The following is a 72089-nucleotide window of genomic DNA, read 5'->3' as shown; positions in this document are numbered from 1 at the left end:
GAACCAGGAAAATCCAGCAATCTGGGACATGGCTAAGATCATTCTCCAATCTACATAAACCGAAACTTAACCTACCATCATGTCACGTGCAACCCTCGCAGATTAAAAAAAAATACAATATGTATAGCCCCATCCTAAGTCACTTCCACTTCAAATTAACTTTGGCTTTCAGTTCAATACATTCCTTTAAAAATCAAACAAACAGAAACCTGGAATGCTCAGTTGCTTAATATGTGAGCCATAACTTACTAGAAATCTTAACATATTTGGAGGTTCAAATGGTGGTCAGAGTATAGTTGGGCCTTACTCTTGGTTAGCTACTTGAAAACAAACAAGTGTTTAACTGGACTGGAAGTATCTTCAAAAGAAGAAAGTTCAGATGTATTGGATCAGATATTTTTTTCAAATATTTCCTTCACTACGAAAGGCAATTCTCAGGCCTAGCAGAAGACAGCCATATATGTGATGTCCTTTTTCAGAGAAGTGTTAGGGAAGGGGAAGGAAAGACTGGATTTGTTAAGGTGCATAATATGACCTTAGAGTCCTAGGAATCTCAGTAGCTTCATTCTATCAGTACAGCTTCCTATATTCTAACTGTTCTATTGAAACAATGGTTATTCTAAGCACTAGTAGCACTTCAAGGGATCTTGTAGGGGCCAACTAAGAGGTCTGGTGTACACTAACTACAAGGGGTAATAAACTACCATCAGCTTTTTTTAAACCAAAGGTCTCCAAACTCAGCAACTTTAAGACTTGTAGACTTCAATTCCTAGAATTCCCCAATCAGCATGGCTGGAATTCTGGGAGCTGAAATCAACAAGTCTTAAAGTTGCAAGTTTGGAGACCTCTGTTCTAAAGCAACAACAGAAAACAATCTATTCCTTTAAAAAAAATTTCCCCCCAATATTTAGTTAGTTGAAGAAGCCAAAAGTGAGATATTGCAGACAAGATAACAACAATCTGATAGCTTTCATTGGCAGTAGTTAAGGTTACTAGAAACAGGGCTAGGAAATGGTAAACATGAGAAAGAAATGAGAAGGTATTTGTATTCACTTTTCATATTGTTCTCAAAACACATAGACCTACTAAGCTTTGTAACCCTTGGAGAGATGTAGAATAAATTGGATAGTCTCTGCACATCTTTAATTTTTACTGATGCTTTATGTTTTTAAAGAACTGTTATTACTTTCTGCTTTTTATGAAAGAAAAGTGGGTTATAAAAATAACACATACCGGTATATAAAATAAATATTTTGTAACTACTACAGGCCAGAAATGTGTTTAAGGAAGATCTGAAAGAAAAAAAAAGGGGGGGAGTACATTAAAAAAACAAATGAGAGAGCAGTATATGAATATTTGAGGGGGGGACCTTAGTTCTTTAAAATGTATTTCTTTTGCAAGCTGCATAAAAGTTTAAAATACAATGACTGAGAAAGGGGAAAAACTCTCATCTTCATGAAGAATTGCATGATTTTGCCCAAAATAAACAAGAGATGAAATTGGAAGGGCAGGCCCCATTTTGGGAAATAAAAGAAATGTTTTTCTTCAATCAGGTCAAAGGAGATTAGTTTTTCTTGGCTGCAAGAAGTAAACATTGTAGGCCATTCAAGGAAAACTTAAAAGATGAAATGCACTTTGGAACTAGATTAGTTTTCCAATGGGCAGGAAGAAATACATTAATTTTTTATATGGAAGAAAGTTTCTATAAGGGCTGGGGTGAAAGATTCATTTAAACCCAACTTCTGGACTGAAGGATCTTCAAAGTGCTTCCTCTAAAAAGGCATACTGATAATTCCATTTGCTTTCTGAATTATAACCAAGTTTATTGGAAGAAAGATAGAGTTTCCATTGCCTGCATTTCATCTGTCTTCTGGTCTTTTGAAAAATGAATTCTTCCTCAGTGAAATTGTAGCAAAGGAAAGTTATTGTTTAACGACCCAAATCGAAGGAAATTTTTAAAAATGCATCAGAACAGCAGAATAACAAAGTTGAACAGGACCTTGGAGTTCATAAGGTCTAGTAGTGCAACCCTCTGATCAAGAAGGAACCCTGTATAACATTTCAGACAAACGACTGTCCAATCTTAAAAACCTCTAGTGTCAGAGCACCCACAACTACAGTAGATGTCAAGCAAACTTTCTCCAGTCTGATTTATCGCTATGCTGTGCTGTGCTGTGCTATTCCTAATTTTCATTGCTGTTTCCTTCTTTGGGAGTTATACATTCTAGGCAATACTTAATCAAAATAGGGAATCCTTGGTCCTCTCTGAGCTTGGTTGTTTGCTTGCCTAGCTAGGTAACATCATCAGTGAGTATGGGCCAAATACTGTATATAAACAGGTAGCAAACCCCACAGTCACTAGCACTGATATTTGGACAAAGTAAGATTTGCAACTAAACAACAAAGCTCAGAGAGCACTAAGGACTCCAGTCAAATCAAAGTATGATCATTCCTGTGAAATCAGCATCCCTTTTCTTTTTGTGATCTCTTACTGAACTCTTGCTTATTTTTCTCAGAATAGGAAACAGCCAATTTCCAAATCAAAAACATCATCTCAGTAGTGAAACTTGCCTATCAAAATCCCGACATACACTTTCTCATCCACCTATAGTCACTGCTGGAATTTCACTTCCAAGGAAGAAATGGCAAACTGAGTTGAACTGTTGTCAGCAGCAGAATGAAAAGCCAGTGAGTGAAGAGCTGGTTAGGGGCTGGTTCTTTGCTTAACAAGGAGAGGACTTAGGATCTCCCACAAGTAGTCAGTTCTGAGATTTCATATCCACACTGAGCCACCAGGGAATCACAGACGTTTCACAAAACATGGACACACTATATTCCAGAGCTGCTAATCTTGCAACATATAACTGTGGTTATTTTTTTAAAAAAAATACAGTTTACTTTTTCACTTGCGTAGGTTTAACATTTGAGGTAAAAGACCCCTCTCCCCACAAAAAAAACCCTCTTTCTTAAACCTCCTATGAGAGGGCCTTCAAGAACATGTCAAAATAGCAGGTACAATCAAATGATTGTATCCCTTCCCGGTTTACATTCAGTGATTTGCAGTGCACATTAAAAGGAGGTGAGGCTCATTTGGACATCACTGAATCCTCACATGTGTGCCTGCTTCCTATATATTGACAACTGACCATACCTTCTCCAGTATTTTGGATCTCTACTTTGATAAGTAGCGTAGCCCCAAGGATTGTAGGTATTCTAGTTAAAACAGCTGGAGAGCACCCAAATTTCTAAACCTGGTTTAAAGTAATCAGAAACATCCAGAGATATCTAGGTATACTGATATAAATACAGATATGGTTTATTTATTTAAAATTGATATTTCCAGTAGATCTTATAATCATAACTAGTAGAGTTGGAAGAGACCTTGGAGGTCATCTAGTCCAACCCCCTGCTCAGGCAGGAAACCCTACACCATTTCAGACAAATGGCTGTCCAGTCTCTTCTTAAAAACTTCCAGTGTTGGAGCACTCACACCTTCTGGAGGCAGGTTGTTCCACTGGTTAATTGTTCTAACTGTCAGGAAGTTTCTCCGTAGTTCTAGCTTGCTTCTCTCCTTGATTAGTTTCCATCCGTTGCTTCTTGTCCTGCCTTCAGGCGCTTTGGAGAATAGCTTGACTCCCTCTTCTTTGTGGCAGCCCCTGAGATATTGGAACACTGCTATCATGTCACCCCTAGTCTTTCTCTTCATTAAACTAGACATACCTAATTCCAGCAACCGTTCCCTGTTTTAGCCTCCAGTCCCCCAATCATCTTTGTTGCTCTTCTCTGTATCCTTTCTAGAGTCTCAACATCTTTTTTACATTGAGGTGACCAAAACTGGATGCAGTATTCCAAGTGTGGCCTTACCAAGGCATTGTAAAGTGGTATTAATACTTCACGTGATCTTGATTCTATCCCTCTGTTAATGCAGCCTAGCACTGTGTTGGCTTTTTTGGCAGCTGCAGCACACTGCTGGCTCATATCTAAGTGATTGTCTGCTAGGACCCCGAGATCCCTCTCACAGTTACTACTATTGAGCAAGGTACCCCCTATACTATACCTGTAAATTTGGTTTTTCTTGCCTAAATGTAGAACCTTACTTTTTTCACCATTGAATTTCATTTTGTTAAATAGCGCCCATTTTGTTAGATAGCGCCCAGTGTTCAAGTCTGTCCAGATCCTCCTGTATCTTAAGTCTGTCTTCTGGAGCGTTGTCTATTCCTGCCAGCTTGGTGTCATCTGAAAATTCGATGAGTTCCCCATCTATCCCCTTGTCCAAATCGTTGATGAAGATGTTGAAGAGCACTGGGCCCGAATAGATCCCTGGAGCACCCCACTACACACTTCCCTCCATGTAGATGTGGTTCCGTTGAGGACCACACACTGAGTATGGCCGGTCAGCCAGCTATGAATCCATCTGGTGATGATGCTGTCTAACCCACATTTTTCTATCTTATCAAGTAGTAGGTTGTGATCTACTTTATCATAGTCCAAGTAAATTATATCCACAGCATTCCTCTGATCCTCTAATTTTGTCACTTGGTCAAAGAATGCAATAAGATTTGTCTGGCGTGATCTGTTTTTGACAAACCCATATTGGCTTTTAGTAATGACTTTGTTTGCCTTTAGGTGCTTGCTGATTTGTTGTTTGATTATCTTTTCCAGAACCTTCCCAGGTATTGAGGTCAGGCTGATAGGTCTGTAATTTCCTGGATCCATTTTTTTTTCCTTTTTTGAAGATGGGAACTACATCAGCTCTTTTCCAGTCCTCTGGTAGTTCCCCAGTGCTCTAGGATTTTTGAAAAATATAGTTCAGTGCTTCTGAGATCACATCTGCCAGTTCCTTGAGAACCTTGGGGTGTAATCCATCTGGGCCTGGTGATTTGAACTCGTCTAGGCTGGACAGGTGCTCACTTACCATTTTCTTACCTATCTTGTGTTTCTATTCTGTTTTTATGGCACCATTTTTGATAGGTTTGTCTGTTTTTTCCCTTTGTGTAAAGACAGATGCAAAAAACGAGTTAAATAGTTCTGCTTTCTCCCTGTTGCTTGTCACCTTCTTGCCACTTTCACCCACTAATGGACCAATCATTTCCTTCACTTTTTTCTTGTTTTTTACATGTTGAAAGAAGCTTTTTTTGTTATTTTTGACTTTGGTCGCAAACCTTAGTTCATTTTGACCCTTAGCTTTCCTCACTTCATCTTTGCAGGCTCGGGCTATTTGCTGATATTCTGTCTTAGTTATTTGTTATTTGCTGTGTCCCTGCACAACAAATACAGTGCCCTTGCTGATCTTAATAGGGACATTAAGGAGACTGGTAAAGGTATTTGTGATGGTAACTCAAATAAGCAGGGGATTGTGGTCCAAGATGAAGAACTTGTTTTTGACAGGGAGAAGTGGGAATCAGGTATTACACATCAGTCATGCAAGAACAGAAAGGCATCCAAAAAGAGAAGCCACCTTCTGGTTGGTGATTCAGTTATAAGGGATGTAAGTTTAGGAAAGGAAACAGAGGTTTCGAAAGAGGTCAGGTGTCTTCCAGGTGCTACTGCTACTGCCAGGGACAAGAAGCGTATTTCTAAAATAATCAAGAATGCCAGCAAGGACTATGATGTGGAGGCTATTGTACATCACTAATGATCTGCCCCCAAAAGATGTACTCTCTGTGCTTGTATTATTGTTATTGTTATTGTTGTTATTGTTATTGTTAATGTATTATTTTCTTCCAATGCATAGGTGTCCAACCTTCTGGTTTCAATGGGCTGCACTGAGTAAGAGGAATTGTCTTGGGCCACAAATAAAATATATAGCATAGTTTTATAAAATAAAATCAGGTAATAATGTTAAAAGTTTACAATCTTGTGGGGTCACATTACTAGCTATCCAGTGCTGCATGTGGACCCTGGGCTGCGGGCTGGACACACTTTTTCTAATGTTCTAGTATTTCATACTCCATAGTTTTCTTCCAAAGGTTCCTTGTTTTGCAAAGTCTTAACCTTTCATTATTACAGTACAACCCTGAAGGGTAACTGTGCTACATGTGTATATTGTTGGCATGTGTCACACACACACACACACACACACACACAGAGAGAGAGAGAGAGAGAGAGAGAGAGAGAGAGAGAGAGAGAGAGAGAGAGAGAGAGATGTATACATGTGCATTTTCCCAGATTTGGCTCCATAATATTGCAGCGGCTACTGTTGCAGAAGCCTGTCATTGGTGTGTGGTTATAATGTTTGCCCATCATGCAGAACATTGCCAGAAATGTTTTTCCCCCTGAGCTATAACCTTTTTACTGCTTCTGTTTCCAAGATCACTGGTGCAGCATTTCATTAGTCTTGTAGTGAGATTAGATAGTAATGTTTCACAAGAGATCTAAAATAGTCCAAACAAATAAGTTCTGCAAAGGACTTTTCAGTACATATTCTGTTGACTTACTTAAGAGCTGGGTAAAAGAAAGAAGAAAAACTTCAGAGTTTTAGCAGGGTACTATTGGATTTAACATGGAATAAAAAATGCTCTTTCTGGACTGAAATAAAAAGCCCAGAATCAAAGTGAGTGACACAGTGAAAGAAAAATAATAATTTAAAAAAATCTGTCAGCTTCTGCTTTGCTTTACAGGCAAATGTCATAACCACTATGCTACTTGAACACTACTGCTATCAGAAGCTGAAGCTGAGATTAGGGAATTTCAGGTACCAAAATGACCCAGGTGAGGCGGTATTCCTGTCACTCATATCTGGCTAACACTGAAACCACAGACACAGCAGACAATCCAGATAGCTACTGTATCCTTGACTTGGTCCAAGCTGGTTAAGAGTTTTAATGTGAAGCAGCAAAACATATGTAAAAGTCGTATTTATGGTGTGCTGGGGAAGAGTAGAAGATCCAATCCTGCTCTCCAGAAACAGATTGTGGCCCATACTTCTAACAAGGCAACTTGACAATGTGGATATGCCCTTAGACTTAGTACTCAGTTGACAGGTATGTTCATAAGTAAGTTGATAAAAAAAAAAGTGAAATTGGTTTCTAGATCCTTTGCATCCGTTTTTAATTGTTTTGAATCATGAACAAGAGCTTTTAAAGTTACAAGAATTCAAGATCAGACCGTCTCTGAAATCTCTGGAATGTTGAAAGATCCGGAGTTACTCTTTCAACTTCCTCTGAGGTGGAAAGGGCTGATTCCCTTTCAGTTGCTCTCTGTTCTGTATTGCTGACTGAAAAGGAAAATCAAAGAATAGCAGATCATTTTTCCTCTGGTGACGCACTTTAGAGCCCATGTCTCACAAAAAAAAAAGCTGTAACTTGAGAAAACGTTATCCACTTACCAATGGAGTTATGAAACAGTCCAAATTAGGAGAAAATATCAAAAGCTGGGGAACCAGGATTGTAGATCATGTGATTGCCATGAAATAGCAGAAATCCATTTTTTTGTTAATAAAAATTGATGTTTGGAAGTCATCAGAGATCCCAAATAAAAAACCCTACACTACAAACAGTTCTACACTTTTTCATGTTAATTTGCATTATATGAAAGCCAAGTAACTTTTGTTCACAGCTTCCTTTCGAGTTACTGTCTCCCTTGAGGAGGTAGTATCCTTGTGGCAGGCTCCATTGGCTCCCAATTTACATAGCTGGTGATGTGATTATTAGCAAAGGACCTAGTTTTGCTTGGGATTTAGTTCTTTCTCCTCAGTGCTTCAGACTGAGTGCTAGAGTCCCCCCTAAAAACAGACTCTCTCTGTTCCCTTGGTTTCTATAGATGTTTTAGCAGCGACACTGGGGAAGGGAGGGGTGAAAAAGTAGCAGAAATGAACAAGCATTTGCCTGATTCTCCCACTGTAGGGCCAGCAGCAGTTATGACACAAAATGTTTTTAGTTTTGTATTTATTCAGAAATAAAACTGCCTGAAATTGACAAAGGAAGTGATAGTCTCCCAACCTTCTTTGCAAACAGATAGGAGAAGTGTAAATGTAAAAAAATAAAATAAAATAGATTACAGATCAGATTGCCCTCATGAAATGCAGAAGGAAGATAAATACCTAGGAAGAAATATCTTGTTGTGCAAACACAACTGGTAGGAAAGTTGCATGACTTTCCACCTAGAGTGTTACATTTAGACATCCTGAACTACAAGTAAGAGATAGACTTCTTTCTAGCCACTTTATTGTTTAGCGCATTTTATTTTATTAACATTGGTTTACTTAATCTATTGGGGTGTTGCTAACTTTCAAAGATATTTGCAATTGGGAAAAATTGTTGCTAGTACTAGAAATCTGGGTTCCAAATTTTAGTAGAGAAGAAATGGTTTGGAAGTTATGTGATTTTATGTGCAGGTTTACCAGAACTAAATATTAAATTCAGTCTTTGGATTAGCAGCAGCTAATCTCTCTACTTTGATCAATATACGTCTGAAAATCCAATGAACTGATATGGCTATGAGGTTGTATCCAAAATAACTGAATGGGATGGAGGCAGTTTATAAATCTAGAATTCTAGCATGAATGTGAACTGAATTCAGGGCAGCTCTGCTAGTAAATCTTGGTTGGCATTTCATGGAACCTTCCTTGAATCAAGTCCACGTAGTGCCATGTCCCCTCAAAAAAGTAAAATAGTCTTTGAAAATAATAGTACAAACCACAGTCCAGTCCCAAAGCTAGTGTCAACGCTGCTAACATCGAATGTTATTGCTTGGCAAGAGATGAAGAAGTAGCCATTTCATATGTTAAACTTGTGTATTGCTTTAAAAGATTTAGTTTAAGGTTGGGAGGGGGAATGAGTAGGATTGCACCTTCAAGGCCATCTCTCTAACTAAAGAAGATAAGGCCTTGGCGGGTTTTCTAATGGAAGGGAAACTGATTCTTTAAATTAATTGGAGAATATGATTAATGACAAAATTAGAAAGGTGGAGAATTGTGTTTTAATATATTGTGCAAGGGGTGGAGATTTTAGATTCCAGCTTCCTTCAAGCAAGCATTTGCTGGTGTATTAGGCTAATAAAGGACTTTTAAGGTAAACAATGCCTCGGAGTCACTTGAAAACCCCATACATCGGAAACTTGACATCAAGCTAGAATCCACACTACTTTTTAAACTAATTAGGGAGTCCCAACCTCCCATTGCTGTCTCCAAGTTTGTGAGGCAGTCTGGCAAAGAGTTGGGGAAGATCCCATAATGGAGGGAGTAAAATTGCCTGAAGCCAGCTCCCCGGCACCAGCAGCCACCCCAGTGGGGGAAGGGCCAGCAAAGAAGCTGGCAGGGAAAGAGTTCCAGCAATCCTCCTAGCTGGGAGCTAGACCCAAACAACCAGGAGAATTGGACTGGTCATCAGAGTCGATTAAGCCCAGCGGAGATTCCAGGCACCTCGGAGCAGCCAGGCCAGCTGAGATTGAATACTCGGGTGAGTGGAAAATCCTGTCTGCAGATCAGACTGCCTGCCAGACCCAGGAGTCCCCTGCCAAGCCCTCCAGACCCATAGAGACAGAGGACCCCAGCCTGGGGCCTCTGCAGCAATGGGAGGTTGGAAAGCCCCCACAAGTGAAAGGCCAACAACCTCTGAGCTTGCCCCAGCTAATAGAAGCCTTGCAACAGCTGGGGGTGGTGCAGAAGCCTTGAGCTCAGGAGTTCTGGGCTGCAGTGGCCTATGCCGATCAGGTGTCCGCACTAAGTTCGGCATCAATATGGTGATCCCAGGGAGCCTAGGGCCACCAGGTTGCCTAAGGCGGGGTTGGGAAGAAGTTTGGAAAAATACAAAGGTGGCCTTTAAAAAGACCTTTGAGACCTACAAAAAGCAAGCTGACAAAAAGAGAGCTCCGCAAAGAACATTCCAAGTTGGGGAAAAGGTCTATTTGTCGACGAAATACTTACGCCTTAAACTTCCCAATAAGAAATTGGGACCAAAATTCTTGGGGCCTTTCCCCATTGTGAAAATCATCAACCCGGTCACAGTAAAATTGAAACTACCCAGACCTTTGGGGAAAATTCACCTGGTGTTCCATTGTAGCTTGCTGAAACCTTTTAGAACCTCTACTATAAGACCTCCCCCTAAGAAAACACCTGGACCCCTCGTGGTAGCAGGTCAGACCCATTATGAAGTGAAACGTATTCTTGACTCTAGAATCTTTAAGGGAAAATTGCAATACCTAGTACAATGGAAGGGATACCCATTGTCTGAAGCCATTTGGGTGAAATCTACTGATGTGAAAGCTGACAGACTTATCAAAAGGTTTTATGAGAAACACCCCAACAAACCAAAAGCCAGTTCCTAACTTGTGTTTTGTTTACATTACAGGATCTGTCCTTTTTGTAAGGGGAGCCAGATGTCAACGCTGCTAACATCGAATGTTATTGCTTGGCAAGAGATGAAGAAGTAGCCATTTCATATGTTAAACTTGTGTATTGCTTTAAAAGATTTAGTTTAAGGTTGGGAGGGGGAATGATTGCACCTTCAAGGCCATCTCTCTAACTAAAGAAGATAAGGCCTTGGCAGGTTTTCTAATGGAAGGGAAACTGATTCTTTAAATTAATTGGATTAATGACAAAATTAGAAAGGTGGAGAATTGTGTTTTAATATATTGTGCAAGGGGCGGAGATTTCAGATTCCAGCTTCCTTCGAACAAGCATTTGCCGGTGTATTAGGCTAATAAAGGACTTTTAAGGTAAACAATGCCTCAGAGTCACTTGAAAAGCCCATACATTGGAAAGTTGACAGCTAGATGTTAGAAGAACTTGAATTTTGGCAAGACTTCAAAACATATTATAACTTTGGATCAAGCCTTCACATGCCCTAGTTTTGGAACTCTGCCCTTGAGAAGGTCACGCCTTCCAAAACACACGGTGTGTGATCAAGCAGCTGGACTAAAGAACCTCTTCCCTTATTAGATACTTTTGAGCCAATGGACAACTGCTACTGGCCAAATAAAAAGGCAGCAAAGTTTGCCAATTGCTATCCAAGAAGTTGGGGTGCCCTCCTGAAGAGAGGGAAATAAGATGACCCCTGCTTTTTCACCAACGGAACTATTTTCTGAATCCAAACTTTATTTGCAGATAAATTACATTAAATCTCCAAAAAAGTAGTAGAATGTTAGATCTGACATTCATATTCACCTTCGCCTTCTTGGGAAGTGTGAAGAATCAAAATCTCTCTGTAGAGCTATTACATGTTTAATTGTGTTGGTGGTTTAAAGCCCATTTGATTGACTCTTCAGTACTTCATTGACCTACTGACCATAAGAGGGAAATGGGGGGCAGATAACACAGGATTTATTCTGTAGCCGCTCTCTGTAGCACCCTCCTTGCTTCTTGTCTAAAAGATGGCTAATCAGAGAACACATCCTTCTCATTTTTCTCTTTCTGCATATGATCTTAGTTGCCCTACCTAAGGACAAAGGTTCTGCCTGCTGCTACAAATTATTTCCTATGAGTAACTCTCCTTTCTGTTATATGTATAAAACTAGCTCATTAGTAATTGCTCACATCAAATTCCAGCTTTTAGGAACACTCACTTACAGAGACATAAAGCTTCAATCCCCAACCAATTCCAAACAATAAAAATCTCTAAATAAAATTACCAACTTTCTTATATGCATCTCTCTGATAGATTTCACTCTCTAGAAACTTTGCAAGCATGTGCACATATTTATATATATATATATTTAAAGAACTCCATGTTCTCAAAATTTTCCTTAGTCTAACAAGGCATATTTACTTAACCTTCAGTGTAAGGCAGCTACCATCTTTCAAAAAATGGTAACATCCTGCTTGTGCTGTGTCTGACTTCTCTGCTGAGTGCACTTTCTAAACATTTTGCTGGGTTTTGTCACATGCAAGTTATAACAAATCTGGCCAACTTGGATGCCTGGATTTTATCAGAACTGGAGAGGTTGCCTTTGTGTCTATTACACTGGGACCAGGCTGATGTGAATTATGTCATAGAAACATTTAGGATGTCATCACTGGTAGCCTATCACGGTGGTTTGCAGAACCCAGCAACGTGATTGTTCAAGGGTATCAAGCTGAAAGCAATATTGGTAATACATTTTGCTCTGAGATTAGCACTAAGCCTCCTGTTTTTCTGCCAAAACGTCTCCAGGATTTTGCTTGCAGTGTTTTTAAAAAGCCTTGGATTATACAAAACCAATCTGTTGAAGGAATTGTTGGTTCTTTTCTTACCTTTCTAATATGGTCAACAGGTTTTAGAGGTTGGAACAGGTGAGTACCACAGGCCATTACAATCAGGTAAGGATTCTTCCATTGTGATGCATGGAGACCAAATAATGCTCATCTGCCTGTTTTTAGCAAGGGGTGTATTGAAAGAAGAGTTTTGTTTCCTTTTTATTTCAGCATCTATAATACAGAATCAAAATAATCTAACATTTTTTCCTTAAGAATTTTGTCAGCTATTGTTAGTTTAGAAGAATTCTAAACAACCATCAAAGTTGTTTTTGGAAATGATGATTTCAACTGATAGGTGTGTGCATGTGTGCATGCACATCTCCATGTAAAGATAGACACACACATACACAACCCAGAAGGTAAATTCTGTGACCAGTGAGGAACAGATCTAATTATTATTTATAAGAATCTAACATGGCTTAGTCAAAAAATGTATATGTTTGCAGTGATTTTGTGGACACTACTCCCTCCTTCCAGCTTAGTGACAAATGAGACATATGAGAAGGGAGAATTGTTTTCCTATAAATAATAGTGATTTAAGAACTTCCATTCCCATCTTTTCTTTCATTTGACAGATGCCCCCTTTTCTTGAAGGACAATTGTTTTCCTTTTAGGATTGTTGCTATCATGGACTCACATTTATTAATAAACTAATTTCCCTTTATTTCATTCAGGATTCCAAACATGACTTTTAACCAAGAAAACTAAAGCACACAGAAATCTAGCTACATAACTAATCTGCTGAATCGTTCTGTTTTCTCAAAGCTTTATGCATATGTGAGTGAAACCTTTCCATTGTAGCAAGAACAACAATATTTTGAAAAAAAATATATAATTTTCAGAAGAAACCCATCGTTCCTGCTCTGCAATATGTGTAAACTAGTCAAATTTCCATTCCATCTCTGGGTCTTGAGGCACATATCACATTAGCTGGGTCAAAAATCATGATATTGCCCTCATTTTTTCTAGGATGAACCTAGCCATCTCATGAGCCATTTTATCAGGAGAGCATCAGCAAAGTTTCCTGATCAGCTTCTCTCCCATTGGTTACATAGGCAATGTCCTGTGTGGGTTCAACACTCTGAACAATGTGGGGAAAGTGTGTTATATGCTGCTAAACCTTGGCAGCATGTCCCATGTAAAGAAGTTTACTTTTTCAGTTACTCTTTCCCCTCCACTCTTTTTCTTGGAGGACTATGCAAGCTGTGTCAACTGATTGGTTTCAGATTATTGCCATGATAATCTGAGTGCGTAGACTTAATTTAACCTTGTAAGTGACTGATTCCATGGAAATTAATTGGCTGAGCCAATAGACCCCGTTCTAGTGTTAACTCTCTCTCCCATTAACCCAGTTAAACATAGAGGTAATCCTCAACTTACAACTAGTTGCTTAGCAACCATTCAGTTACAGTAGACCTCATCAGGGGTACTTATAACCTGATTCTGACGTTCAGACAAGCACCCCTCCTCCATGGTCATGTGACCGCATGTCAGGCACTTTGCAACCAGCCCAAACTTATGGCCATTTGCAGGTCCTGCAGTTACATGATTTTCCCAGTTCTGGTTTTGGGGAAAACCGACCTATAGTGAACAATGGGTTTATTTTATGATTGTGGCATTTGCTTTACAACTATGGCATTTGCTTAATGATTTGCTTAATGATTGTCAATCACATTGATGATTTCCCTTTATGTCCATCATGACTTATGATCATGATGGGCAAGCTCCTTTATGGTTATTAGTTGAGGACTACCTGTAGTGTGGGAATAGGGTCACTTAGCTGAAATGCTAGTTGGCTACAGCTATGCAGACCTTTTGGCAGTCCATTTTTTTCATTGGCAGGAACTTTTTTCCCCCCAATCCTGCCTCCTGGCTTATCCACTTTCAGAATCCTACCCCTGGATCTTCTCTCTCCCTATCTGCATTGTTTAGAGCAGGGGTGTCAAACTGCTGGCCTGCTGGCTGGATGCATCATAGCGAAACCCCATTGCCAGCAATGGCAAAAAAGTCGCCATATGTCGCTTCATGTCACGTGACTTGCGAGTTTGACACCCCTGGTTTAAAGTTTGCTTTCCCAGTCTCTACATGGCTACAGCAACATCTTGCATTTATGATTACACTATTGTTAAATTGCCATCTTATAAAATTGCTGATATGGTAATATTTCATCCTCACAGAGGGCTTTGAACATAGCAAATGAGCAGTAGCATAGCAGCTGGAAATACTTTGGAGGATTTCAGTATTTTTTATTACATTTTTAAATAAACCTCTTTTGTATGAAGCAATCTCTCAGTTTTGTTTATTTTTGAAAACCCTAAACAAGTGTGCCTAAACACTTTAAAAGCATAAGGGAGGCCCCTGGCAGTTTAATGAACCGCATTTACAGAAAAGGGAAGATACCTCTGAACATAAGTGTGTAAATCTGGCTATTTGAGGGACAAAGTCAGTCAGATCCATGCTGAGTTGGACTCTGACCAGGCAGATGGTGTGATCTGAGAGGAATTTGAGTTGGTGACCCTTGAGGAGGGGAACAGGGTTCTCTGTTGTTAGTTCAACCACCTGTGTGTTGGACTCTCCTGAAGAGTGAAAGTGGTCATGGGAGAGATCGGCAACTAGATCCCTGTGGTGGTATGCCTTCTTCTCATGAAGCCATTGTTGGACTCAACTATCTTAGACAACTATGAGGACCCAGATTGTTGGGGGCAATAAGCTGACTTTGTAATAATGCCACTTGGAGGGGGGCGAAAGCCCTAATAAGCAGGCATATACATAGAATGAAGGCTATTGCTTAGCACATTGATTTGTGCTTCTTAGATTGTAAGCCGCCCTGAGTCTTCAGAGAAGGGCGGGATATAAATGGGATTAAAATAAATAAATAAACTAGCATCCAGGTGGGCTGCAGTTGCAGAAGACCCTGTAGGAAGCATATTTTCTATAATCGCTTCAGTCGGGCCAGAATTCGGTACGGATATAGTATTAGTCACACTTGTTAAGACTCATGGCAGAGCTGAGGTTGAAGGGGTGCCTCCATCCTCATGCTCCTTGATCTCCCAGATGCTCTCAGTATTGTTGAGTATGGTATCCTTCTGAACTCATCCCAGGAATAGGGCTATCATATTGCAATGTTTCTCTTCCTTCACCCAGGGATAGTTCCATGGGGGTGGGGTGGGAGGTTGTGGTTGCTCTCTAGCCCTCTTCTTTGTGTGATGTCACAGAGTTTGATGCTGTCTCCTCTCTTGTTCAACAGCTACATAAAACCCACCAGTTTGCAGTTTAGCATTATCAGTTTGTTGATGATGCCCAATTATATATTTCGATCCCAGGCTGGCAAATGAGGCTGGCAAAGTGTTTTCCCAGTGCCTGGAGGCTGTGTGGATAAGAAGAAACCAACTTTGACTCAATCCTACCAAAACTGAATGTCATTGTAAGGATCACCTAGACGTGGATTTTTCCTTCCTTGCTCCTGGATGTGGTTGCACTTCCCCATTCAGGAATGTATGCAATCAGCTTCTGCTCAAACAGCAGGTGGCAGCTACAGTCAAGGGAGGGGGGGTTTCACAATTCCATCTAGTCCCCTATTTGCACCCTTTCCTAGACTGGGCAGCCCTTCAAGCAGTCAGTTAGAGTTAGTCCTCAGGTTATGACCATTCATTCAGAAAATGTTCAAAGTTACAATGGTGCTGAACTAAAGGACTAAAGTGAATTTGTCAATGCCGATGGTATTTAAGCGGTGCTCTAGTTGTTTTGGGATTGCACCCAAGATGCCTATGACTATTGATACTACCTTTGCTTTCTTTTGCCACAGTCGTTCTCTTTCTATTTGCAGGTCTTTGTTGTGGACTTTTTCTTTCTGCAAGAAGAATCCAGTGTGTACTATAAAAGCGATCAAAATCCTATTTCCAGACTTTTTCTCCTTTGCTACACTTGGTGAAGCAGTGTGGTTGTGCAACTACATTAGCTAGTTGATTTCAAACTCTGATTCTTTCTGTTTGCATACTGTACTATCTTTTCAGCTTACATTTTCATATGTCTAAATTATACAATCAGAGTACAATGCTCTATAATATTAGTTGGCAGTAAATCCCTTTGGTGTCAAGTGAGTCTAATTATGTAAGCAGCCTAAAACTACATCATCAAGCATAAGCCTAGCAGAATATCTTGAAACCTACCCATAGGTATTTAACCTTAAGATTACACTGTCAATCTCATATTTAAGTTAAAATTATTTCTTAGAAAGAAATAATACATGAATTACTTAAATAATACATGAATTCAAACTTATTATCATGAATGCTATCATAAAGAATAAAAAAGAGACTAATATTTTCCCCTGGAAAGTTTCAACAATACAATAGATGAATAAATCGATGGCAGGAAACACTGACACATGAGACGTACGTTTTGGGAAGGAGATCTACAAATGTAGATCTTAAAGGCCGTCAGTTGTTTAAAAAAGGCAGCAGCATCTCAAATGTATCTCTTTAGTTTTTAATTAAAAATAAATTGAATTAAATCATAGTCATATAAAAGTTATATCAGGGGATGAACTCCAGCGTGCACCATTGTTAGGGACACTGTGAGCCTTCTGATTTTTAAGAGAAAGATAAAGTTCTCTCCGCAATTGTTTCTATTGGGTATTGTTGTAGACTGTGATGTTAAAGAAACCAATTTGATGTTGAATTTGATAACAGCAGCACGGTTACTGGTGGGACAATACTGGAAGAAGGATAGTTTGCCTACAATAGAAGAATGGGTGTTTAAAGTTTCGAATCTTGCAGAAATGTCTAAGATTTCTGCTTATTTGAAGGATCATTCACAAGAAAGATATATTTCAGTTTGGAGGAGATGGATAGATTATATTCAGAATAAATATGGGACTAAAAAGTTCCATTTAGCTTATGAGTAGATTTTAGAGGGATATTGCTATTGATTTTAGTGTTAGTACTTTTGTATGTATCTATGTTAAAGGGGAGTTAAAGCACATTATGAATTTGGTTAATTTTATATTATGGATAATCTTTAGTTAGAATATGATTATTATAACTATAACCCTGTATTTAGCTCTGGGAAGTGGGGGGGGAAGGGGGGTGGTTTGGGGTGGGTGGGATTTGGGGATGTATTGTAAAATCTTGTTTTTGTAAAACTCTTTAATAATAAAAAAAGAAAGAAAGAAAGTACATCAGAGGAAAAAGAGATACCGGCTGAGTCGTCTGATTCAATGCCTGAGCCAGGCAAGGACTGGAGCCCAGCAATATATCTCAGTTTACCTAAGCTAATAATAAGGGCTACATACAGGAGATAGCTTTTGTTATTGGCTCTTGTAGTCAACAACATTAGAATTTTCTACCTGCAATTCTGCATGCTCTTGTTGACTACATGAAACCTTGGACTGGAAATGAATTATTCTTGGATCTTCCTGTACCAGAGATTCATCTCTCCTGACTCTATTGCTAAAGTTGGAACTTGGGCCTGGTGGTTTTTTGTGTGTGTGTGCAGAAAACCTTGAATCTGCAGGGTGTTTGGGGTTGTTACTCCAGTAAAAGATTTATGACTGCAATAAATATGTTGAGTTTATTATCACAAAGCAGCCGGGTGTGTGTAATTGGCAGCATAGGACCATGATGGAACCAAAGACACTTCCACACAATCAGGATTTCCCTTTGCAAAACCCTTGCAAAACAGTTTGCAACCAAGTTGTTATTGATGGTCTGCTGAGTTCGAAATGAACACAGCAAAGCAATCACCACTCGTCTTCTTTTCTTTTAGCTGACCAACATCAAGGTGAACTTTTGCAGTGGCGTCTCCCACTAAGCCAAAATGAAATAAATGGCTAGCCCTAGACTTCTCTCTGTTTTTCAGTTCACGTATCTGTGTGCATTTGCCTTATAATGTGAAAACAAATCGGACTGAATTGTTAATGTGGTAGCTATGGAAGGGGAACTTGACTGCAAAAGGAAACAAACAAACAAACAAACAAATGTATTAAAATATCCCCAGATGTCCTGCCCATGTTCCTTCATTGCCTTTAAAGGTCCTTGTCAGTTGTAATAGCATGCTAGTAATGATAATAATAATAATAATAATAATAATAATAATAATAATAATAATAATAATAATAATAATAATAATAATAATAATAATAATAATAATAATAATAATAATAATAATAATTTTATTTGTATACCGCCCTTCTCCCGAAGGACTCAGGGTGGTGAACAGGGCAATAAATACTAAAATACAAAAATTAAGAAAAGATTAAACAAAGTGCCCAATAACTTACAACAATAAGTTAAAATACGTTAAAACAATAATAAAACCCAAACCCATCAGGCCAGGCCGGCTTGTTCAAACAAGTAGGTCTTTAGATCCCGTCGGAAGGTAATTTTGCAGTAGTAATTTTGCAGTAGGGTACATTTGCAAAATATTGCATGTTGCTGTAGATGGTGGTGGTGAGATTAAATTCTAAACAACACATAGAGGAAGAAGCAAGATCTAGGACCAAACTCTGAATTTCTACGAAGGATGTATTAAAAAGGAATGGTTAGCTGTACCCCAGTCTGGAAGGCAAGGAAAAAAATGGAACACATACAATGTATGCAGAACTACAGCAAATCAAAGAAAAATACGCTGTTGCTTACAGAGCCAAAAATAATCTCATCTTCAATTCTGACCATGCTCTAAAATCAGCCTGAGCTGGAACAGAGGCCAAAATTGTGTACAGCGCTATTGTATTATTGCTGTTATCCTTGGACACTCACTTCTAAAAAAAAATAAGTGAGAGTGTACATAATGTAATCCAAATAGATTTGAACAGGCCTAAGTAATTCAAGTGCATGCAAATATTGGTTCATTGAATGTCTACATCAAATAAATAACATCAGTCATACATTCCATTTAACAATTGAATAATTGAAATTATTCAAGGACCCAGTGCTTACTTGACACAACTAAAAGAGGCTTAGCTTTCTTTGTGGTTAACTACCACCCATAGACTATCATAAGGCATTTCTTATTTTGATTTCCTTAGTTATTTTTTTCAAAGTTTGATTGACACCCCTACACTAAATTAATCAATAGTGCACTAAACATGAGCAGCTTCCTTGTGTGTTGTGTTTAGGCTAACATTTGGTTAAAACCTGCTTGTTCAATAAGTGGGTCTTTTTTCTTTGAAGCCAAGGGTTTCGGGAGCATTCAGGCCTCCATCAGCAATGGACAGCGCTCCTGATTAGCCAACCTCAGACATGCTAGAGATATGTCAAGCACCTTGGAAAAATCTGGCAGGACAAATGGACCTGGCACTCCACAATATTTGCAGTTCTTTTTTTCCAAGCTCCCTCCCTTTACACTGCTTTTGCAGCTCTGGCTCAAATAACTTCCCCAGATTTAAGCCTCTTTTTGAAGAATGGATGGAGAAAACTTTTCAGGAGTGTTACTCTGTCCAGTTCTTTTTGTTTTTCCCCTTCCTGGGTACCAATAGTGTGGAATTATTGATAGATAGCCAGGGTCTGTGGGGTGGAGTTGGGAGACAGAACAGAATTTCCTGCAAAATTCAATAACAGAAAGCTTGGGGCCCTGAAATCCCTTGCTAAATCTTCTCTTCTTCCTTTTACTCCTTCTGTCTCTTTGCTGATTAAAACAATGCCTTACAATCAGCCTAGGAACAACCTGAGTGGAATTCCAGAGGTGATGTGGGATTCTGGCCTAAAGGAAATGAATGAAACCTGGAAAGGAGTGATTGCCTGTTTTGGGGTAGTGGTCTTCCTTCTGATGACCATTGGGATTATTTATTGGCAAGTAGTGGATCAGCCAAACACAAACTGGATCCTGAGAAGTAGTACCAGTGGTCTGATCTGGGATCGAAAAGATCACAGTCTCATCCTTCAGACTTTGAAAGAAGAAAGAAACTTGCTAAAGATTCACATGCGAAGCTTCCCAGATGTGGAGATACCTTTCATAAAGAACATATGTTGGCAGAATCGGTCTGAGTTCTGTTACACCTGGGAAGCTATAGTTGAACTGAAGATCTTCATGGACTCCAACTCTTCTCCCAACAGTGAATGTTACAACATCAACTGGACTCCCCTTCACTGCCAGGTGAAAGTAAAGGTAACTGATTATAGCTTTTCTTCTATTTTCTTCTATTATATTCTCTAAATACCTTTATAACAAGGCAAATTCAGCTGTGGTGATGTCAAGATAGTAATGATGTGAAGAAAGAATAGGCTTTTGGCCAGCTTGGATTTCAGACTGATAACTACAGTAGCAAACAGTTGCTGCATTGAACTTAGTTTTTATTGTAAACATAGAAAATCTTTATTTCTACCTTCCCACCATACAAAGATATGTCAAAAAAAAATCTAGAGGGATTCTTCTGCATAAATGCTATGAAAATCTCAAGATGCAGGAGGTAATGGATAATATAAAGCTGGCGCTCATGAAATTTAAAATGGCAATTATACTATAATTAAATCCCAAAGTGATTTCAGTGCAGAATTGTGAGTTAATGGAAGATGCTTTCATTTAATGAAGCTTCAAGCAAATCATTCTCTCAGAGCCGTTTCTTGAAGGAATGTGGTTCCTTCATTTCTAAAAATGAGGCAGTCACTTTACTTCCCTTCCATTTGCTAACTGAACTTCCCCTGTTCTCCTCTAGTTCTTGCAACAACAACAACACACACACACACCCAAAAAAGGTTATTGTGTAGGCACCAGCCACACCTACCCAGAAGGCTCTTTTAGCTTCTCCAAAGGCTGGAGTCAAAAGGAGTCTGGAAGGCACCACAAAATTTGTCAACAAAGCAAATTATGTTGACTCTTTCCTTGGATTAAGTGGATGTGACCTCCATCAGTATGAAATTATTGAATCCAAGCTATCTTGCATAGCTTAATTGTTGAGAAGATGCTACAATAACTCTATCAAATATGTAAATGTACAATAGTGTCAAAAATAACAACCTGAGGTACTGTGTATGAGTGGTCACCAAAGCAAAATGTCCAAATGACAGCAGAAACCTTCCTTGCTATATTTACTCTGTCCACGTGTGAGAGAATATGTGAGAAGGCTTTAGATTAATTTCAAAACTAACAGATGTCTTTCTACCAGAACCGAAATGTAAGAACTGTGCTGTTTTTTGGACATGCAAAGCTGGAAAAGATGTGTTTTCAGATGCATGTATGGGCTTACACAATTGGAAATAGTCTACCATGAGAAATTAGCTCTCCTTCCAAACAAATATCTTCACGATTGAGATTTTGCAAAATGAATATTGCAGCTAAGAGATTTTATATTTGAGATTAAGGACAATGGAAATGCAATGTTAATTAAAGAAACTTTAATGAAAATGTGTCTTGTAATTAACTACTGATCTCTGGTTTTTGCCCCCTTTCTGGTTTCTTTGTATACACTGTCAATCAAAAGGCATTAAGTAGAGCTTTTGTCTTTTTTTCTTTCTTCTCAACACTTTTATGGGAAAAGGAGGAAAAAGAGATACCGTGGAAAACAGTGAAATACAGTGGCATCTGAATTGCCATACAGTTTCACAGCTTCAGAAAATTGCCTCATTTGGGAATTATTTACTAATATAATATATTAGGCATTCCTGGAAAATAAATTCAAAATTGATGCTATGTGAAAAATGTTTTTCCATTTCAAAATTCTGGAAAGACAGCAAGAGAAGGAAGAAATCATAACAGAAATAATATAAACAGTTGAATGAATTTGCTCTGTTTTAAGCAAGAGGATTATGCTAGGTTAACTTTCGTCCATCACAATGAATCATAATTCTTTTTTTTTAAGAGATCCACCAACTGCAGGATAAATAAAGCCAAATCTTTTCAGAGTCAGATCTTGGTAACTTGAAAGACAAGAGACCACATATAAATTCTAAAAAGGTCTTGTTATACCTTCTGCTAGGGCTCTCCAAATTTGGCAACTTTAAGACTTGTGGATTTCAACTCCCAGAAATGAAGTCCACAGTCCCAGAACTGTCTGAAGGAACTTCCAGCTAGCTAGCTTTTCATCTCCCAGCCCTTTGGATCCCAACTTAAAATATGCTTGAGACTGATTTGGGCAGTTTTAATAATTTTGTAATAGTTTAAGCTATTTGAATAGCATTTTGAAAGAGTACAACTGTAAAACAACCCTTAACATTTAAACATCAATTTTAAATGACTCCAGTAGTAAAAAACCTAGTCCTCTGAAATCCATACATTTAGATCTGACCTAAGGTCACCCAATTAAAAAAATCCTAGTTGAATCAGGACAGATAAAAGTGTTTTTTTTACACAGTGCATAATTAAACTTTGGAAATTACTACCACAAAATGTAGTGCTGTCTACAGGTTGACTGGCTTTAACAAATGGGTTGGACCATTTCATGGAAGTCATGGGGATCAATAGCTATTAGCCTAGTTAAGAGTGAAGGCCATTTGCTGGGAAACTAGTAAGCTTCTTTGTGCAATTGGTTGGCCACTGTGAGACTGAACTGCTGGACTTGATGGGAAGAGACTTTTTAGAATACCACTGTTGAGCATGAATAGAGGTGTTCAACTCAGTATACTGGACCCATTCTGTCCTGAGGAACCACAGAGACATAACAAGGCAACTCCAGCCTCTTGTCAAAGTTATTAGTAAGCTCAGAGTTGAATCAGTTATAATTATGTGTGAAGCTGATGTCACTATCCAGATTATTCATGTTCATAAAGATACAGGAACCTTCTACTGATATTATAACAACCATGGATTGGTTTGAAGATGGAATCTGCTCAGACAAAGCCGTTCTTCACATCCTGATGCCTTCTATACAGTAGAAGTACTTTGTGGATAACAGGCAAACAAAAAGTCCAACAATGGCAGTTCTGTAACTAGCAGCATTTCTGTATGCCAGCGAAGCTAAAGAGATTGTATCTAGTGCTAGTTTTAATAGACCTACATTAAAGAGAGCAGAGGATTCAAGAAGAAAGTATTACCTTAATCGATACAGAAGTATTTCTAATACAGGAATTGAACTTTTGGCCATGTAAATAAATCCTGACAGCCATCTTGTAACATCGAGTGAAAGATAATAATTCTGGTAATAAGCAGTAAATACAGGAATTACCCCTTCAAGGGACTTATTATTATATGCTGCCTGCTTGTTGTTTTTATGGCAACATGGTAAATCTTTGTTAATAATAGGAGTGCAGGATGGATTAATCAGGTCGCATTATATTTTAATTGGCTTACACTGCCATATACCATTGCCTTCAGCAGTCATTTCTAAATCACATCCTTTGGAGTTCTCTAATATCGTTCTCAATTTGTAATAGCAAAACTTTTGACCCTGCATAAGGATACCATAATTTTAATCATGTTATTCTAAAGAATCCTGTTAATTATATATTTTTAATTTAAAAGGATATTTTCAATGAGATCGTTCGTAACTGGATTTCAGCTTTACTAAGACCATTTCATAAAGGGAGCCACGGAAAATAAAATACATTTACATTTACCAAAAGCTAATATGGTTAAAAAAAGAAAAGAAATCCATTCTCTAATTTCACAAAGATATTCTTCCCCGACAGAATAGGCTTCTTATTTTTCCACCTCATTCTAAGCTTGCTTTAGGATTTATTTGGATAACAATTGTGCGTTTTTGTTTTTAAATATACTCATTACTATAAAGTAGTGAATGGATGGAGGGGTAGTTAGTTGTTGCTACATTTTTCTTCAATTTTCTGCAGCCACCTTGGCTACCCATCTCACTGATTTGAAAAATATAAGGAAAAAAATCCTTCATAATTTCCCTGAAGCATAGAAAGATATAGGAGAACTACAGATCACCAGATAGATAATAACGTAGTAAAAGAATTATGATAATAGATTGGATGAAGGCTAATACATTGAAGTTTATATCAGACAAGTAAAGGGAATTATTGCCTATCTCAGTAGGGTTCAATCTGTTCTGGAAATATTTGCACCCCTCTTGAAAAATCGGTCCCATAACTTGGGGATGCTTCTGATTTAGGGCTGAAAGAAATGGCACTTGGATTTTGGTGACTTGAAGTGTCCTTTATAGCATGCTGTATTTCTTCTGGACAAAAATGCAGGTAGTCCTCGACTCACAACCACAACTGAGCCCCAAATTTCCATTGCTAAGGAAGAGAATTGAGTTTTGCCCCATTTTACAACCTTTCTTGCCACAGTTGTTAGGTTAATCACTGTAGTTGTTAAGTTAGTAATCTGGCTTCTCCATTGCTTGTCAAAAGGTCACAAAAGGTGACCACATGACCCGAGACATTTGCAACCTCATGGCACGCAACAAATGCCAATTTCCAAACGTCCAAATTTTGATCACGTGACCGTGACTGCCGCAATCAATGCGTGAAAAATAGTCAAAAGTCACTTTTTCAGTGCTGTTGTAATTTCAATCACTAAATAAAAGTTTGTAAGATGAGGACTTCTTATACTACGGTATCAATTACATACATTTTCTAGTAACCTCTTGATTGAATAACTGCGATCTGTGGTATGTGGGACTTTCAAAACAAAGCTTCAAAGTTGTAACTGAGAACAAACAATATGATCTTATCATGCCAGAGTTTCATCAGCTGCAATGATCACCAGTTAATTTCTGAGCTCAATTTAGTGTTTTTGTGTTGTTTTTTTAAAGCACTTAGTGGCTTGGGAGAAAATATCCAGGAATGCCTTCACTTTTATGTCCTTGCCCCAGCTCTTTGTTCATTTAGTGGCCCTCTTCATGTGTCCTCACCAAGTGAAGTAAGGCAGGAGGCTTCAGGAAAGAGGACCTTCATCCTCCAGTGTATGTGACCTTGTTTAGCAAGCTGTCCTCATGCCTTTTATGATATGTTCATTCTATCAAACCCAGACAGATCATAGCCCATCCTCAGAAGCTGATTGTGCTAAAAAATCTCTTCATTCAAGAAAGCACAAGATTTCATTTTTTAAAATCTTGTATTTTGTTTTACAGGATTGCTTTTCCATGATAAATGTCTCCTGGTATGGGGGAGCCAGTGTCAGTAGACAGCACTGGCCTCTGAATAGTATGAACATCAAGTCCCAACCGTTCACTATCAGTAACCTTAGTAAAAGCCCAAATGCTTTTGGCTCTGTCTTAGAAAGATATTTTTTGGGGTCCACCGGTAAGTTTTCTTGTCTTATTTGATTTCCTAAATTGTGGTGTCTAAATACAATAGCACACACAGTTTTGAAAACTTTAGTTAAAAACAGCTGTCAGGGCATTGGGTAAAATGGACTACCACAAAATTTTGGATAACTACTTTGTTGTCCTAACTGATTATCAGAAAGAGGCCAGAAATGTTTGTATAGTCTTCTGGCTCCAATGCTAAAACAGCCTGGCCAGCATTGGCTACCACTGTTTGCCCTTATTAATGGGAGGAAGTGTTGCTGCTTTATTATCTGGGATATCTTATTATGGTCCTAAGTATTATTCTTCATTCCTGAAAGACTAAGAGGAGATGGGCAGCTATTTACCTTAAGTATTGGCCACCCCAGAACTGAGAGTAATTTGTCATATTTCTAATAACATAGTTCAGTCTGTGCATTATGCACAATGGTATCTACTTGCTTGTGCAACGGTGCATGAGAGTTGGCCATCTTTGCCCATATGAGGACTTCCAGATGTGTTGAGACAACTCTGAGAATGTGCTGAGAGGGCACCTCAGAATTAGCTTCTAAGAATCAAGCTCAATTCAAAAGAGTTCTTATCTTAAGAAAAGGAAGGAATCTGCCCAGCCTATGCTGTCAAGAAGAGAGGGATTGCTTAGGACAGGGGTAGGCAACCTCGGCTCTTTTATGACTCATGGACTTCAACTCCCAGAATTCCTGAGTCAGCTATGCTTAGGATATAAAACTTACATGAGATTGAAGAGGCATGGCAGGACCAAAGACAGTCCTTCTCCAGAACAGTTGATGTAGAAGACGTACCCCATGAAATGCATCACATACCCCAAGAAGTTGACTTTCCACAGAGCTGTCAAAATGGTAGTCATAATGATAGTATTTCACTTGGTTTTTGGTAACACAGTTGCAGTTATCTGATTGATTATTGGTACTAGGCTGTTATCTTTTTAACAGATGAGCTTTATATATTGTATCCCTGATTTGTAACTCATCCTTAGTTTTGGGAGCTAGGCACTACAGGTAGTATTTGGTTTACAACTACTCGCTTAGTGACCATTTGAAGTTACAATAGCCCTGAAAAATTGCCACTGTTATGATCGTCTTTCACACTTACAACAGCATCCCCTTGGTCACATGATCAAAATTTAGATGCTTGGCAACTGGCATGTATTTATGACAGTTGCAGTGTCCCAGGGTCATGTGATCCCCATCTTCTGACAAGCAAGTGCTTGATTGTGGTCATAAATCAATGACTACCTGTATATAAATTCAAATAAATGCATGAACGAATGTGCCTGCTTTCGATTCCTCAGGGCATGTACATCTTTCCGGTCCCTAATACTGTTAGGCTGAGAAAACAAAAGACGAAAGGTGTTTTTTTTCCCTGATTTGTAACTCTGCATAGAATTGTCTGATTGTCAAGGGAAACTTTAACAAGGTTCCAAATATGTGAAGAGGGGATGTACAGAATGGAATTATAACTTTAAATCTATCTAAGAATAGGGCAGAAGTATGGTCCAAAAGTGAGTAGGGTAGTCCTAGCCTGTTGGATGCAGGTACTTTCCATATCTTAAAATATCTTTTTCAAAAGGACTAGACAGGGAGAACCTATCTCACCCTTCCTTTCCATCTTAAGTGGCATAAACAGCACACTAGCATTAAAAGAGCCTTGGTGGAGCAGTGGGCTAATGCCTCCTTAAGTAACACCAGCTGCCTGCAATTTGTGCAGGTTTGCATCCCACCAGGCTCAAGGTTGACTCAGCCTTCCATCCTTCCGAGGTAGGTAAAATGAGGACCCAGATTGTTGGGGGCAATTAAGCTGACTTTGTAATAATGCCGCTTGGGGGTGTGTGTGAAAGCCCTAATAAGCAGGCATATACATAGAATGAAGGCTACTGCTAAGTTTGTAAGCCGCCCTCAGTCTTCGGAGAAGGGCGGGATATAAATGGAATTAAAAATAAATAAAAAAATAAAAAATAAATAAAAACATTTGCCACACTTTACATTGTAAAGCATTTTTAATGTTCTAAGTGTGAACTACTGAACTTCTGGTAACCTAGTGTCTCTGGCCTGTCCCATTTTAGTAGATCAAGGGGAAATGCTTGCTTCTGAAGAAAGATTTGCCACAGTTCAGAACTGAGTATCATACTGTGAAGAGAATTTATTGCCAGGGTCAACAAGTCTGAAAATCAGGGAACGCCTCTCTCATATAGTGTTTGGTTTGGAGAGACTATTGATTAAAAAGAGATCTAAGTACTCAGAGTTTCCATCAAAGTTTGTAGACTATGGAATTAATTATATCTATTATTTTTATTTATTTTTATTTATTTTAATCCCATTTATATCCCACCCTTCTCCAAAGACTCAGGGCGGCTTACAATTTAAGCACAAACCAATGTGCTTAGCAATATTCCATCTGTAAACAACAGAATGTTTATGCAATTTCACCCATAAGTAACATAAATAAAATAATGTAGTCATACGTATAAGGCTTGTTTGACTTTATCATACAGTATACACACTCATACATAAAGACCCATAGTCCTCTATTGTATTAGAACTCCCATTTACAAGAATAAATGTGAAGGGAGCTGTAATCCAAAACAACCCAGCACTAGGCTGGGTTGACAAATTAAGATACTAACTAAAACGTATTTTGAAAAATCAACATCTTCAAAGAGGGATGGGGGACGGTTCTTATTTCCCACAGCGTCCATCAAACATTATTTCAGCAGATGCTAGCTTAGCTGACTATACTGGGAATCTAAAAATAACATGTCAGAAGAAAGCAATTGCAAACTACTTTGGAACTTTATCTTTCGCAAAGAAAAATTATATTGAAAAAGTATTTAATGATTCATGAACAATGCTTTTCTGTGTATTATCACTGAAGGAGTGACCATGATGATGGCTTCAGATACACCAATCTCTCTCTCAGTAGAGAGAAACAAACATTTTTGCCTTGAAAATACCCCTGGCACGGACATGGCTTCCCTGCAGTACACTGTGTGTGTGAGTCAAAATATCACATCTGCTCATCGGGAACTGGGAAGTCGACTTCTGAGACAACAACCAAGGTTGCCAGATACAGACATACTTAGGTAAGAATTAAGTGAAATGTTGTAGAGTTGTCTGATATCTCAAGCACTTGTTTAATGCCAAAATCTAGGAATTCTGGGAGTTGTTGTCCTTACATATTAAAAGGGCTCCAGACTGGGAGAAAAAGTCACAAACATATAGCTTGATCCTAAATCAGACTGAAAAGTTCACTATGGCTCTCAAAGATGCAGGGACATATTTTGCTGCCCTTTTGAGTAGAGTACAAAAAGACTAATGTAAAACCTAAAATAGTTGAAAAGCATAAAGAAATCAGGAGAACTCTATCAACAAAAAGTCCTGTGCCTATATGTATAGCATATCGACTGTAGGGGAAGGAGTGGCAGAATGTGGGGGTGGAATTAAAAGAGGGATCAACTTAGAATCTCTACATAACCACAAGTGAGCTAAGTCATCCTAAATCCATTAACTCCTAGCAGGTGCTAACTGTTAGTTAAGGATATTCATATGCTTAGGTGTCAGTAGCAATAAACCATTTTAATTTGGATGGACCTAATCTTTTGCGCCTGACATTGACCCATTTTGAATGGACCTTGCTAATTAACTCTTTCATTCCTGTTTTGGCCCGACTCAGGGCTTATCCACAGGACATAGTCAAACTTATGACAGCTCATTATTTGTGCAAATTATTCAAATTGCTAATAAAGAATTTGGGAGGCTAAGATGATCATTTCGAACTCTTTATGTTCTCATCAGTTAGTCATACCCTTTATCTGAGATTCAAACCTGGGCTGATTATATATCAGGCAGTGTTTTAACTTCCTGAGCCACGGGTTCTTTCTCTCTTTTATTAGCTGGAAGGCAAGGCAAATGTATGTTTAAGTATTTGTCAAGGCTTTTTGAATGGACCTTGCTAATATATATAAATTATTTTTCTCATCACAAAATCTGTGATCCAGGCAATTCAATTGTTGTTAAATCAAGCAAAACTTTTCTTTTTAACAGGTTACCAGTCTGGAGGTATTATGATATGGCTGATTCTTTTGCTCAAATGGAGCGAGGACTGAGATTTTTCTACAATAAGCTTCAAACACATAATCTTGGGGAGGGCATAATTGCTCTCAGTGAAGTGTCTACAATGGTACTTCGAAATTTGGTATGTGCAGCAAATCCAAGTATCATTCACAAAGTTCATTCCTCAACAATTTTTAATTCTAATATTCTGCATTAAATCATAGTTCAAAATATCATTCTTCAAATGCTTGGCAAACAAATCTTTTTCCAAGCCACTGGGTATTTCCTTGATTATGACAGTATTTAATAGCTATTGGTATACTTACTAGCTGTAATTGTTATAGATTCAACACCTCGCAAAGACTTAAATTATTACAGAAAGAAAAAGCAAGGAAGCAAGGAAGCAAGGAAGCAAGGAAGCAAGGAAGCAAGGAAGCAAGGAAGCAAGGAAGGAAGGAAGGAAGGAAGGAAGAGAGAGAGAGAGAGAGAGAGAGAGAGAGAGAGAGAGAGAGAGAGAGAGAGAGAGAAAGAAAGAAAGAAAGAAAGAAAGAAAGAAAGAAAGAAAGAAAGAAAGAAAGAAAGAAAGAAAGAAAGAAAGAAAGAAAGAAAGAAAGAAAGAATCCATTTAATATAGTAGGTGTGTGCTGTTTCTTTAGGTCAGAGAACCATACTCCTTGGGCTATACTTTCAGACTAAACTACACTTTTGAAACAACTATTTGGAGAAGACATGGATGTTATTATTAGATACTATCATAAATCTGACAAGCAGTTTCTGAGGCTCCTATTAACACACTATCTAGGCCCTGACCAGATTCACCCAGTGACATCCAAGATAGAAGCATACTGTATTACAGCATTGTTGAAAGTTATGATCTCATAAGCAGAAGTCCATCTAAGCATGCTCAGCTCCCTCAACTACAACCACCAAAGAGTTTATTCAAGTTTTGCCTACCAATCTATACACAATATCTCTTTTGTGCTCTTTCCTGGGTTTCTGCTTTGATGCCGAGGTACTAATGAGGAAACTGGAAAATCTCTCTTGGCTACATAATTTAGGTGCGCAGCTGGAGCTCTCTTTAATAAGCAATGGCTTACATAATAAGCAATTAGTCTTACTCCCCATATAGCATAGTTCTTGACCTCTGCAACAAAGGTACAGTCTCATTGTTCTCTCTTCTCATTCCCTTGCAGGATCACATCTATTTACCTCTGCTCAGAAGAAAAAGGCTGCATGCACTGAGATTTAGCATGAACTACTTCCGTATGAAACCACTAAAACTTTCCATCACTCTGTCCCCTTATACAAGCATCAACTCACCAATTTTCCAAAGGTCCCTGCAAGAAGGGAAAGAAGAATTTTGGTTGAGCCACCATTCTGAATCCAGTGACTATTCGGTACAATTTGCTAATGTTGTCTCTTTTATTTGGCCCATTGCATTTAATGGTCATTTATGTCATAGGATTATTTGGCCGCTTGATTTATTTTAAAGGAAAATGAAAGCCAAAATTTGTATAAAGAACAGGTGAGCGATTGGATCAATTTACCGTACTGTTTTGTCCTAAAAATTGTGCTACACTCCAGCTGATTTGGGCAGATTCTCCTTTTGCTGGGATTTGGGTGTTATGGCAAGAGGGAGGCATTTAACCCTACTCAGCTCCCTCTGTACTACCTTTTTTTCAAATTTGTTGTTATCTGCTTGCATGGACATAGGCAGGTTATGGCTTAATCAGGATGGAGGGATATGCAAGCACCCCAGTTCAGGTTGCAGGAACTTCTAATTCTTTTTTTTTTTAGAGTTAGCAAATGTCAGAAGGAAAAAAAATCACATTATAGGTAATCTTCAACTTATGACCATTTATTTAGTGACTGTTTGAACTTAAGATGGCAATGAAAAAAGGGACTTTTGATCAGTTCTTGCACTTATATTACAGCATCCCTCTACTCATGTGTTTGTGACTAGGTCTGTGATTAACCACTTTTTTTTTGCAAAATACTGGACTACCTTGGGGAAACCCTAAACATCTACAGCAGGGGTGTCAAACTGTCGGCCCACGGGCTGGACACATAATCCAGAAGCCGCACCCACCCCATTGCCGGCAATGGCAAAACCATCCCGATACGTTGCACGACATCACGTGACATCGCGAGTTTGACATGTGTGATCTACAGCTAGTCCTTGACTTACAACAGTTCATTTAGTAACCATTTGAAGTTACAACAACACTGAAAAAAGGACTTCTGACTGTTTTTCACATTTTACAACCATTGCAGCATTCCCCCACAGTCATGTGATCAAAATCCAGACGCTTGGCGATTGACTCGTACTTATGATGGTTGCCATGTCTTGGGGTCATGTGATCATTTTTTTGCAACCGTCTGACAAGCCAAGTCAATGGGGAAGCCAGATCCACTTAACAACCTTGCTACTAACTTAACAAGTGCAGCGATTCACTTAATAACTGTGGCAAGAACGGTTGTAAAATGGGTCAAAACTCAATTCACAACTCTCTCACTTAGCAACAGAAATTTTGGGGCTCAATTGTGGTCTTAAGTTGAGGACTACCTGTATTGTGTTTCCTTCTCTGAGTGACTTTTGTTTCTCCAGAATCTATGGGAAGTCAGTGTGTGTGTGTGTGTGTGTGTGTGTGTGTGTGTGACATTCATTGGGCAATACTCTTTTCCTGATCAATTAGAAAACAAGTGCTGATCGGACTGCAGTGACTTCAACATATTTTCAGCATTCTTGGGTTGCCTGAAAAGATAACCACAGTTATACTACAAAGCGGTTTATGAAAGATTAAAAAATGGAAACTTTGACATGGAAATATTTTATACATCGCATACACAAAGCATGTTGTATGATGATCCAGAATGTTTTATGTTGGAGCAGTACAAAAAGGCTGTTAAATAACTATATACCTATCATGCTATTTCCTTTCAGTGTACATAGTGTGCAGAAAAACAATAAGAAACAGTAAGCCAAAGAAACAATACGCCTGAGATAAGAAACAGGAAAAGAAAATTAAAATTTATATGGTGAACACTATTCACTATACCTTTTCTGTCTTGGCAAACCAGTTATGCTACCACATACTCATTCACCTTTCATCTATTGACTTTTCTTTGCTATGTTTCTTACCTCTGTTCACCCAATTCGCCCACTTGCAGATCGTACATAAATTCTATAAGTCTAACATTATATAATCAAAGCTGACCTTTTTAGTCCTCCAATTTAGCAGATGAATCACATGCTGTTGGCTAATCAGTTTATAGGAATTAGTCTCCACTTCTGCTACAGCTTTCTTATGTCCTCCTTCCCTGTTACAGGTGCCACTCCTCACCAAATGGAAAGGGCAGTTTTCAGCCTGTCTGAATGTAACCAGTCAGGCTGCAGTACTCTGGTACCTGGGCCAGGTGAAGCTCCTGAAACAACAACTGGGAGCAAAGTATGTGGTTTTTGAAGGTAGTGAAGGCAACATATTTATGGAACAAGCGATCCCACCTCCTGCGGAACTCCGTGGGGATCAGTACATTCGTATTTTGGGCTCAATAGCAACAATGTTGGGAAATTCATCAATAATTACTGGCGCTACAAGGTTGGTTTCAGGAAACATTCTCACACTGTCTCTTGTCCTAAGGCAAGCCAATCTTTTATTTATTTATTAAATTTGTCACCCATCTCGCCGCAAAGTGACTCTTCAATGTCTTTAGAAAAGAAAGTGAAAGTTCTTGGAGACAGACAATACTTGTCAATGCTCTACATCTTTGGTTTAGAATTCTCTGCAATCACCTTCCCCAAATTAGATCTCTCTCCCCCATTTCCAAATATGTTGTCTGTCTGAGTATCATGGGAATTTGGGAAATGACCTCAAACACACACACTGCAGAGAGCGCTAATTTGGGGGAAGTGGCTGTCCTCAAAGATGTCTTTTTTCTTCTTTCTTCTTCCTTTTTTTAGGTTCGATATGGGATTGAGAACATTGGGTTCGTTTATTTTTCAGAAAAAAGTTTAAGAAAGAATTAAGGAAAGCGCTGACTAGCCCTGAAGCCCACCTACTTTTTATAATAATGCTTTCCCCCTATCAGTTACAAGTGGAAAGACTTATCATGCATATTTATTAAGGGACAACTTTCCCATTAATTTTCTGCAATGAAAAAGCAGTATATCATGGAATAAATGATCTTTCCAGCATTTTGGAAATGACAAAGAGTTCCATCTTATCCCCCAAAACATATAGTACAGTGATGCAGGACCTTTAGGGTACCAAGATGATGGCAAACATTGGAGCAGTAAATGATGAGATTCATAGTTTACATCCCATGTTAAAGGCACTGGGATGGAGAAAGCCCATTCCTTTGGAGGGGACATAGCATACAATCCAAGAGGGTGAAAGTGCACATAGGGATCAAGATGGGTTCAACAGTTGGGTTGTGATTCCTTTTACAGTGTATCCTTTTCTCTAATAGCCTACAATTGGAAAAGTAGGGGAACTCCTTTGCCAACCCCCCTCCCTCCAACGTGGACTCAATTTCTGAGTAACTTTTTCTGAATTTGTACAGTATGACTTGAACATCCATAAATAACAATTGTTTCCCTCTGAAAAAGATCTCTATTTCAGCTGCGAAATGCAGAGTTGTTTTGGTTTTGCTTAGAAGCAAAGTAGACATGCTCATGGGACTCAAAGTTATAGTCCTATTTCAATATGCTGGATTTATTTTCCTAGGACACTTACACACAGCTGTATTTTTCCTTCTCAAACCCTTCACAGACAGATTGTCCTGTCCATCCTCACTATCACTATTCGCTAATTCTTAAGACAATATGTGTTCCTTCAGGCTGGCCAATAAAGGAAGGCAAAACAAGCACCCTACTTATCCCCACTTCACAATAAGTACATAAAGTATTGGCTACTGTGGGCAAAGACACTATAACATCATTTGGTAGTTCACCTCATTTTAAGCAGAAGAACGAAAGAATGCCAGTGTGTCATGACCCTTAGTCCCTTAGCACAATTGTGAGTTCCTGCCGATGGGAAATTTTGTGGAGATCTAGCATCCCGTGCCAGGAACTAGATGATTTAGGCAGATTGCTTTGATCACAGTCTCAATAAGGATCCTTCCTTTGTTTTCTTACTCAAGAAGTTTTTACACTCTAAATTAAGCTCCTTCCTGGTCTAGGAAAGTGCTCTTCCACCAAAATTCTAGACCCGTGGTGGCGAACCTATGGCACGTGTGCCACAGGTGGCACGCAGAGCCCTCTCTGTGGGCACGCGCACTGTCACCCCAGTCCTAGGCCTTCAGCTGGGTTTTATAAAACCATTTTGCTTTAGGCCTCTGTCGCTGTGTGCAAAAAAAAAAAAAGAAGGTTCAATCAATTTCAACTTCTCACGGGGAAAAAAAAGATCTCGCAAAGTTGGAATTGATTAATTGAACTTTTTAGTCCCACCCAGTCTGCCATTACCACAGCAGCTACGCCCATCCAATGGGCCACGCCCACCCAATGGGCCACACCCACCTAGCATCCGACAATACATAAGTGGGTTTTGGGTTGAAGTTTGGGCACTCGGTCTCTAAAAGGTTCACCATCACTGTTCTAGACCTCCCCAAATCCTGCATGAATATCTCTCAAACGTCTCCTAACTCCATGCATTTGCAAGCTCCCCTTCTCTGCTCTGTCCCACATAAGCACGTGTTTTCATCTCATTTTTTTCCGCATTATTTTCTGTTAAAAGGAGTTTTCTACACATGCAAGTCAACGACCCCAGCATTAATTCTAATAACCTTAATGCTGTCATTTCACTGGGATAGTTCTGAACAATAGAAATGCCAGTTCGTGTTTTTGAGTTCAGTCTTTAATCTGAACTTTTTGAATGGCTGCTTTCCATGCTTTCTGAGTGATGTAATTCTTGTCTTTTTAATCCCCCAACTGTCTTAAAAGAGCTTCATATGAGTTTGAATTGCACGTCGGAAAATATTTATTTCCTGGCCCTCCTTTGACCAAGTTCGTTTTCTAGTGGGATTCTAGAGAGGAAACTTCAACTAGCTGCACTCCTCCTCTGTTTGTTGTATTCTAGTGAATACAGGAACGGTTGATTCCCCCAAAGCCATGTATGCAATCATCTATTCTGGCCTATCCTTTCTATTTAACAAGAAGTAATACATCAAAAGTAGAGTCTGCTTCCATGTTCAAGGTCCATTTGACTTTTTGTGATTTTGATGCAGCATTTGGTATTTCCAGTAAGCACTTACTGTGCACTTGAGTAACTTCATGTTTACTGTATAATTATTTGTATTGCTTATAGATCCAGCCACCTGCCACTCTTTTTCCAAATGAATCCACGACAATCTGACTGGAGTTACGCTGGTTTGAAAGGGATTATTCCATCTGTGCTTCATTATAGTCTTCTTGGTTATAACTTTTTCATTCCAGAGGCAATAGGTAATATTATTATATGGTCTGCTTCTTTCAAAAGCTGTTTTAAAAGGCTAATACAGATATAAATGAAAAATCAGGCAATATTTATAAATTTATAAATATTTATAAACAGAAAGCTACAAATCCAGTGCCCCCTTTTCTATGTAATGTTCAGGGGGGGGGGAATCCTTTCTGAAGCTCCACTATGTCACTGCCAGTCAGTTTGTATACCTAGATGGATTACTGGTCTGACAATAAAAGGCAGCCTTTTACATTCCTACTGGGAGAGAAATGTACACAATCTGACATCAGTGTCCAATTTTGCCACCACACTGGAGTTATTTGATTTCAGTTATTAGGCATTAGTCTGCGTACTAGTAAAAACACTTGAAGGATATAAGTAAAAAATCCATATGCATTTAATCCTGGCTTCATTCATCTAACTGATGAAAGCACAAGGCTTTTTGGTTTTGCAATTGATTCATAGCATGGATTACATCTGTATTCCAGAGCTCAAAGATATAGTATGTTTTCTGTGTGAAAGTGTCCCAGGTTTAATGCCTTCAGACTCCAAGTAGAGCTAAAATTGTTTTGATCTGAAAACTGAAGACGTAAAGCCAATCATCATAATAATGTGTTATGTTGACAAATCACCTGATTAAGAGGCAGTTTCCTTTGATAAGACATGAAACTTTGTTTCAGATATCTGATTATGAATGAAAATTCCCAGATACTTTTGGCTGTTCTTCATTAGCCATCAATTTGCACCATTTTGCTCAAGTTATGCCAAAAAGCTTTCTGTACATCTGCAAAATCTAAAATAAAGCAATTGGGCATATCTAAAATGTCACCTCTTATCTTCTATACTTGTGGAGGACAAGAAACATGGTATTTTTCCAAATCCATGGATATGTCATCAACTTTATTTCTTTTAGTCTACTGACTTTCATTTTATGGCTTCAGGCAGCACTCAACATTTAGTCTTAAAATAATTGAACGCAAGCAGAAAAAAAGACAGACGCTTAAAAGCTGGGCAAAGAGACTGAAGCCCTTTCCTAAACTTAAAGAAGAAGGCAACCAGCCTCAGGAGCAATGAGGAATCCGTCACCGAATAAGCAAAGCTAGCTGTTAATGTCAAATGCATCCATCACAAGCCTGGGGAAAGGCATTCTGCTGAAAATGGAATTGAACAGGGCAGATTGTGTGCAAATAGTTGTATTGTAAAAAAAAATGGCCTAAGCCATATCCATACAAATTTAGCTAAAAGCCTGAGATGATTTCAGATTGCCTAGAATAAAAAATTGTTTCTGTAATTTCAAGATTCTCTCTGAACGTTGGAATAGACTGCTTTAAACTCTGTTCCCATAATCTCCAACAATCATGCTGTAATAGCATTGCCTTTTTAAATTTTGCTTCATTGAATAAAACACAAAAAAATAGATTGACATACTGTGTTATGCCTTAAGCCATGGTTTACAACCCAGAGGAAGTAAATTTGCACATCATAATAAGGACATATCCTATTTTGCCAGATGGCCCTGATCTGAATATGGGCCACCAAACATTTCTGGAGGGTGGAAATGATGTTGTTGTCTTCCAGTGGCTCTTGGCCAATGTAAATCCTCGTAGTCTTACATTTCCTGACCTAAGTGTGGAAAGCAGTGCTGTCTGACTTGTGCTAGTTCAAATGTTTCTGTCCAGTTTGCCTGATGCACTTTGCTTTCTTGTAGGCCATTCCCAGAATATGCATAATGTATTGCTTCGAGACATGCTATAACTTACTTGCAGATATAATTCGATTTTGCACAACAAAGTAATTTCCTTGTATTGTAAAAGGTGGCCTTATTTTTCATAAAAGCCAGGCCTACCTACAGAACCTGCTTCATCCCATTACATTGGCCTGTCCCACTCAGTCAGGCAGGGAAGGTATGTTGCAGACCCTCTCAATTAAAGAACTGAGATGAGATGAGATGAGATGAGATGAGATGAGATGAGATGAGATGAGATAAGATAAAATAAGATAGATAAGATAAGATAAGATAAGATAAGATAAGATAAGATAAGATAAGATAAGATAAGATAAGATAAGATAAGATAAGGGTAAAGGTAAAGGTAAAGGTTCCCCCGCACATGCGTGCTAGTCGTTTCTGACTCTAGGGGCCGGTGCTCATCTCCGTTTCAAAGCCGAAGAGCCAGCGCTTGTCCGAGGACGTCTCCGTGGTCATGTGGCCGGCATGACTAGACGCCAAAGGCGCACGGAACGCTGTTACCTTCCCACCGTAGTGGTCCCTATTTTTCTACTTGAATTTTTTACTTGCTTTCGAACTGCTAGGTTGGCAGAAGAAGATAAGATAAGATAACCTTTATTGTCATTTTTTTACTGTGGGCACAACAGCACACATCAAAGATGAAATTTAGTTGCCCACTCTCAAAGTGAAACACATACATGCCACACACCTGACTGGTAGGACCTAGGAAGAGAGCCTTCCCTGTTGTTTACACACACACACACACACACACACACACACACACCAGGAATATTCTCCCTCAGAGGTGAGACAGGCCCCCAATTCTCCTGCTCTTCGCTTTTGCAGCCTCACTTGTGAAGCTGAAAGGAGCAGGCAGCTGTGGGTCTAGTTGATACCCTGAGAGCCCTTCCTTCACCTTTTAAATTATTTTTAACCAGGTTTAATTATTCTTGCCCCTTCTAAAAATATTTAAATTTAATTTAAATTTTTAATTCTAACATTTTAATTTTTATATGCCGTGTTTATATTTTATTATACACCACCCAGAGTCCCTCTTTGAGGGAGATGAGTGGTTCAGAAATATGGGAAATAAATAAACAACTCATTGTCTTGATATCAGAGATGTTGGGTTGATCAAGAGTTACAGACTCTCAATGTGTTGGGAGTCTCCCGATACTCCCATGTTACACCTTTGCTCCGCGAGCTGCATTGGCTGCCGGTTGCCCTCCGGGTGAGATTCAAGGTGCTGGTAATGACCTACAAAGCCCTACATGGCATGGGTCCGGATTACCTACGGCAGCACCTGCGGCCGGCGTCAACTTCCCTCCGTCCAGTGCGCTCCCACAGAGAGGGCCTCCTCAGGGTGCCTCCGATCAGAGAATGTCGACTGGTGGCCCCCAGGGGGAGGGCGTTCTCTGTGGGCACGCCAGACCTATGGAACCGCTTGCCGGTTGAGCTCCGGATGGCCCCCGACCTCCGCTCCTTCCGGCGGGATCTAAAAACTTATTTATTTGAGCAATCCAGCCTGGTCTGATGGGGTTGGGGTTGGGTTTTTAATATGGTTTTAACTATTGTATAGATCGGGCATAAATTATTTAATTGTTTTTTAACTTTTGTACTTTGCTTTTTAATATTTATTGCCCTGTACACCACCCTGAGTCCTTCGGGAGAAGGGCGGTATAAAAATTAAATAAATAAATAAATAAATAAATAAATAAATAAATAAATAAATAAATAAATAAATAAATAAATAAATAAATAAATAAATGGTATTTTAATTCTAGTAGTTTAAAGTGAAAATAATTACTGTTGAGTTGGGTTGGTCTTTAAGTCATCCAGATGCAATAAACATGTGTTAGTAGGAATATAATGTTTAGCAAAAAAAAGAGAAAAGAAATAAAAGGCCCAGAAGTATGAAACCTTTAAGGATCAGTCCTCTATTTCGACTCTTATTGCTTTGTCTGTTTTTTTATTACTATTGTTATATAAGAGGAATGCTGCCTGAAAAATGAACGTGAAGCATGTGTTTGACAGAGGGAGATGAAACATTTCCCTTCTTTTAACAGGAAATTATCTGGGTCATTTATCTGAAATTCAGCTATTTATATTAGTACTGTATTGTACTGTTCCAGCTGGAAATGTGTATCAGTTTAATTTTTCATAACCTAAACCAATCAGGCCAATTATATTGCTTTCTCTCTCTCAAGAGTCAGATAGTCAGAAATGTTATTTTTCACTACAATCATTATACTGTTTACAGTTTTCTGACATGCTTCAGAACACTTGCCCTGTTCAGATTTAATCAGTGGCAAAATGTATGAAGGGTCAGGCCTTTCTTGGTTTAGTTTCTTTGTTATTTGTTATCTTCAGTTGTTTCTTTTGGAAAAATGCTGGTTTTTAACAGCAATTCTGCTCCCCCCCTCCATCCCACTCCACCTTTCCCTGGTTTCTGTATTAGCAGTTAAAGGATTGAGACTGTAAAAGCCCAGGAACTGGGCAGATCTGGGCTATGATATTGATTGTGTCATGTTTTAATACTGCCCTGGTTATCGAGAGAACAGAGAAGTGATGTTACAATGACTTGAATTATATTATCAGTTCACTCTAGAGGTTACTCATTTATTGAATCTAAAATTAAAGCTGAATATTAATGATTTATCTTACATTTCATATAGCCTGCTAATTTAGTTTTCTGTATGTTTTGTAAAGGTGGAACACTTCCAGGTGAATTTCTGATTGATGAAGAGCTGTATATTAGATGGCTCCAAATTGTCACTTTCCTTCCAGTCATGTCTTTCAGGATTCCACCATGGGTCTGTTGTGGTGATAGGGTAGGTAAACTTTTTTTGTTTTCTAATGATGTTGTTGTTAGGTGCGAAGTCGTGTCCGACCCATCGCGACCCTATGGATAACATTCCTCCAGGCCTTCCTGTCCTCTACCATCTTCTGGAGTCCATTTAAGCTCACGCCTACTGCTTCAGTGACTCCATTCAGCCACCTCATTCTCTGTCGTCCCATTCTTCTATTGCCCTCAATCTTTTTTTTTTTCTTGCCCAAGATGGCGACGGCCGCAACTTAAGCTTCGGGCGCTCTTTGAGGGCCCCAAAGGAATTTGCTCCGGGAAGCCCTAGGTATGTGGAGGCGATTCTGGGGGTGGGGGATCTAAAAACAGCTGCTACGCGCTGTTTTTGTGGCGCTGAGCCCCCCCCCTTCGAACTAGCGGCGTTTGACATCTGCCGTCTGCCGACCTGCTGGCCTCATGATGGCGCCAAGCGCAGCTATACCGTGAATCCTGGACGTCTGCCTTGCTTCTTTTCATCTGCTGCTGGCTGAGCTTATTTCATGCTGTTGCTGGCCGAGGCGACTTTGGGGATTGGGGGTTTTCAAAACAGCTGCTGGGCGCTGCTTTTCGTGGCGCTGAGCCCCCCCCTTCCGGAATAGCGGCTTGTTGATTCAACCGAGCGGCGCTGAGAACTGAGAACTGCCTGCCGACCTGCTGAGCTCTATTAGCGCTGCTTCGCTGTGAAGCTCGGGACGTCTGCCTGTTTTCATCTGCTTGCGGGCTGAGGCGACTTTGGGGATTGGGGGATCTTTGAAACGGCTCCTGGGCGCTACTTTTCATGACGCTGAGCCTCCCCCCCCCGAGCTAGCGGCCTGTTGATCTGAATGAGCAGCGCTGACAATCCCTGCTGACCTGTTGAGCTCTGTTATGGCGTCAAGCACCGCTACAGCGCCGTGAAGCCCAGGACGCCTCACCTGCCTTCTTTCCTCTGCCTGTTCGCCATGGATACCCTCTGCTTGTCGGAGGGGCAGCGGCGACGACCCCACCGGACGGAGATCCTTTTACAACCATCTGCTGGCTGACACCGTTTTTTGGCGGTGAGGAGCCTCCTTCTTCTTCCGGATGGTGGTTGCAGATTGTGGGCCTGGTCATCGGCCTCGGCGGTCATGTTAGTGAATTCCCGGACTCAACATAGCTGCTGGGATCACCTCTCTCCGCCGTTGAAGGATGGTTTGGACTGGTGGATGGACATTGGGGAGAGAATGCTTTGTTCTCCCCCCCCCAGACTGGCGGTGCGGGCTGGAGGTGTGAGGATCGACAGAGGCCCGGCCTGCCTGTTCCTTACTTCTTTTGTTGACAGGCAGGCACTACGGCTAGCTCCATACCTGATGGGAACTAAGATCTCCCTATGGATAATCCAGTGTGGACGGGACCGAACCGTGGTGGGAGGACGGTTTTGGACTGGTCAGCGACCACCTCACTGGTGTGGGAGACCAGTTGGGGTGGGCCTGGCTTAGGACTCCCCTTTTCTCTCTCTGCTCCAGTTAGACTCCTCAGCCGGAGTGAGAGGACGGCTGAGGTTGTCCCTTGGAATTCCATCTCAGGTGAGAGCTGAGATGGCTTTGCAGATTGAGAGTTATGCCCACTGGACCTCTTCTTTTTCCATCTTTGCACCATCAACGAACAATCCTTTGGCCATATCTACAACATCGGCCCTAAGAGACTATTCGAGCGCAATATGATCCATCGTTATTCCGAAGCGGACTTGTATGCCCTTAGGGTGGTTCCTGCCTCATGGGCGCGACCTGTCGCCAGTTTCCATACTCCCCTTAATGACGGGCCCAAGCTTTGGGACTCCGAGAGGTGGTTGGGCTTGGATAGGGGCCTCGAGTTAAGACGTGCTAAGAGGCCCCTGATCAGATTTTTAGCCGGTTATTTTAAGAGGTTAGGGAGGGGGAGGGAGGGGGGGGTGGGGAGGGAACCTGTAACCGGCACTCAGTCTGGACCTGTTAGAGGTCCTGACGGGACGGGGTCAGGGGAGGTGGCTGCTGGCTCTGGGAATGTGGGGGTGGGGCATCGAATCCCCACGGCGATAGGGTATGGCAGCAGGTGTTTGCGTGGAGGGTCATATCAACATCTGGGATCGCGCCCCCGCTATCTTCGAGCGGTGGCGCGCTCCGACCCTCCGGTTAGCACCCTCTTACCCGGGGATGAGGGTGATCAGGCCCCTGAGCTCAGGCTGGTCTATTTTAACGCTAGATCCGTAGTTAATAAAGCTCCCCTCATCCGTGACCTGATCGAGGAGGAATGTGCAGATCTAGCGTGCATCACGGAAACCTGGCTGGGCTCGGAGGGAGGGGTGCCTCTCACCGAGTTATGCCCGCCGGGTTTCCGGGTGCTGCACCAGCCACGGGCTCAGGGCAGGGGTGGTGGGGTGGCAGTGGTTATTCGGGAGACTTTGTGTCCCCGGGAGGCCACAATTGTCCAGATGGCCGGGAGTGAGTCCCTCCTCTTGAGGTGTGGTCCTCGGGTTCAGTTGGGCTTGTTGCTTACATACCTGGCGCCCAGCTGTGTGGCAACAGCCCTGCCCGAGCTGCTCGACACCCTCTCAGGGTTGGCGGTGGAGTTCCCCAGGCTTATAGTCCTGGGTGACTTCAACCTGCCATCACTGGTAGGGTCGTCGGAGTTAGCTCGGGAGTTCATGGCTTCCATGACAGCCATGGGCCTGACCCAGGTTATTGAGGGCCCGACTCATGAGGGGGATCACACTCTCGACCTGGTGTTCCTGTCTGGACAGTGGTTGGATGATCTGGGAGGGGGTTCTCCATCTATCACCCCTCTGTCATGGTCAGATCATCACCTCCTGAGGCTGGTTTTCCATCATGCCATCCCCCGCCGCTGGGCGGCGGAGCCGACCAGGTGGTTCCGCCCCAGGCGCCTAATGGACCCAGATTGGTTCCAGAGGGCGCTTGGGCCTATACCTATCACCCTTACCCACAGCCCAGTCGATGCCCTGGTGGAGGCCTGGGAAACGGCAGCCACCAGGGCACTCGACTGCGTTGTACCCATGCGACCTCTGACCCGTCGCAGATCCCGTTGGGCCCCATGGTTCTCTGTGGAGCTCCGGGAGATGAAGCGTCGGAGACGAGGTCTAGAGAGCGGTTGGAGATCCAGCCGATCCGAGTCCGACCGATTGCAGTTAAGAACCTTTATAAGGTCTTATCTTGCGGTGATAAGGACGGCGAAGTCTAACTACTTTGCCGCCCTTATCGCGTCCGCAGATAATCGCCCGGCCGCCCTGTTTAGGGTGACTCGCTCCCTCCTTAATCAGGAGGTGAGAGAGGATCCCTTGCAGGGACGAGCCGAGGAGTTTAGTCATCATCTGGCGGACAAAATCGCTCGGATCCGGACCGGCTTGGACTCTGACTGGGCAGAGTCTAATGTGGAGGAATCAGGCGGTCTTGAGCACGTTATCTGGAATGAGTTCGACCCTGTTTCCCCTGATGATGTGGACAGGATCATGGGGAGACTGAGCACCACCACCTGTTTGTTGGATCCGTGCCCCTCCTGGCTAGCTTATGCGGCTCGGGAAGGAACGCGAGGCTGGTTCCATGCAGTAATAACTGCTTCCTTGAAGGAGGGTGTCTTTCCTGCCGCCTTGAAGGAGGCGGTGGTGAGACCCCTTCTCAAGAAGCCTGCTTTGGACCCGGCTGTTTTAAACAACTACCGTCCAGTCTCCAACCTTCGCTTTCTGGCGAAGGTTGTTGAGAGCGTGGTGGCGCATCAGCTCCCTCTGTTCCTGGAGGAAACTGATTATCTGGACCCGTACCAATCGGGCTTCAGGCCCGGACACAGCACGGAGACGGCATTGGTCGCGCTGGTGAATGATCTCTGGAGGGCTAGGGACAGGGGTTGCTCCTCTGTCCTGGTCCTATTAGATCTCTCAGCGGCGTTCGATACCATCGACCATGGTATCCTACTGCGGCGTCTCAGGGGGCTGGGAGTGGGAGGCACCGTTCTACGGTGGTTCTCCTCCTACCTCCAGGGCCGCTCGCAGTCGGTGTTGACAGGAGGGCAGAGATCCGCCCCGAGGTCTCTCATTTGTGGAGTTCCTCAGGGGTCGGTGCTCTCGCCTCTCCTGTTCAACATCTATATGAAGCCGCTGGGCGAGATCATTCGTGGTTTTGGGGTGGGATATCATCAGTACGCTGATGATACCCAACTTTTTCTTTCCACCCCGAACCAACCCAGTGATGCCCTCTCCGTGATGTCCCGGTGCCTGGAGGCGGTTCAGGTCTGGATGGGGAGAAACAGGCTTCGTCTCAATCCCGCCAAGACTGAGTGGCTGTGCATATCGGCATCTCGGGTTAACCAAGTTATCCCATCCTTAATGATGGGGGGTGAGGTGTTACCCCCCGTCGATAGGGCTCGCAACTTGGGCGTCCTCCTGGATTCACGGCTCAATTTCGAAGACCATATAGGAGCCGTGACCAGGGGGGCTTTTGCTCAGGTTCGCCTGGTGCGCCAGTTGCGTCCCTATCTGGACCGAGACGCCCTACGCACAGTTACCCACGCGCTTGTGACCTCCCGTTTGGACTACTGTAACGCTCTCTACATGGGGCTGCCCTTGAAGACCACTCGGAGGCTTCAATTGGTGCAGAATGCGGCCGCGCGAGTTGTAATGGGGGTTTCCCGATACTCCCATGTAACACCTCTACTCCGTGAGCTGCATTGGCTTCCGGTTGCCCTCCGGGTGAAATTCAAGGTGCTGGTTATCACCTATAAAGCCCTACATGGCCTGGGTCCGGGATATCTGAGGGAACCCCTGCTGCCGGCATCAAACGCCCTTCGCCCAGTGCGCTCCCACAGGGAGGGTCTGCTCAGGGTCCCGCCGGTAAGAGATTGCCGGCGGGTGACACCCAGGGATAGGGTGGGAGCGCCTGCCCTCTGGAACCAGCTGCCGGTGGAACTGAGAACTGCCCCCGACCTCCGATCATTCCGCCGGGGCCTGAAGACCTGGCTCTTCGAGCTCTCGGGCCCAGACTGAGGAGAAATTTTTAATTGGGGTTCTTTTTAATTGAGTACAGGGTCAATTTAATATTTTTTAATTTGGTTCTTAACTTTTGTATTTTGGATTTTTAATTCCCTGTAAACCGCCCTGAGTCCTCAGGGAATAGGGCGGTATATAAATGTAACTAAATAAATAAATAAATAAATAAATCTTTCCCAGCATTAGGCTCTTCTCCAGTGAGTCCTTCCTTCTCATTAGGTGGCCAAAGTATTTGAGTTTTAGCTTCAGGATCTGGCCTTCTAAAGAGCAGTCAGGGTTGATCTCCTCTAGGACTGACTGGTTTGATCGCCTTGCAGTCCAAGGGACTCGCAGGAGTCTTCTCCAGCACCATAGTTCAAAGGCCTCAATTCTTTGGTGCTCAGCCTTTTTTATGGTCCAACTTTCACTGCCATACATTGCAACTGGGAAGACCATAGCCTTGACTATACGCACTTTTGTTGACAGGGTGATGTCTCTGCTTTTTAGTGTGCTGTGTAGATTTGCCATGGCTTTCCTCCCGAGGAGCAAGCGTCTTTTAATTTCTTGGCTACAGTCCCCATCTGCAGTGATCTTGGAGCCCAGGAAAATAAAATCTGTCACTACCTCCATTTCTTCCCCATCTATTTGCCAGGAATTGAGAGGGCCGGATGCCATGATCTTGGTTTTCTTAATGTTGAGTTTCAACCCAGGTTTTGCACTCTCCTTCTTCACCCGCAACAAGAGGCTCTTTAGTTCTTCTTCACTTTCTGCCATTAGAGTGGTATCATCTGCTTTCTAACGATACTAAAATTTTAAAAAAACAAAACTTTTTTTCCAGGCTGGTTGTTTGCTACCTTTCAAGTTCCTCTGAAAAAAAAATGTCCTTGTCCTTTTTTTAGTTGTTAAAACTTGAGATCTAATGCAGATAGATAGTAGCTTGCCATCCATTATTTCTCCTCTGATATGAATCCCAAATTATTTCAATGTAATTAGAATAAATGTATCTTGATGCTTTTGAAGACCTCTGAAAATACACAGACAGCCAAGTTTACAAAAATGGATCATCCAACAAATCAACCCAGAATTCTTCCTTGAGGTACAAATGACCAGGGTCAAATTATCCTAGTTTGGGCATATTATGCAAAGATCCATCTCTTTGGGAAGGCCCTAATGTTGGGCAAAATAGAAGGAAAGGGGAGGAGAGGAGAGGAAAACCAGAGGCAAGGTGTATTGATTCAGTTACAGTAGTGATAAATGTATAATTGGAAGAACCGAAGAACCAGATTAGGGACAGATCATCATGGAGAAAATCTGTCTGTCTGATCCCTAAGTGTTGACAAAAACTTAATGACATAAATCACTCTCCCAGAATTCTTTACAAAATTGTTGAAACTTCCCACTGAACTATCAAGATTTGTCTCTCTCATGTACTCTGTTGGCCCCTACTGTTTTTATCTCTCCAATGTATTCTTTGGAAGGATTAATCATCTCCAAGCTTAAGATGGATACAGTAGAAATCCCTGAAGGCCCTCTCAAACAATCCATTTCATTTTCCTCTTTATTTCTATTTTCTATTTCACAACAGTTCATTCTATTCTCTTGTGAGACTGAGTGTTTATGCCTCTACAGAATGCCTCTTTTTGTCCTCAAATTCTAGTACATGTTCTTGTCATACTTTCCTTCTTAATATTGCAAACTTTTGCTTTTTCCTTTTCTCAATTTATTAACACTAATTTATGTTCTTAACTTTCTTCCTTCATCAATGATAATAATATTTTACTGTGCTTCCAACCTATCATTTTAAGCCTCATGCTTTAATTCTAAATTTAGCTAAAATCTTGTTTGTGATCTCCACAATGCCATTCATAGGCTAGCCAATTCAAACTTGTTCCTCTCCTTCCTTCTCTTCTTCCTCCTTTACCTTCTTCCTTCTTTGTCCCTCTACTCAACCCTCAGTTCCTTTTGTATTACTTCTTTCCTTCAATTTAGCTATTACTAGCCTTCTCCTCATGCCTTTCCATGCGATTGCCAGCTTTGCAATTCAAATCATTAGCAGTAATTTTGCGGGACATTTGGAACTGCCCTCACTTTCCCCTTGTTGCCTTGGCCAGGACTCCCTTCAACTGGCCATGGAGAGGCACTAAAAAGGCAGCTAATTGGCACCTTTCCCCATTCCTTGTTCCTTCCTTCCTGTGGCTCTTTTCAAGGCAAGGAAAAAACCAGTTGTAAAAGGTCTTAACTGGAGATTCTATCAGAGGAATAGTAATGCAGTTATGGAAAAAGAGGGAGGGCAGTAAGACAGGAGGCCAGCAAGGTGAGAATGGCCACCAATGTGGAAATCCCTACCCCACTACTCTACGGGAAATGCTGTAAAGTCCTGAGCTCTAATGGCGCAGTAGTTAAGTGCAATATTGCAGGCAAATTCTGCCCACAGTCTGGAGTTTGATCCTGATGGGACTCAAGGTTGACTCAGCCTTTCATCCTTCCAAGGTCAGTAAAACAACAACCCAGATTGTTGGGGACAATATGCAAATAATGCTGACATTGAAAACCACCCAGAGAGTGCTGTAAAACACTATGGGGCAGTATGTCAGTCTAAAATGCTATTGCTATTGTCATCAAATTAGCCCAGATTTCCAGAAGCCTTACAACATTGCTGTCCTTTCAGAGGTACAATCTCTGCATATGGGCCTCCTTCCTCTTAGTCCTTTAGCATTTTCTTCTGTCGATTAGCTGTGCCTTGCTACCTCCCACATTTGGAATTCTTCCCCACTGTAGTTATTTCCAATCTTGCTCCTTTTGAAAAACTTCTGGAAGCCCTTCCATTCCCTTTCTTTCCCTTCCCTTCCCTTCCCCTTCCCTTCCCTTCCCTCCTCTCCCCTCTGTTCCCCTTCCTTCCTTGCTTGCTTGCTTCCTTCCTTGCTTCCTTCCTTCTCCTTCCCTTCCCTCCCTCTTTCTCTGTTGGCTTTAACCTGTCTTTAGAACTCTAGGCTTTGAACCAGCTGACTTTAGACAAGTTGCTTTTCTGTCCTTTTCCTCTCTTGAAGTGTTTCATTAGATTATATTCCAGGAGGCATGTGCAATTGCTGCTTCCACTGGTAATGATGATAAAACCTGACCACATTCAGTTCAGGAGGAAATTTCCATCAGTGTCTAATTACGATGAGAAGCTGAATAAATTGATGAAATACCAAGAAGTCCGTGTTTTCTGCCTAATTCTGTATCTACTCGGTGAAGCATTTGCAAATAATGCTTATTGCATCTACTACTTTAAAACAACCTTTTCTTTATTTTGATTTGTATTTTTTTTAAAGAAAGCTGTTCTGTTGTCCTTCCTTTCTTTCAGGTGTTGAACCTCACTAGGTACTATATTCAGAGACACCAGAACTTTGTGGTTCCACTCATTGAGAAATACAGCAAGGAATGGCTATCTAGGGGGGATCCAATTTTTCGGCCCACCTGGTGGCTCAGCCCCACTGAGCCAGCTGCCTTTACCATTGATGACCAGTTTCTCATAGGCGAGGAGGTAAGACATGGATTCTTTTCTAGCATATTTTAGGTCAGCTCCAAAGGGCTGGCTGACACCATTTTACATGTGTATTAGAATACCTGAAAATGTCAGCTCCCTAAAGTCTTCTGGAAATCTCTCTCCAGTTAACAAAAAAACAAAAACAAAACCTGAGTGCATCACAGTATCACTTCTGAAAATATTTTAAAAGAATATTATATAGCACATCAGCAAAAAGTATTTATTAAACTGACATTGTCAAAACATAATCTACTCTTCCCGGCTTCCGGTTTGTGCACGCGGCACTTCTGGATGTGCAGGAACAGCCTGCTTCCTGCTGTCCATTTCTTTCTTTTTTGGAGGACCCTGAAAAGGGTCAAAAATCACCCTGGGGGGCGATTATCGAGAGGAGGACATTCCTGTGATCACAGAAGGGCGGCAGCCCTCTGCTGGAATCCAGAATCATCTCCTTTGGCCCAAAGAAGAAGAGACCGGCCATAAAGATGGTCGATCATTAAGCTGCTCGCTGCCGAAAGCCAAAGCACTACCTAGCACTAAGAAGCAATCTGGAGGACCTGGGTGAGCTTTTAACATTCTTATTCCCTAACCATCTTCCTGTGGGACTTTCCTGAAAACCTCCTTCCCCATTTTTTGAGAACACGGCAAATATCTACTCTGGGAACAAATCTTAAAGCCTCAAAGCTACAAAAGAACTTTAATTAATTCAGCAAAGAAATTAAGTAATTTCATCTGTATTTACTAAAAAGCTTCTATTTGTTGCTGGGAATCCACTACCCTATCTTTTCTCTAAGCTGTGAATTAAGGAAAAAATTTGGACTAATCCTACAAAATTTCTATATTAATTTGGAAAAAGAAAAGAAAAGAAAATCCCTACATTGCATGTTATATGTTACTGATGACATCTTGTGGTGAAACCTGGTACAGCAAGTAAATTTCCTTTTTTTGTTGTTGTGAGAGCTCACTGAATAACAGAGCTGTCCTTGACACTAAGATAAGGGTGGGAACACCTGGCACTGAATAGATTTTCAGGAGGTGGAAAATCTATGACTATTATTAAAACAGCCTCCATGGAAGATTTAACTGCAAACAATGAAATGGATGAATACATCCCACCACTTGATTATAAACTGATATTGGACACGATTTTGGCAATGACAGAGCAAATTAAAGCCAAACTGCAAGAAAAATCTGACAACTTAAAGCCACCAAATCAAATTTTGATTTTAAATGAGGAAAAGATAACCCAAAATCAAATAGAAGAAGTGGAAACTAATACTAAAATAGGAGATTTCAAAGAACAACAAAAGCAACCAACAGAAGACCTTAAAGTCCAAACTTTAATGGCAACTACAAAACTTGCAACCCAAAAAGCAGCAGCACCTGAAGAAAACAACACCAAGAATGAAGACACTAAAGGCCTTCAAATACAATATATTGAGAATTCAATTAATCAAAGGACAATCATAATACCAGTTACTACTTTCTACCTAACCCAGATAGAATTGGAAGAACAAAAAGATTTGACTGATTTAATGACAATTATATTATATCAACCGTCAAAAAGCAGTGGGAAGGCTGAACACTGAAGCGGGATCTTTGCTGTTCCACTGCACAGTGTTCCAAGGAACGGTGAGTAAAAAACAGGCTTTTTACGTACCATGTCTCTGATCCCATGGATAAATGCCATAGGATTGGAGAGCCAATTGGTAAATAGTCAAGTCATTTTCTTTGCCTACCTCTTCTCCCAATCCCCAAAAAAATGCCTTGTGCAAAGCCTGGAGAGACTGAAGAGATGATCAGATCTGTCAGTCTATCAAAACTGTTTCTTTGTATCCCATTTCCCTCCCAATTAAGAGGTTGATTGGTGGATGCTTTCTCATGAACTAGTGACATTTGATTGAAAACGAGCAAAACTAAGATGATAGAATCCACCCATCCCATTCCTTAATTTGCCTTGCCCACAGTAAAGAAGGATATAACCCTTTAATAGCATCCCTATATGGCAGGTTAGGGATCAGCACAAGAGAAGTGAATAATGTGGTTGCCCCATTTTGATCTAAATAGTGTTGAAGGCTATTCAGATTTGATTCCAAAAATTGTCTTGGAGTGTGAGCATAGCACTTTGTCTGCTAGTCTTTAAAGCAGCCATGTCATTTCACTGATTTGCATGGCTACCCTCTGCAATTTCCTCATGACATGTGGAAAATCAAAACTGCTATAAGAAATTGCAAGCCAGTGCTATGTACACATTACTTAAAGTGCCTTTCTGAATCAAAGCCAAAGCATTGCACAGCTCTCCTGTTTATAATGTATATTTCTATGAGATAGTCTGGTCCACAATAATCCCAACTATTTCAAATATTGTTTGCCTACATGATTAAGATAATTGTGTGCTATGTGATATCATTAATTACGGTAGCATTAATAGGCATCTGGAAGAGATGAGAGAATAATTAATGCTTTAATTACTTTTTAGTTAAATTTCAAATACAGTCAATATATAATTAAATGTTAAAGCATTATTTGCTGATTATGACTCATCTAAAAAAATTAATTGCTGCTGTATCAAGGCAACAAGACATTGAACTTTAATATCTTTTGCTATAATACTGCTATATGGCAGGATCTCCAGTGTTGTTTTTATTCCTATTAAGAAAATTTTTATCATAGCATTACAATATCTATTGAATTTTTGCAGCCTAGATCCTGTATCTTCTTTATCATTTTGTATTTGATAAGCTTCTGAAGTGCTATGGTGTATAATGATACCTATTTAAATTTGCAGTGTTGATTTAAAAATCAGTGCCTCAGGGGAAACCTTTAAATAAATATTTTTGCTCTAATTCTTTAAATCATCTGGTTGTTACATATTAAAAATAAGCAGAGCAGGGTTTTTTATCTCCCTCTGGATTTCCTTCTTTGAAACTGCTACTTTATATAAAAGAGAAATTCCCATATTATATAGTCAAAATATATCATCACATAATAAAAACAACTAAATTACAATTAAAAGCCTTACATTTTTATTATATATAAAAATTGGAATTACAGATGCAGGATAAAAATGTCTCTTACTGCTTTAAAGTGTGTCTGGGCAACTTTGTGATGTGCCTAGAGCTGGTCTGATCAAATAATTGTGGACATGTTTCAAGTGAGGTTCCTATCTTCTTTGTTAAGACCAAGTGTATTTATACACATTTTGTGTCTCAGATACTATTAATGTGATTATCTTTGTTAAATTCAGGTTATTGTTGCTCCAGTAACAGAACAAGGACAATTCCAGAGGGATATCTACCTACCTAGAGAAGGTCAGAAATGGATGGATACCAACACTGCTCAGGTGTTTTATGGAGGAAGCTTCCTCAGGAATTATTCAGTGCCTCTTACGAATGTCCCTGTTTTTATTAAGATTTCCTAGACTCTAGTCCCAAACGTACTCTTTCACGAGGCAACTGGACTTTCTCTTTTCTCTTTGAAGACCTTTCACTTCTCATCCAAGAAGCTTCTTCAGCTCTGACCGGATGGTGGGGAATGGAAGGATTTACACTCCTTGCAGACAGCTGGTCTTTTGCATTTTTTTAGAGAGTCATTGAGGCCACCTGGAGGCTTATCTGTGTCATCAGGGTCACCTCAGTAGTGCAAATGGGTGTGGAACCTTCTTGGAACTGCTGAAAGGACTGTGTTGTAGACTGGAGATAGATGATGTTGTATTCCCCCCACCCCGCTCTGTTGAGAGAGGGCCATTCAGTTTTAACATAAATAGCCTCTCTTTCAACCAGTGGTCCTCTCTGTCCAAAACGCAGCACCTTTTTTTGAGCTCCGATGCATCACTTCCTCTGCCGCTGTGTGGGACTAAAAATAAAGTTCAATCAATCAATTACAACTTTGCGAGATTTTTTTTTCCCGTGAGAAGTTGAAATTAATTGATTGAACTTTTTGTTTTTTGCACATGTTGGTGGAGGCCTAAAGCCAAAAGGTTTTATAAAACCCAGCTTAAAAAGCCACTTGCCCGGGGAAATTTTGATGCAGGTTGCTCATGGACAGGACTGAAGGCCTAGGACTGCGGTGATGGCGCGTGTGCCCACAGAGAGGACTCTGCATGCTGCCACATGTGCCATAGGTTTGCCACCACGGGAATAGACAATACATTATTTGCATCAAGGATATGATGGAGGTATTAAATTACTCTGGTTAATAAAAAAATGCTGAGCTTTCCTTGTTTACCTGACCAACTTAGTTTAAAAATTAGTTGAACCAAAACTTATTTTAAACTCTGTGAATGAAAATACTTAAACCATTATCTGCCTTTATCCATCCATGCATTTTACATTTCATTTGTCTCATTTATGCCCACTGCAACTGATCAGAGTCTTGGCAGTTTACAATAACTAAGAGCAAATAAACACAAGGCACTCGGAATTAAAAATATCCATAGCAAGACTCAAATAAACATTATAAGCCATTAAACTATAAGTGTAAAATAAGTCAAATAATCCTAGATGTTGGGTTATCAATCAGGATCGGCAGGTTCTTCCAGGTGGGTCGTATCCTTGGGAGGAGGTGCTTTCTTGCTGCCAAGAAACAAAAGACTTTATAGCTAACAACCAGCATTTTGAATTGTAGCCAGAAGCTCATAGGAAGCTTCTGCAGAGCCCAGAGCATACATGTAATAGGCTCACGATGACAAGAGCAACTGGAAAATGCCTTTTGGACTAAATGAAGCTTCTGAGTGTCTAGCAACATTGCTGGTTCCAAGGTGTCCCCTGGGTCATAGTGCAGATGGTGGTAAAATCTGCAGCTCCTCTCAGTTCCACCATTACTGTGAGCTCCAGTTCTTGAAGTGGTGAAGCTTCAAGAAGCTTCATCAGGTATCCTAGCTTTTACCTTTGTCATTATGCCAATAATGTTAACCTGTCTGACCTTTGTTTCTGCAACTCCACCAAACGGCAGAGATGAGTCCATTGCCTTATTTGTTGCCGTCACTGCCAGATGAGATAATTTAGTAATCAGATGTTTTCACTGTTGCTATGCCAATAACAACTAAATTCTTCCAGTTCTCTCCTAAGCTTCGCTTTCTGCAGCCAGCCAAATTCCTGGTATATAGATCTGGCTCCATCCAAGCCAATATTGTACAGCCTACCATTTAGTTCCAAGAGACCAGATCCAGGTCCACTCCAAGCACACATTTGTATCTAAATCACCTTCTCTTACCAACCGCACCCTTTCCAAAACAAATTCACAGAACAGACCCTTTAAAGCAGGGGTGTCAAACCGCTGGCCCGTGGGCCAGACGCGTCACAAAGAAACCGCGCCCACCCCATTGCCGGCAATGGGGAAAAAGTTCCGATACATCGCGCGATGTCATGTGACATCGTGAGTTTGACATGTCTGCTTTAAAGCAAGTATAACCAAATACCATTTTAAAACACAGATAGACACATAAATACATACACACACCTATCCACCCTCCATTTGTAAAGTCAATTCTTGGATAATATATTAACACATGTGTATACCATGACCACAGAAAAACAAATGAAACATCATATTAAAACCAAAACACATATAATACAGAAAATTAGCTATTTCTGTAGCTGATAGCACATTAAAAGCATTTTAAATTAGAATTTAAAAAAAATTGACAGAAAAGGTAATTGGAAAGCTCCCCAAATTGTCCAGGATATTTGTTCTCCAGTTGGTTGACAGACGTCGGTAGTAAATAAATCACTGCAATAACCTAGGAAGTGTTCTCATTTTGTCCTCAGCACTGTCAGCCTTCCAGATAGATCATACTAGGAAACCCAAACAATATAGGACAATACTACTTTTATTGTAAAATCATAATAACAGAATTTTGCAAGATTGCACTTCCGCAGGAAGATGCTCCTGGCCGGTAGGAAACGTCTTTAGATCTCCTAAAGATTCTCTACAGTTTTAGACTTAGAACAGTTTCTAAGCCAGAAGAAACTTCCCTGGGAAAGGGGAAGCTTTGGAAATCAACCCTCTTATTCCACTCTCAGACTGCTTCTTGAAGAAGAAGTAATTGGGTGAGTCCCTGGCTGGGGCAGGGCAACCATGCAAGTTCAATGTGGAAGAACCGGCCATTTAAATGGAAAATAAAGGATGCCACAGGTTCTTAGACACTAATTTTTCTATATAATTATCTTTCTTGCCAAGAGAGGCTTCCTCTAGTTGCAACTTGTCATTTGCTTTTTGTGGAACTCTTGTCATTTCTGAAGCTCCATGACTTTAAAGATGGCGAGGAGGGGAACTGGAAATCACTGTGGAAACTACCTTTGAAAGTTAAGGATTTAAATTTTTGGAGGACTCTACACTGCTGATTGATTTTGTGGGATCTCTGGGGACTCATCCTCCCTCAAAGCCACAACAAACCTGCGACAGGGCATTTTGGCCTCTTCAAAAATCTGAATCTGGTCTCCTGTACTTTCTGGTGGCTCGTATTGCAACACGACATCCAGGCCTACGTCACACCTTGTGTACAGTGCCGGTGGACCAAGTCGGTGATGGGAGCCCCACCGTGTCTGCTCTAGCCTTTGCTGATGCCCAATAGATACTGAGGAGCAGTGTCCATGGACTTCTTCATGGACTTGCCCCCATCTTCTGGGTTCGTGACAGTGTTTGTTGTAGTGGACATGCTGACAAAATGGCACAGTTCATCCCTTGTCATGGGTTGCCGACAGCCCGTGCCACAACTCGCATGTTCATTCAGCATATCTTCCAGCTGCATGGCCTATCTGATAGGGTCATTTCGGATAGGAGGGCTCAATTTATGGCCAGGTTCTGGAAAGTGCTACTGAAGGCCTTAGATGTGCAAATATGTCTGTCATCAGCACATCATCCTGAAACAGATGGCGGAATTGAGAAAGCAATTGGAATCTTGGAACAATATCTGCACTGCTGTTGTAGTTCATTGTCTGCCAGCAAAGCTGGCACCTGAGTCAGATGAGGATGAGGAGGGGGTGCCTGGGTTGTCATCGGAGTTTTTAGAAGGCTCCGATGAGCAAGAAGACTCAGAACCAGGCGCAGAGCTGGAGCCTGAGCTGAGTGGGGAGGAGCAGCAGATGGGGCCTGTCCCATACGCACGTATCTGCCAGGAGGAGAGGAGACCAGAGCAACGGAGGTTTATGGGCCAGCTCTTAAGAGAAAGAAGGAGACATTAGCTAGCCCCTTCCTGGCTGGAACATAAATAGGAATGGTTCGGGAGTGGTTTGGGAGTGGTTGGCTGTTATTCATGTTACTGGAGATTTCAATCAGTTGGACTTCTTTGCCATGATTCCCTGCCAAGACCCAGGTTTTCCCCCGGGCTATTTGTTTATGTTTGAAGTGCTAATTGACACTAGCAAGACATTCATAGACATTGAAAATGCTTCAGCCAGTGTGAGCTGAGACTGCTACGGCTTGATTAAGCCTTGAAAGACTTGCTAACAGGAGTTGTCCTGTGAACCTAGCTGGTTCCTGCCTTGTAAATAAAAGGGGCTTCTACTCATGAATAAACCATTAATCATTACTCACAAGGGCTGGGTCAGAACAGTTTGTCTGCTACCTTTTCCCTACTAACATGGAGTAGCTACGTACAGAGAAAGCCCAGCTCTTCCAACACATGACATTGCTGTCAGTGCAAGTTGCTCAGCTTCAAGCTCACCTGCTCCACAACCCTGTTGGAAATGCCCAGTGGCAGTGCCAGAAAAATTTGATGGCAATCATGACAGGTTTCCAGCATTTGGGGAACAATTCCAGCTCTTCATCAGCCCAAGAGGAGAGAACTTCTCCACTGACCAGGATAAAGTGGGGTTTATGATCAGCCTTCTCTCCGGTGCTGCGGCCCACTGGGCCACACCCCTGCTTTTCCAGCCTAATCTATTGTTGGATGACTTCCTGGAGTTTTGTGACCACCTTCGGCTCATATATGAGGACCCCATCAAGACACAGACCGCTACTCAATGCCTAAAAGCCCTGAAGCAGGTCTAACACCCTTTATTGGAATACATTAGTGAGTTTCAGCTGCTTAGCCAAGATTCAGCCTGGAATGAAGCTGCCCTCATGGATGCTTTCCAGGATGGCTTGTCGGAAGATCTGTTGGATGGGCTGGTCCATGTCAATGTTCCCCCGAACCTCAATGCGTTGGTCCATCTCTGGTTTAAGGATCGACACTCAGCTGCAGTGGCGGAGGAGTCACTGTGCCTCCCTGGAGACCCAGGTGGCCCCAGTTGTGTACAAGAACCTGCCTCTGTGGGAAGAACCTATGGAATTAGGTGCCACCAGGCCCCACCTATCAGTGGCGGAGAAGAATAGACGGTGTTTGAGAGGGGTTGTGTTTATACTACGGGGAAGTATGAACTATAGTTTATACTATGGGGAAGCAACAACGGGTGTTGGCTGCTGGGTCTGCCCCATTAAAGCAGAATAATCTGTCAGGAAATGCCCCAAGCCCGACCTAGGGGTCACTCTGGGTTGGGCCTCCATCAAAACAGAGCAAAGTCCATTGGACGCTTCTCTTGGACCCCCACAGCACTTGGGTGAAACCAAGCTTAATAGCAGTAACTGTGAGAGGGATATTGGAGTCTTAGTGGACAATCAATTAAATATGCGCCAATAGTGTGCTGGTGTCAAGTTTCCGACGGATGAGCCAAAAAGCCAATGCAATTCTAAGTTGCATTAAAAGAGAGATTCAATGAACATCACATGATGTACTAATACCACTCTGTACAGTCTTGGTAAGACCACACCTAGAATACTGCAACTAATTTTGGTCTCCACATTATAAAAAAGATGTTGAGACTCTAGAAAAAGTGCAGAGAAGAGCAACAAAGATGATTAGGGGACTGGAGGCTAAAATCTATGAAGAATGGCTACAGGATCTGGGCATGGCTAATCTAGTGAAGAGAAGGACCAGGGGAGACATGATAGCAGTCTTCCAATATTTGAGGAGCTGTCACAAAGAAGAGGGGATCAGCCTGTTTTCCAAACCACCTGAAATCCAGACAAGGAATAATGGATGGAAGCTGATCAAGGAGAGATTTAACCTAGAGATAACAGTGAGAACAATCAACCAGTGGAAATCTGCCTTCAGATCTTGTGGGAGTTTCATTACTGGAAGCTTTCAAAGAAGAGACTGGACTGCCATCTGTCACAAATGGTGTAGGGCAGGGATAGGCAACCTTGGCTCTTTTATGGCTTGTGTACTTCAACTCCCAGAATTCCTGAGCCAGACATGCTGAGGGGAAGGAAGAGGTTTTCATGATGAGCCATGCTGGCTCAGGAATTCTGGGAGTTGAAGTCCACGAGTCATAAAAGAGCCAAGGTTGCCTACCCTTGGTGTATGGTCTCCTACTTGGGTGGGGGGGGTTGGACTAGAGTCCTTCCAACTCTGTTATTCTGATTCTGATTCTGATTTCTGAAGTTTATAGTATGCACAGCAGAAACCTCCTTCATATGAAACATAATCCATACATTAAAAAAAAATAAATTAATAAATCAGCTCAGTGTGCATACGATTTCATTCAGTTAGTGTAACTATTTAACTGCAAAAAGTTTGCGCTGAGAGGTTTTGTGATTCCAACTAAGACATTATGGCTTTTTCAAGTGGCTTTATCAAACTTTATTTCTTGCCATGATGGCTTTATCAAACTTTATTTCTTGCCATGATGCTGATCAGTTATGCAATTGAATGCTGTGTTGTAGTGACATCTAGTGGATAAGGACTTTTAAATCAGTACCCTTATTTAATTGCACTTTCTGGATAATTTCTTTTATTATTTTAGTCATATCTTGTAAACTGAAGATGTGCCGAATTTTCATTTCCACTGCAGATACTTATTTCCTATAAAGTGAAATCCAGAATAGGAATCCTGAAGACAAAACCTCAGCTGCTTAGACCATAGAAAGTATAGTAAGATAAGATAAGAGATAAGATAATCTTTATTGTCATTTTACTGTGGGCACAATGGCACACATCAAAAATGAAATTTAGTTGCCCGCTCTCAAAGTGAAACACATACATGACACACACCTAAAACATACTACATACAACATATGTATAGACCCACACCCCTACATATACATAACAATAAAATATTAAATACTGTCCATCTTGAATATATAATGGAAGGAGGAAGCTTGAGAGTTCACAAGGTTAATGCTGTATGGAATGAAACTATGGCTGAATCTGGATGTTCTGCTACTACGGATACCACGAAGCCTCCTCCCAGAAGGGAACAAGGAAAACAGGTTTTGTGTGTGAGCAGTCTCTGTTCAGACGAGTGGGGCTTCACACGCAAACACAAACGCCCTCCATTCAAGCTCCCTCCGCTTGTGCGAGTGGAGCTTTATGCATAAGCAAAAGTGCCCACTGCTCACACAAGTGGAGCTTCACATGCAAATGCAAAGATTCACACACAAAGGTCCATTCACACGAGTGGATAGCACGCATGCTACTCGCACCAATGGAGCTGTGTGCACACATATGCACATGCCACTCACACACACACTCCCCTTGCACCACACCAGGCTGTCAAGGAAAGGTTGGGGATCACTGTACTAGATAGACGATAGACAGACAGACAGACATCTAGAGCAGACACACATTGATGATATTCTGAAGCTATATATACTTTAAAGAAATGCTATTACAGTCATCAGTCTGGCAGAATCAATTCTGTTTTATGGTGTGAAGATACAGTTTTGCATCATTTTTCAATACTTCCACCAATTATTTTTGTTAATGAATTGGTAGGAAATATGATTCCACCTTTCTCCCTAAACTCCTTTCATTGCCACAATTGTTTCATCCACTACATCATTAAGGAACTCAGAAATGTGTAATTTGTATTTTGGACCATCTGCTGCTTCATCACCCCTAAAAAAGCTTGCATTGTTTTCTTAGAGAATACTTTACTTTGTAACATTTGCCTGAATAGAGTTTTCTCAGCAATGTTTTCAGCAGTTTTTGCTTTTTTAAAAAAAAAACCTTGATCTCTATACTCATTCATACATATAAGCAGTTGCGCTGCAACATTTAATTACATACTATACTTTGCATGACTGCCTAATTTGTGGCAGAATCTCATATCAGATAATTATACAACGCCCCGTGTAAAGTAGTTTCCATCCCCACATATTTATTATGATCATCAATCAATATTACATGGGATGTAATTGGAGATTTATATACAAAACAACTCAATTTCTCTTTTTACTCTTGCTGAAATAAATTCTTTACCCACATTTTTGCAAATCAAATATGTTATGTAATTAGTAGATCAGAGGAATGCTGTGGATATAATTTACTTGGACTTCAGTAAGGCACTTGATAAAGTAGATCACAACCTACTACTTAATAAGATAGAAAAATGTGGGTTAGACATAATCAACACCAGATGGATTCATAGCTGGCTGACCGGCCATACTCAGCGTGTGGTCCTCAATGGAACCGCATCTACATGGAGGGAAGTATGCAGTGGGGTGCCCCAGGACTCTGTTCTGGGCCCAGTGCTCTTCAACATCTTCATCAACGATTTGGACGAAGGGATAAATGGGGAATTCATCGAATTTGCAGATGATACCAAGCTGGCAGGAATAGCCAACAGTCCAGAAGACAGGCTTAAGATACAGGAGGATCTGGACAGACTTCAACACTGGGCGCTATCTAACAAAATGAAATTCAATAGTGAAAAAAGTAAGGTTCTACATTTAGGCAGGAAAAACCAAATGTACAGGTATAGTATAGGGGGTACCTTGCTCAATAGTAGTAACTGTGAGAGGGATCTTGGAGTCCTAGTGGGCAATCACTTAAATATGAGCCAGCAGTGTGCTGCAGCTGCCAAAAAAGGCAACACAGTGCTAGGCTGCATTAACAGAGGAATAGAATCAAGATCACGCGAAGTATTAATACCACTTTACAATGCCTTGGTAAGGCCACACTTGGAAAACTGCATCCAGTTTTGGTCACCACAATGTAAAAAAGATGTTAAGACTCTAAAAAGAGTACAGAGAAGAGCAACAAAGATGATTAGGGGACTGGAGATTAAAACATATAAGGAACGGTTGCTGGAATTGGGTATGTCTAGTTTACTGAAGAGAAGGATGAGGGGGGGGGGACATGATAGCAGTGTTCCAATATCTCAGGGGCTGCCACAAAGAGGAGGGACTCAAGCTATTCTCCAAAGCACCTGAAGGCAGGACAAGAAGCAACAGATGGAAACTAATCAAGGAGAAAAGCAACCTAGAACTAAGGAGAAACTTCCTGACAGTTAGAACAATTAACCAGTGGAACAACCTGCCTCCAGAAGCTGTCAATGCTCCAACACTAGAAGTTTTTAAGAATAGACTGGACAGCCATTTGTCCGAAATGGTATAGAGTTTCCTGCCTGAGCAGGGGGTTGAACTAGATGACCTCCAAGGTACCTTCCAACTTTTTATTATTATTATTATTATTATTATTATTATTATTATTATTATTATTATTATTATTGTTGTTGTTGTTGTTGTTGTTGTTGTTGTTGTTGTTGTTGTTGTTGTTCTTGCAAACAGACTACATCAGGGGTGTCAAACTCAATTTCATTGAGGGCCGCATCAGCATTGCGGTTGCCCTCAAGGGGCCGGGTGGGTGTGGCCTGGGTGGGCGTGGCCTACTGGGTGGGCGTGGCTAGAGTACGTATGGCCTACTGGGTGGGCATCGCCAGCTCTACATCGTTCGCATCAAGGGTGCCTATGGGGGCCTGGGCAGGAGTGGGACAGATCTGAGGGTCTCTGGCAGAAGAAGGGTCTCTGGGCCAGGGCCAAGGCAGTGGGGGCCGTTCCCTCACTGTTTCCAGGATGGCTTCGCGGGCCACATGAAACCACTTCGCGGGCCCGATCTGGCCCCCGGGCCTTGTGCTTGACATGTCTGGACTACATCTTGTTTCAATATTTTAAAACAGTGAAACAATTGTCTTCTTTTTGCTCCATTTATATTCCATGTTAGGCATTTATGACCCATATTTATACCAACAACTTAGAAGAGTCAGTACCTAAAATAAAGGCTGTTATCATGTTAGTATCCCCCTCAGTTTTTTGCTATAGTTGTTCAGAGTCCAGAGTCTAAAACCCAGAGAGTGCACATCAGCTTGAAAGAGGGCAGAGACAGGGTTTGGTAAACGTCAAAGCCACTGCCCTGGACTAAACCCAGGGCATCCAAGAGTACATCAGCAAGAGGGCACCCAGTGATGGGATTCAAATATGTGAACAACCGGTTCTCTGTGTGGGTGCTACTTCCAGAAGTCCATTCTGAGCCTGGGCAACAAAAAATTAGCTGCTGGTTCTGCCGAAGTGGTGCGAACTGGCTGACTCCCACCACTGAGGGCACCCAAAGATGAGCTACTGAGAGAATGCCTGAGGCGGCAGCAGATATGGGAGGAAGGTCAGACAAAGGAAATGCCATGGCAAGACAAGACTCTGCATAGGATGACATAGTGATAGTGACATGATGATAGTGACATCATGTGTTTATGGAGCAACAACTATACATTGGATTTATACTGAATTCCAAACTGAATTCTGACATTGACTCTGAAGTATCTAATGGATGACAAAATGAAAAAAAATATGCTTTTGCGAAACTATTTCTGGAGTGAGCAGAAACAAGGGATTCGTATCATCCCTGGTTTACCTTTCCCCTGAATTTTTCTCAAACTAATTTGTGTGTGGGAACTGAACTCTGTCAACTCCTGCTCAGTTCAGTAGAAGTCTGATGCTCCATTGTGCTTGCTAACAAAATGTTCGCCTAGAAGACTGGATAGTAAATTATGTGCAATACTGCAGAGCTCTTCAGTTTATATGACATTATGTTTAGGCAAAAGTTAAACAACCCTATTCTCAAAATAAATAAAGCTTTTACTCTGAAGACTTGAGGGTGGATTTTTGCAAGAATCTTCGTGTACCTTCTATAAATATAAATGGCACGTTTCCCAAATGCAAAAATGATTGTACTGACATGCAAAATAAGCAATAGTTGTAGCACTGCTTTCTCAAGCTCTGTCTGCAAGAAGACCAACTGGAACGTGTAGACTTTTCTTTTGATTGCTTTTGGCAAAAGACCTATTTGAGAATAAAGCAGATTTTTGTATGGTATATGCAGAACTCTGTTTGAAAAGAGGATACCAAGCCCATGGATGGTGTACCAGCTCAAAGATTTGTAATAGGAGGTAAAGGGTGACAGTTCCATAGGGCAGGCACCATGACAGAGTAGCCATGCTACCAGAATCTCATCAGATGACGTCGTTTGATAGAAGGGACTTGGACCATGCCCATCTTGCCAAATCATATGGAATGGCAGAAATAGCAACATAAGGGATACCACAGATAACCTGTCCTTGGGCTATATCCTGATCACTCTTCCTACCACTATAAGCCCCTCATGTGACAGACCTATGGTCATTGTAACAGAGGAGGGACATCATGTTTCCCGTCCTTTCCTGATAAGTTGGAAAATACATGGCAAGCCTGCCCATTGGTCTGCTTTTCTTACTCTTGCTGAAATGTCCAAGCAGCCTGCTTAAAAAAAGCGATGAATTCCAAGAACTGGTTTTAGCTAAGATGTCCTTTCCCCATACCCATGACCTACATCCAATCCGAATAATTGGTAAATATTTATATTTAGAAACCTCCAGGCTGTTTTAAGGTGAATCTTCCAGTCAATTATTGATCAGAATTTCTCAGGACATGGTAGAAAAGTGCTGCATTTGATAGAAGACTGGTCTTAAAATTTGTCACTGAATGTTAGAATCAAGGTTATTTAATTATTGAATGTATATCCCATTTTCTGCTGATGTAACATTTAAAGTCATAAGGTGTTAGCTAAATTAGAGGATGGTCCCCTGCAATAACTAGTTTCAGCTTCTCTTCCACAAGTCTCATTTTCAATGGAACTGCCTAAGTATGCATGCATACAAACAGAGACACACACAGAGAGACCTAATTAGAATAATGAACCCTTCCTATTCTTCTCTTCCTCTTCCTCAAACATGGAAGATCAACTTCAGTTCCTATTCCTGCCTCATGTCATCTCACACTTAACTGCAAGGAGACTAAAAGCTCTTCTACTGCTTAATAGAAACGTGATTTCTCCAATCTGTATGATGATCCACTGGCCTTCCACTCCAAGGCATCCTCTTGCCACAAACAGAAGATGCACAGATGGGGGACTTCCGGATGGCAAGGCGTCGCCGGAGGCAGCCATTCTTCGGCTGTCAGCCTCGCGGCTCCGTAGAACCGCCGAAAACAGCGCCAATCAGCTGTTTCGGTGGCTCGGAAGCCCCCTCCTCGGGAGAAGAGGGAGGGGTGAGCACCCAGGTAGGGGTAGAGCTCTCCGGGGCCGCCAGAACTTAAGTTTTGGCGGCTGAAGGATTGAGCCCCCCCAAAGCCTGGGCATGCTCCGGACTGCGAGGCGCCTCTGCTCCGGGTTTTTTGGAGCAGAACACGGCGTTTGCAACCATCCCTGCTAGCAAGGAAGAACTTTTGAGAACGAGGACGCAGGCAGAGCGATGCAGGAGATTTTGGTGAAGATGGTGTTTTGATCTTTAACTCAATGGACTTTGCTGAGCTCGTAAGTGGAAGTGCGTAATTAACAATAGTGGGTGAAAATGGCGGCTATATCTTCTAAAGTTCCTGCTCTGGTGCAGCAGTCTTCATTGAAAACTTTATTGTCCCCTGCACCCGTATCTGCATCAGCTCTTACAGTAAAAGATTTGCAGAATCTGCTGCAAGAGACTATGGAGAGATAATGGGATAATGGATAAAAAGTTGGAGGAGAAGTTAACAGAAAAACTAGCTAAGGTTATGGATGAAAAGATTACAGAGAAATTAACAGAACTGAGAGCAGACATTTTATCTGCATTGCAAGGCATGGCTAAATGTATTGAGAATTTGGACGAAAGAGTGGAAGATCTTACTCAAAATGATATTAGACTGGAAGCAAAAATGACAGAAACTGAAAATGTGGTAGAGAAAATTGATTATGATTTGATCTCGACACAGTATTATCAGATGGAGTTTGCTTTAAGGATTAGAGGCCTAAAAGAAAATCCTAAGGAAAATTTGAAGAAAATGGTTTCTGAGGCTTTGGAAGGGGTGCTGAGACGACCAGCAGATGAAATAATGGAAGATATAGATAAAAATTTTTGTGTTAATTCTTGGATTGCAAGACAAAGGAAATTACCCAGAGATGTGGTGGTTTATTTTACAAAGAGAATGATTAGAAATGAGGTTATCCAGGCCTCCTACAATATTGATTTTGTAATTGCTGAGCAAAAAGTTCTGATTTTAAAAGAGATCCCTTCAAGAATTTTAAGAAAAAGGAAGGAATTTGCTTTTTTGACACAAGAATTGAGACGACGTGATATCAAGTTTAGATGGCAGATACCAGTGGGTATGGTGGTGACCTATGAAGGTACGAGGCATTGTTTTACTACGGTGATTCAGGCACGTGATTTCTACAGTAATGTTTTAAAAGCAGCCCCCATACCATTTTTGGAATCTACAAAGAAAAAAGGTGAGAGAGAGTCTCAACGATACAGAGAGAATCTACAAGATGCTGAAGGAATAATACAGACAGATGAGAAAGTTACAGCAGTGGATCAAATTTCAGTACCACTGGAGGAGGCCAGAAATTGGAAGAGGCGTGCTGCTTCTAGACGAATGAACCAAGCCTGAAGATTTAGTTGCATAACTGCAGGAGATAATAATGTAATAAGGATTATGGGAATTGAAATTGTTAGAAGGGCTAAATATTTGGGGATATACTTTTCACCCTTATAAAATAACTATGTAATATTTTATGTTGCTTTAGTTTTAAGATGATTATGAAAATTTAATTGGGAAGATTTGTAGTAGTGCTTACTGATAATTTGTAGGTTATGATTTGCTATTTGGTTGGTACGTATATTTACGGTGTGATAAGAAGGTGGATATTGTGTGCTAGGTATATACTTTGTGATATGCTCTGGTGCAACTTTGGGAAAAATTATAGATGTAAGTTAACTTGTAATATTTTTATGGGTAATAATGAAACAGGTAATAGAAAATATAAGAATGATGTGATTATATAAAAAAATTTAAGTTTGGAAAGTAATGTATGGTATTTTAAGTTGTATAATATATTAGGAGAAGGAAAGGTTCTGTAATATACTTTATTGCAGTTAAGGTATTATAACAAGATCTTAAAAGCCAGCCAAAGTTGAGGTCAACTCTCTGTTATACTTAACAAAATTAAGGCAGAATTGTTTTAGGTTTCTTTCTCCTTCTTTCTGATTTCTGAGGACTGTGTAATGGCTCTACATACTCTGACTTTGCATCACAAATATTACAAGAACAGCACTGCCAGAAGTGGGATCTTTAAATAACTTATTAATTATGCTTGAAAGTTCTAGCTAAGCATAACATTCATTTTTAGAATTTTCTATCTTACAAAGATAACACATATTTAAGATTCACTGTCCTGGATTAATTCTAAATTAATCTATTTCTATTCTGGAATTCTAAAGTAAAATTCTAGTATCTCTTTAAAATTGAATTTATGTTTTGCTACATTTGGAGCTTTTTAATATTTTGGACAAATAATTCTACCCAGTGACAGCTTTTTAAAATGATAGCCAGTTTTTTTTCTCTTGAGATTTTAGTTGCCACTTGAATAATCTTTACTCAATTTTGGATTCCAGTGTAAGCAACTGTGATGCAGTAAGGTTTTTATTTGTGATATTCAGTGTTCCTATTCCCAATATTTAAAAACACATTGGGAAATTTGAAAAAGTTATTTCTTGTTTTTGAACAGATACTTTAGCAAAACATGTTTACACTTGCAGGTACAAAACTCCAGCTTGGTTTTTAAATCTTGGTCAACATCATGCTTTTCAGCTTTCAGGGTTCAAAATTGTTCCTTCTGTAAATGTGGAAGAGTCAAGCATGCTACACCAAGGATAAATTTGTCACCACCAGTCCAGTTTTGTTTGCACAAGAGCAAGGTCCATTGAACACTTCACAGCTGTCACAAAATGCTCTCTACAGCAGAAAAAGGGGGAGACTGCTGGCCACTCTGATGGAATCTGGAGTCAAGCTGTTTCAAGCTTAGACAAAAGGCTTTGCCTTTCACATCATAATATGCTGTAATGTGGACAGATTTAAAAATTGAAAATATTTTTTTAAGATATAAATGTTGGGACCTTAGAAAATCATCTTGGCTGCAATTTCAATGATGGATTAAGACTCACGATCCCTTACCATCTATAAAAGTGGCCTGAAGCCAATCTAACCAAACTGGGAGGGTTATGGCTATGGGTTATCTTACAAAATGACTATGGTATGGGTATGGTCATTTGGTTTTGGTAGGGAAGAATAAGGCTCAAACCCCTGTTTGTCCTCTTTTGAACTCAGCAAACATGCTACAGCACTTCCACTAACTACAGGGGTCAACAGATTGCCTGACTAAAATGGTTTGGGACGCTAGTAAGGCTTACATGAGAGGTGTGTTAATATATATGAATAATAAATACAGACGTAATTTGGAATTTAGGAGGAAAGAATTAGAGAATGAAATTAGGGAAAAAGAAAAGGCCTTAATTTTGAATCCATCGGATGTGAAGATTAAAGAGGTTATTAATTTATTAAGGGGACAGTTTGATAAGTTAATGGCTGATCAGGTGGCAACTAATCTACGGTTTGCTAGACATAATACTTTTTGTAATGCCAATAAACCAGGTAGATGGTTAGCTTATATGTTAAGGAAGAAGCAAAGGGCTTCTAATATAGATAAAATAGAACATAAGGGTAAAGTAGTGTATCAACAGAACCTTATTAAGGAAACTTTTGTTGATTTTTATTCTAAATTATATGCTAGAGATAAGATTAATGAAGCAGATATTGATGTATATTTGAGGCAAGGAAGATTATTAAATCTTGAAGGTCATGATTTGTTATTTGGCTGGCATGCATATTTATTGTATGATAAGAAGGTGGATAATGTGTTTAAGGTACATATTTTAAGACATGCTCTGTTGCGAGTTTGGAAAAAGTATAGACACAAGTTAAACTATAAGATACCTTTATGGGCAATACCGAAACACGCAATAGAAAACATAAATGTTGGGTTTAAACATGATGTGACTACATATAAGAAAATTTTAAGTTTGGAAAGGAATGTATGGCATTTGAAGCCGTATAACTTTTTACGAGGAGAAAAGATTGTTCAAACCTGGTTTCAGTATGGGCAACTACAGGCCAGGTGGAAAGAAGATCAGAAAATTGGTTTTTCAATGACTAATGAAAATTTGGTAAAGCAAATTAGAAATCAGGGTCAAGCACATATCAAACGGATATATCTTGCATTGATAGAAATTGATTCAGAGACAGAACTTGTTAAAGATTGCATGATAAAGTGGGCTCAGAATATTCAAGAAGTTATTACAATGGATACTTGGGAAAAGATTTGGGTGAGAAATGTAAAATTTACGCAAGCCCAAAATTTAAGAGAGAATTTTTATAAAATGTTTTATAGATGGCATTTAGATCCCAAAAAATTAGCAAGTATGTATCCGAACTACCAGCCTAAATGTTGGAGGTGTGGTGGTGAAGATGCAACGTATTTTCATATATGGTGGACCTGTAAAAAGGTTAAAGCTTTTTGGATCAAAATTTGGTGGAATATGCAGAAGATATTTAAGAGAAGGATAAAGTTTTCTCCGCAATTGTTCTTACTGGGTATTATTACTGATACTACTGTTGTGGACATTAAATTGATGTTGAATTTAATTACGGCAGCAAGACTTTTAGTAGGGCAATATTGGAAGAAGGAAGAACTGCCGACTATAGAAGAATGGACTTTAAAAGTTTCCAACCTGGCGGAAATGGCAAAGATTTTGGCGTATTTATTTATTTATTTATTTATTTATTTATTTATTTATTTATTTTAATTCCATTTATATCCCGCCCTTCTCCGAAGACTCAGGGCGGCTTACAAGCTTAGCAGTAGCCTTCATTCTATGTATATGCCTGCTTATCAGGGCTTTCAACCCCCCCAAGTGGCATTATTACAAAGTCAGCTTAATTGCCCCCAACAATCTGGGTCCTCATTTTACCTACCTCGGAAGGATGGAAGGCTGAGTCAACCTTGAGCCTGGTGGGACTCAAACCTGCACTAATTGCAGGCAGCTGGTGTTACTTAAGGAGGCATTAGCCCACTGCTCCACCAAGGCTTTTGAAGGACCATTCGCAACAGAGATATATTGTGGAGTGGAAAAAATGGATTGATTATATCCAGAATAAATATGGGACTAAAAAGTTTCATTTAGCATTTGAATAAGTATTGATGTGATATTTATATTGCTTGTAGTCATTTTACAGGAGCTAAAGTGCGGTAGACTTAATAGCTTATTGTTGTTAGCATATGGTAGTTTATGATTGTTTTTACTTTTATACCTTGTATTTAGCTCTGGGAAGTCGGGGAGGGGGGAAGGGGAGGGGGGGAGGGTTGGGTTGGGTTGGGAAGGGGGTGGGTGGGTGGGGAGGGGTTGTTTTGTTAAAGATAAAATGTATTGAAAAACTTTTCAATTAAAAAAAACAGATTGCCTGACTACACAGTCATACATATTCAATAGGAGAAATACAGTGGAAGCAAGTTCCTGCTCTGTAGCTGGGATGCAGCACTAGGAAAAGAAAATCTAGTCCACAGCTAGATTTTCCCCCTCTCTCACTTTATGGGGAGGGGCCTGTCTGAGATGTTTTTTTAAGTTAGATTGTTTGCCTTAGTAGCAGTTCACCCTCCTATCCTTCAAGGCCATTCCCCATATCCCCTACATAAAGGTAAAGCTAAGAATCTAAAAAGCAATAAATGTAACTGTGAAGTTGAAGCTTCTAGGAGCTGCTCCTAGGTAGGAGTAGGCTGTGGGTAAGGTTTAGGAAAAGGAGTTATCCTGTTTGCTTCTTGAGTTGCTGAGCATTCCTTTACTGTTTGCCCCCAGTCCCCACTATCCCTGATGGACAGAGATTTGCTGTGCAAACCTGGGGTCACCATCAATTGCACCCCTGAAGGGCTCACACTAGACATCCCAGCAAAATAGGCACACCTCCTAGCCACACACCTCGCTACAGAAGAAAGTCAGCTGCATCCAGACCTCAGGGACTTGCCTCCCTCCCTGTGGGATGGGACTCCACCGAAGTGGGTTTAATGAAGGGAGCCACCCCAGTCAAAGTCTAAGTCAAAGCAAAGCCACATCCATGCATTCCCAATTTAAGATCCAAGCCGAGTCAGTCGTGCCCAGTGCTTTTTTTGTAAAAGAAAAAGGTGCCGGAACTCACACATGTCATACAACCCGCTTTGCCTACCCTACAAGGTTCCATCCAAAAAAGGTGCCGGAACTCCGTTCTGAGTGTTCTATGAGAAAAAAAGCCCTGGTCGTGCCAATCAGGGAATTAATACAAGAATTCTTAGAACAGGGAGTCCTCCGCAAGTGTAATACCCCTATTTTTCCAGTCCGAAAACCAAGACCCAACCCAGATGGCAAACCAATTCTCAGTTTCATGCAGGTTCATTAATAACCATGTAATACCAAGGACCCCAGTAGTGCCAAACCCAGTCACTATAGTCACAGACGTGCCAGCATCAGCCACCTATTTCAATATGGTGGACCTTTGCGCAGCCTTCTTTAGCATTCCATGCGACCTCACCTCCCAGTACCTGTTTGCTTTCACTTGGGAGGATCAGCAATATACCTGGACTCGCCTTCCCCAAGGCTATACAGAGTCCCCCACACTTTTCTCCTAGATCCTGAAAGCAGACCTCTCATCTATTCTCCTACCCTGAAAATCAACTCTAGTCCAGTATGTGGATGACTTGCTGCTGGCCTCAGAATCCAAAGAAGACTGCCAAATTGACACCCATCACCTATGCCTGTCCCTATCTGAGAAGGGGCCTCATTAACAAAATTACAATAGGAAGTTAATTATTTGGGTTAAATCATCACCCAAAGGACTTGTACATTAGCCCCAGTACAGGTTAAGATTATCCTAGGTATGAAAACTCACACACAAAGCAACAAGTCACAGCCCTCTTAGAGATCCTGGGTTTCTGTCACCCCTGGATCCCCTCATTTGGGAACTAGCAAAACTCCTAATTCAGATAACAGCCAAAGACATGACAGACCCCATCTCATGGACAAAGCCATTAGCTCAGACTTTCCAGAAAATTAAACAAAATTAGCTTCAGCCCCTGTACTAGTCTCCCAGACTACCACAAACCCATTTGTCCATGAAAACCAGGGGGGTGGGCTCAGTGTGTTGGTACAGAGGTTTGCCGCCCCCCCCCCCACTATGACCAGAGGCTTATTATTCGATCCAGCTAGATCCAATGGCCCTGGTGTTAGATCGTGAGTTCTGGACCGCATGGCCAAGATGGATGACTTAGGACAACAGGGTTCACATAGCACACTTGATTGATTCAGCACAGACTGGGAGAACAAAGGCAACTACCCTTTTATATACCTAGCCAGGTATACATTGCACCAATCCCAAGAGCCTTGGTGGAGCAGTGGGCTAATGCCTCCTTAAGTAACACCAGCTGCCTGCAATTAGTGCAGGTTCGAGTCCCACCAGGCTCAAGGTTGACTCAGCCTTCCATCCTTCCGAGGTAGGTAAAATGAGGACCCAGATTGTTGGGGGCAATTAAGCTGACTTTGTAATAATGCCGCTTGGGGTGTGTGTGAAAGCCCTAATAAGCAGGCATATACATAGAATGAAGGCTACTGCTAAGCTTGTAAGCCGCCCTGAGTCTTCGGAGAAGGGCGGGATATAAATGGAATTAAAATAAATAAAAAATAAAATAAAAAAATATCTGGATTTCCCGCCAGAGGATGCCCTGCCAATCCTGACAGGGCACCCTGCCATCTGGTGGTGATAGTGGCTTATCTGTGTGTGACATCCCCTCTGTACATAACACCTGGGGACAGTCCCCTACTTAAGAGCTGTAGCAGCCACCATAGAAATAGTTAAGCATTCAAGATATTTGATCCTAGGTCATCCCCTAGTCCTAAAATGACATTTTTGCCATTGCCATTCTCCTCAAGTCCCAAACTCAGGCTTTTCCCCCAGCAGCAGCTAGCCCGGTACGAGGCTGAATTATTCACCTCAGACCATTGAGTGATGCACTATGCTCAATCCC

At 40.9% G+C, this 72089-nt stretch overlaps 1 protein-coding gene across 1 annotated transcript; it reads left to right on the top strand.

The window, feature by feature from the left end:
• Positions 1 to 19810: 19810 nt before the first annotated feature.
• Positions 19811 to 52307, top strand: LOC308660143 (SITS-binding protein-like; the record flags this gene model as incomplete). Its single annotated transcript, XM_081314360.1, has 10 exons — positions 19811 to 20278; positions 25140 to 25311; positions 28206 to 28413; positions 29375 to 29525; positions 30577 to 30780; positions 32714 to 32982; positions 35689 to 35825; positions 40259 to 40380; positions 48707 to 48886; positions 52134 to 52307. The coding sequence occupies 10 exons, from the start codon at positions 19811 to 19813 to the stop codon at positions 52305 to 52307; spliced, it is 2085 nt and encodes a 694-aa protein (XP_081170486.1).
• Between the last annotated feature and the right edge of the window lie 19782 nt (positions 52308 to 72089).

This window comes from Vipera berus (genome assembly GCF_964194415.1).
Source record: "Vipera berus genome assembly, chromosome: 1".
Lineage (NCBI taxonomy): Eukaryota > Metazoa > Chordata > Lepidosauria > Squamata > Viperidae > Vipera > Vipera berus.
This window is presented reverse-complemented; position numbering and strand designations above follow the sequence as displayed.